Here is a 72,089-nt window from a genome sequence, read left to right as displayed (position 1 = left end):
TCAAAAAGATAGTCAGACATATGAACTGTGAAATAATAATAAACCAGGATGACCTGAGCTACTAAAGGAATGATATGAAGTATATAATAGTCCACTATATATTTTTGTATCCATTTATCCATCCATACATTCATCCACCTACCTATTTAACCATTTATTCAATGCGTGTTGAATATTTTATGTACATCATATCCTGCCTCTTTACTTGATACTACATCTTAAGGATGTCAACATATTAATAAAGCACACCATAATTTTTTCAAATATTTATTTAGCACTATTATGTGCTGGGCGATGTGCTAAGTACTTCACATGCATAGTCATCTTTAATCTGAGCAAAAGCTACAGATGCAGAAACTGAAGCTTAGACGTGTTAAATAATTTGCCCAAGAACATGAATCTTTTAGAACTGGGGTTCAGACACAAGCAGTCTGTCTCCAGTGCTCTTGTGCTTAATTATTCTCCTACAATGCCTTTCCATAAATCTTTTTAATGGCAATATCAGATTTCAGTGTTTTGATGCGCTATATTCTATGTCATTATTCCCTATTTTTAGACACCTAGGTTGCTTCTTTTTTTTGCCATTAAGTAAATAATGCTGTAGTGAGCATACTTGTGTATCAATTTATTCACTTCTCTGATTATTTCTTGCCCCTTTGTGTGTATCCTTTGGAGGCATGTCGATTTAGACATGCTTTGCCTATTTTTAAACAGGGGTATTTTCCTTTTTTGTTGTAAAAGTTCTTTATGTATTTTAGATGTAAGTTCCTTAGCAGATATATGTTCTGCAAATATATTCTCCCATTCTAAGGATTGTCTTTTCACTTTCTTTATAGTGTCTTTTGAAGTACTTTTAAGAGTTTTGGGTCTACTTTAGGTCCTTGATCCATTTTGAGTTAATTTTTGTATATGGTGTGAGATAAGGGTCCAACTTCATTCTCTTACACATGTAAGAGAATTGTCCAGTTGTTCAGTTGTTCCAGTACCATTTGTTGAAAGACTCTTGGTATCCTGTCTTAAATCAGTTGACCATAGATGAATGGATTTATTTCTGAACTCGCTATTTTGTTCCATTAACTTATGTTTATCCTTATGTCAGTACTACACTGTCATGATTATTTTTGCTTTGTAGTAAGTTTTAAAATTGTAAAGTGTGAATTCTTCTACTTTATTATTTTCCAAGAATTTTTTGGTTATTCTGTGTCCCTTGCACTTCCATATTAATTTCAGGATTAGTTTGCCAGTTTATACAAAGAAGTCAACTATTATTCTGGTAAGTATTGTGTTGAATCTGTAGATTAATTTGAGGAATATTGCCATCTTAACAGTATCAAGTCTCCTAATGTATGAACATAAACTGTTTTTCTATTTATTAGGTCATTTTTAATTTCTTCCAACGTTTTATCATTTTCAAAATATACATTTTGTAACTCTTTGGTTAAATTATTCCTAAGTATTTTATTCTTTTTGATGCTATTGTAATTAAAATTGTTTTCTTAATTTCATTTTTGAAGTTTTCATTGTACATGTACAAAAATACAATTGATTTTTGTGTACTGATTTTGCTGAACCCCTTTTACAAACTTGCTGTACCCTTTAATTAATTCTAATAGTTTTTTAGCAGATTCTTTAGGTTTTCCTATGTGCAAGATCATGCCATCTGTGAATAGAGATAGTTTTACTCCTTCCGTTTCAATCTGCATGCGTTTTATTTCATTTTCTTGCATGGTTGTCCAATACAATGTTAAATGGAAGTGACAAAAGTGAACATTCTTGTCTTGTTCCCAGTGTTAGAGGGAAAGTATCCAGTCTTTCACCATTAAGTATGATGTAAGTTGTGGATTTTTCAGAGATGCACTTTATCATGTTACGTTCCATTTTCATCCTAGTTTGTTGAATGTTTTTATCATAAAAGAATGTTGGAATTTGTCAAATGCTTTTTCTGTGTTTAATGAGATCATGTGGGTTTGTTTTTATTCCATTGATATGGTGTATTACACTAGTTGATTTTTTTAATGTTAAACCAACCTTGCATTCCTGCAATAAATCTCACTTGGTCATGATGTATAATTTTTTAAATATATTGCTGAATTTGGTTTGCCAGTATTTTGTTGAGGATTTTTGTATGTATATTCATAAGAGATATTTGTGTTTAGTCCTTTTTGTGTGTGATAAATTTTTCTAGTTTTGGTATCAAGGTAATACTGGCCTTATAGAACAAGTTGGGAAGTGTTCCTTCCTCTTCTAATTTTTGGAAGAGTTCATAAAGAACTGATATTACTTCTTTAAATATTCACCTGTGAAGCCATCCAACTAATTCTTTAGATATCTGGAAGTGGAATTACTGTGTCAAAAATATAAACATATGCAAAATGCTTTACACATATTGTTAAATTGCTTTCCTGGGTAGGGAGTGCCAATTCATACTTCCACTAGCACTAAAATGAGTTGTACATAATTTGCTAATAGTAGGCTCGCACTGAATGTGTGCTGAATTTAATTTTATTGATAACTGGTTCTTACCAGCTCTGGAAAACAATAATTATGAGTACATCAATCAAATAATTGTTCTCAATACTAGTATCTTTTAAAAAAGATTAGATCTCTTGGTTATAGTAATTAACATTTTGTGGGTACGCTATATTGATTTTAGGCCAGTCTCAACCACAATGAACTTTATATTCTCTAGGTCCAGCATATTTTAGAGCTCAATGAGTAATAAATGCCTATATCTGCCTAATACTTTTACACTGTAGAGAGTCTTTTCACCTATAGTATAGCTTTCTTAAAGTGCAGAAAGCATCTATATGATACGCTAAATGTGAATCTGGTCACAAACTTGCTCGGTTTGCTTTGCTACTGTTGTTAACAAAGTGAGATAAGAGATGTAAGGCTTTAATAATTATGAATATTAATAAAATACTTGGCAGATTCTTTTTTTTTTTTTTTTTTTTTTTTTTTTGCGGTACGCGGGCCTCTCACTGTTGTGGCCTCTCCCATTGCGGAGCACAGGCTCCAGACGCGCAGGCCCAGCGGCCACGGCTCATGGGCCCAGCCGCTCCGTGGCACGTGGGATCCTCCCGGACCGGGGCACGAACCTGTGTCCCCTGCATCGGCAGGCGGACTCTCAACCACTGCACCACCAGGAAAGCCCTTGGCAGATTCTTGTATCCTGCTTGTCATATATGAGATTTCATATTTTTATCACAACTCTTCATGAGTATCCTGAATTCACTTCTCATATGGATGAATTTATACACCTACTACTTTTTATTTTTCCTTTTCCCCCCCAGATTTATTGAGATACAACTGACATAGAACATTTGAAAGTTTAAGGTATACGATGTAATGATTTGATACCTACTTATATTTAACCTTGATTGAATACTGAGAAATTTCTGATCAACTGAGACACTAGAAATAAACATAAAATGTGGCTCCTAATTGTGGAATGTAGCAAATCTAATTGGTATGTCTTATCCATTAACCTTAAAGCTCATTCTACTCTTGATGTACTCTCTTGACCGTTGGTGGCTCCTCCTCTTCACGAAAGGTCCTGGAGTTTGTCACCTACTGTCTACTTAAGGACAAGGTCCATTTTAAACCTGCCAGGTCCAAGTCGGTGTTTTCCATCTCTGATGTTTCTTATAGTACTAGGAAAAGCAACTCATAATAATATAAGACATATTCCATACAGGTTGAACCCAGTGACGGTTTAGACAACCAGTTAAATAGATTCTTTAATTACTCTGGTTGCACAAGCTTATATTACTTAAAATGGCATTCCAGGCACTAGTCATTATAAGTCTTGCTTCGTTACGTTTGAGTATCTTATTTTCCTTCTTCCCTTTTATTGCCTTTCACTTTGGCGGTTGTTTATAGCCCTGCTGGGCTCACTTGGTTCTTTATTGAAGAGTTCACTGAGTTTGAATCTGATCTTATCTTTAGTGTCACCACCTTCCCACCTCTTGCTGGTTGATTTAATATTCACAGTGACATTATCTCCAACTCTCTTGTGAGTGAATTCACATCCAACTTAGAGCGAGTTACTGCATGAATTACACACAAAACATTGCCAGTTTAAGTGGCAGAAAACGTTAAATTCTGGATTTTTTTTTCTCATGACTGATTCCTCACCTCTCCCATCCCATTTCAGTGTGTGTGTGTGCATGCGTGTGTGTGTATGTGTGTGTGTGTGTATTTTAAAGTCCCATGGGTTTTACAGAATTTACTGAACATATACAATTTTCTCTCCTAAACTTTACTGTTCTTCAATTTTAAATACTGAGGATAAAATGATTTCATATTTATTTTCAAGCATAACTGTTTCTGAAGCCTGTGGCTTCTCTCTCACATTCACTGAATAGTTCACTGGGGACATGGGCCTGAACCTTTACATCATGTGAAGGTTCCAAGCACATTACAGATGTGCTTAGAGTGTGTGTACTTCCCATTTCTTAGCTAAGTTGTTTTGGTTGGAAGTAAGAGAAACTAACTGCTTTGGTAGTAAAGGGAATTTACTGGAAGGACGTGGGTGTGTCTTAAGAACCCAAAGACAGCTGACCTGCCCAGGGACTGAATGCAGAACCTGGTGAGCCACCAGGCATTCATGCAAGCAAGACGGCTCTACACTCCTTAGCTCTACTGCCGTCTCTGCATCTCCAGGTCAGCTGTCTCTGGCTCTCAGGGTATATGATAGAAGAGGCTCACCCCAAAGGTGCTGAATTGCTCCATCTCACTGCTATTTCCAGATCTCTGTGAAAAGATTTAAAGTGACCTAGTTTGGATCAAGTGTTCATACCTGGTCCAGTCATCTGTGACCAGTTGCCCACAGCAGCCTGTGAGTAGGAATAGATGGAGTAGTTCCCCAAAACCTGGTGTCACATAAGTTAGACACACACCCTTGTAGTTTGTTAAGTATACGGTTTAGGTGCCAATTCATGAATTATAGAAAGTAACCATTTAACAGACAGTAAGCCATATCTGGTCTCCTTCACAAATGTATGTAAGGTCAAGGCTTCATCAGTATGATAGTGTTTGTTCCCTTAATTGCATTTCATCTGCCATGTTCATACTTAGCCACATACCCTCTTGGGCACATCCTTTTATTCATTTATATTCCCTTTCCAGGTATAAGGGAAATCATAAATCATTTGAAAAATTTTCTGATTCATTCATTCCTGGTTAGAGAGGAGTAGAAGGAACAGAACTGCCCTAGTGAGATTCAGTTTCATGCTCTTCATAGTTGATGTGGGTATTATTTCTCCAATAGCATTCTTAATGTTCTCAATTATACCAGCTGTTGTGATTTTCCTCACTAACATGGTCTTTAGTGAATTGTACTCTCTGGCTGGTTACAGCACATCTGTGTGACAATGGAAAATTTTCCGTAACCATGTAATTGGATTTGAATTTTGAGATAGTGTTTCTGAAGATGTATCTATTTAGAATCTGGTGATAGCAAGGTCTATGTCCCTATGTAATATGTTTCTAGAATAATGTTTTTTGTTTGTTTGTTTTGTTTTTTAGAATAATGTTTTATATTCACTTATTCATTAATCTTTATGTACTGAGATCTTAAAATGAACATAGCACCGTATGAGCTAAAAAAAAGTGGAAAACTCTTCTACAGCCTGCCTACAAATTAAAAACATGGAGACTTTAAGAGTTTGGAAGATAAAGCACATAATATAAACTATGTCATGGAGGTCAAGATAGGAGACTTTCAAAGAGGAGGGGTCCAGTGCTATCAGAGAAAGGGCATTGTATTTAACAATTAAAGTGGCACTTAGATTGGGTATTTTTTTTTTCTTTTGCAGTACGCGGGCCTCTCACTGTTGTGGCCTCTCTCGTTGCGGAGCACGCTCAGCGGCCATGGCTCACAGGCCCAGCCGCTCCGCGGCATGTGGGATCCTCCTGGACCGGGGCACTAACCCATGTCCCCTGCATCGGCAGGCAGACCCTCAACCACTGCACCACCAGGGGTAAGCTTAAAATTTTTAAGTTAACATTTTAATTTATTTCAAATGTATTTTACAGAAAAGTTAAAATTTATTTAAACCTTATTAAAATTTTTATAAAAACAAAACTATTCTCAACTTTAGCTTTCATAGCTTTCAATGTCCATCTCATTGATAATGTAGTCAGTATCACATTTCGCACAAGTAATGTCTAGGCCTAGTAGTATACAAATATAATAGGAATTGTTTAATTTTACAAACTTTTAACTACCATGCACAACTGTTGCAAATACTGTGTGCTACATTTAATGTATCTCCAGAACTCTCTGGTACCATGAAATTTAATTCAAAGGGAAGTCAATGTTTGGATGTTTGGCAATAATGGGAAAAAATACTTCCTTATGCACCAATTTATTGAATTCATACTATGTCAGAGGGTTTGACAATTCAATTACTTTGCCTTTTCTTATAAGCTTTTTCACCTCTCAAATCCTCCTGTGTTCTGAAGCAGAGTCCCTCTCTGTAGTCGACAAAGACACAATCCTCAAACTGTCATGGTATCTGGACACAGTCACCCTTTGTTTCTTAAAGACATAGGGAAAGAGATGTGAAGAAGCATATCCCTGGACCCGAGTAGTATTAGTTTCAAAAGGAAGGTGGCAGATATTTATGGTTTTAGGCTAGACAGAGTCAGTACTGAGAGCCAGATCTTCAGTGACAAAAGCACTCCTGGGTTCTTGACTATATTTGTCTATGTGTGTGTCCTTGGGATATATGGAACCCAGCCCAAGGACTCCTCCTGCTCAAGTCTAAGGGCAGTCCTGGCAAAAGAGGAAGGAGCAGAACAGTCAGGAGATAAGGGTAGCTTGGATGTTACCCACTGGAAGGTAAGTCCAGTAAGGGCACCAATTTCTCTATGTATTATGCCCCACTGTATCCCAAGCTGAGAACAGTGTCACGCACATGGTAGATATCCAAGAAACATCTGTTGTGTGAATGCATTGCTGGCTGAATGACTAGCATAGTGGTAGTGAATAACGCTTGACTGTTCGAAACACCCACTGAAAACTTAGGGGTAGCCATTCAGCTGGCAATATCTCTTGATGCCATGATACTTCATTTTTAAAAATAATAGTTGTTAAATTACTCTCCTTGTAAGAATTCTCTTGACCATATTAAGATGGTAAAAATGAATCATTTGTGTACTTCAGTTTAACTCAACTTCCTAAATGTAAAACTCTTCCCAGGTATCACATAACTTGGATATCATAGTCCATGTGTTACTTTGACTTAGGCTGATGTATTTAGTGATGCTGGTAACATTGCCATAAGAGTCTCGGAAGGGCCTGTCTGAAAAGTGCCTCAGAAGCAGGCCATGCTCTGCATTTGCAAGCAAGGAACTGCTCGGTTGTTTCTCTGCAGGGACAACAGTATTGTTTTTAATTGTCTATTTTAATAGGCCTGAATAAAATACTCTTCTGTATTATTTGATCTGCATCCCCTTGTGGGATCTCTCCCTGCCTTCTTTTTACCACTGTGACAGTTTCCTATTTAGACGTTTAGTTCTTTCGACAAGGGCTCTTGATTATCAATGGCCGTGACTGTTTCTCCCTCTACTGATGTTCAATCCTAGTCGTCCCTGACCTCTGGGATACTTTGCAAAAAAAGGTTGAGCTTTGGGAGTCTGGGATGAATGAAATTTCATGAAATAGCAAACAACAGCAACAACAAAATCAAGCACATGTTTGATTTAATCAGTTAAATTAATCTGGATTGATTTTTTTTTAATGTTCCTAGGAGTGCTCATAGGCAACCAGGATTAACCCTAGTTTAACCACACCCAACCTCCACTAAATGGATACTTTGATAAATATAGGACCATGTTAGAATGACATTTTGGTAAGACGGTTTTCTCCTAGGAGAAGTATTTGGCCAATGCAGGATGATGTAATAAAACATGATCAGGGCTCAGAGGCAGGAGATGTTAATTTTAGTACCAACTCTGCCACTATGTGAGTGTGTCAAATTATGTAGTTCTTTGTCTAAAATCATAAGCAAATTGAACTAAGTCCCTCCTTGCTTCTACTTCTATGACTGCTGGCAAAGCATTCTTGGCTGTATACATATGCTGCACTTTTATTTTCATAGCAGATTTTGACTTCTTATTTGCATCTCCTTATATATTTGAAAAGATTTAAGCTTCTTCTTTATTTGAAGTTTGAGGTGACTCCACTGAAGAATGAGCCTGTATAACTGAAATGTACGTAGCCCCTGTGACTTTATCATTGGAACCTGGCTAAGAAATGGGTAAAGATGAAGAGGTTAGCTTTGCAAAACTCTTTGGTGGATTAATTCCATTTTCTGAATTATTGTTATCCATACTGCACTTTGCTATTCATACAAGGGATCCCCTTTTAGAAAGACAAAGCTAGGAAGCCCTAAACAAAACTGAAGACAGGAAAGTTGTCTTTGGGACAGGCCCCTACCCTCTTCCTTTATAGACCTCCTTTAGTGTCCAAGGTCTTCAAGCTGCTTTGTACTCTAGACAGCTGTTCCTACCTCACCACCCAGGCCTAAAATTCTTAGGTTATACTGTGCTCCAAGATCCCTCAGGCAAGTTGGATGACAAGTAATAATGTTAAAAATGTATCCTGCCACTCTATGTGGTTTTGGCAGCTCTAGGCACATGGCCACATTTAGCCAGTCAGAGCAATCCAACCCTCCTGGACAAAATGATTGGTTTAGGGATAGACATGTGTGCCAAGGAGGAAAAATCAGACTCTTCCCTGGCACTTTTGCCAGAACTCTCAGGAAAAATGCATGCTCTCTTCTCACTGAGATGTCAGGTATAAGGACAGTAAGCCTAAGGCTGTCCTTAGTCATCCCTGCTGCCATGTGGGAAACTGGCCTAGAATGAAGCCAACACAGAGGAAAGCAGAGCTAAGAGATGGAGAGTGATGACTAATTCCTGATGGTATCTCCCAATTACATACGTCTATAAATGGCCATCTATTTTAATTTGAGTTGTTTCTTTTTCTTGGGTAAAAAAATTTCCTAAATTCACCTTATTCTCATGATTGACCCATTTTTAACTACCTTCCTTACATCTCAGAGGATATCTCACTGGACACTCATCTCTCTTCCTCCACAGTTCTCTACCTATTTCTCCCCCTATTTATAGGCGTATCTATTCCTTTGGTTATCCAGGATCCTACCTTAATCTATTTCCTGTCCTTTCTTTCCGCAACCAGTTGTTGCCAAATCCTATCAACTCTTCCATTGAAACATCTTATGGATCCATCCCCTCTACTTGGTCCTTCTTCCTTGGGTGCATTTTCTATACTTCAGTCAGTCCTGAAGGAGGGGAAATTTCAGCATCTTCTCTCTACTCTGCCTTAGCCCAAAGAAAGGTGGATATATCTAATCCTATAAATATCCTCTTTCCTTACTCTTCCCTAAGGGAGAAGAAGAGGCTGGTCTGAGTCAGTGGGCATCTTTGAGGGCATATTTTATATATGGACCAGGTGACCATGCCTAAACTCAACCTCCTTCTTTTTTATCCTGGACCTATGAGCCACAGGCCCTCTTCTGGGCTTCCTTGCTCCATTTGTCAGCTCTTTTCTTGTTCTGCCTCTTTCCTTGTTCCTTTGTCTCCATCTGCATCTAAGTGGGTAAGTCAGCTGGGCCTGCTCTGTGGGTCTGCTCTCAGCTCTGATAGGAATCTGCTCTGATTCCTATCCAAATCAGTGGATAGGAAGCTATAGTCTCATATAGGCTTTGAAGTTTAAAAATGGGGTTTCCAGTAAATGAAACTGCAGAAAATCCTAACATGAAGGTAAGGAGATGTTGAATATTGTTAGCAGCTATTTAAAATTAATATTAAGGGGCTTCCCTGGTGGCGCAGTGGTTGGGAGTCCGCCTGCCGATGCAGGGGACACGGGTTCATGCCCCGGTCCAGGAGGATCCCACATGCCGCGGAGCGGCTGGGCCCATGAGCCATGGCCGCTGAGCCTGCGCGTCCGGAGCCTGTGCTCCACAATGGGAGAGGCCACAACAGTGAGAGGCCCGCGTACCACAAAAAAAAAATAATAAAATAAAATTAAATTAAATTAATATTAATTTCTTTTTTGATGACTGTAGCTTTGTAGTATAGTTTGAAGTCAGGGAGCCTGATTCCTCCAGCTCTGCTTTTCATTCTCAAGATTGCTTTGGCTATTTGGGGTCTTTTGTGTTTCCATACAAATTAAAAATTTTTTTGTTCTAGTTCTGTGAAAAATGCCATTGGTAATTTGATAGGGATTGCTTTGAATCTGTAGATTGCCTTGGGTAGTATACTCATTTTGACAATATTGATTCTTCCAATCCAAGAACACAGTATATCTTTCCATCTGCTTGTGTCATCTTCGATTTTTCACTACCTCCTTTCTGAAGCATTTCTTGACCATCTTACCACCCACCGTCATCCATCCTGAAAGAACTGACCCTTCTCCTCGCTGCTCCTTAGAGTTTGTATAGACCACTTTCACAGAACATACGTTTTTTTGTAATTTCCCTTTTTTGTTCAGTCTCTCTCCTTTTACTGTATCATAACTCCTTGAGGGCAGGTTCCTTCCCTTACTCGTCTTTGGATTCCAGCTGCCCTATTCAAAGTTTGAGACATATTTTTTACCTTGTATTATGTTTAGAGACTTCTCTCACGCCAACAAGAATATAAGGTCTTTGAGGGCAGGAAGTATATCTAATTTATATTTGTACTACTTCACTTCTACTCAGTAAGTGTTTGTATAATGAATAAATAAAGAACAATTCCCAGTACCAGACCGGTGAGGCTGGGATTAAAGAAAATAGACCGGGCTTCCCTGGTGGCGCAAGTGGTTGAGAGTCCGCCTGCCGATGCAGGGGACTCGGGTTCGTGCCCTGGTCCGGGAAGATCCCACGTGCCGTGGAGCAGCTGGGCCCGTGAGCCATGGCCGCTGAGCCTGCGCGTCCAGAGCCTGTGCTCCACAATGGGAGAGGCCACAACAGTGAGAGGCCCGCATACTGCAAAAAAAAAAAAAAAAAGAAAAGAAAATAGACCAATTTACGCAAACATAGCAACTCTTAGGGTTTACCTGGTGTTGGCCTGGCCCATTTCCTTCAAGGAAGGGACTCATTTTGATCCCATCTATTCTCCTATGCTCTCTCCATTAATCCTCCATACATACTCTTTCAAGTTGGCAAGAGAAATTCTTTAAAAATTCCCCAGAGTGGTGGGGTGAATGGGCAAATTCCATCTTTATTCCTGGATGGTCTTACAGCTGCTTCTGGTTCATTTTGCACTTCACAATCCTTGGCTTCCTGCCTTCCTAACCCCCTGCTTTGTCTTCCACAGCTTGATTCCTGTGTTCAGCCCGATCTTCTGATTGATATCTCGGGTCCAGCTACCACTCCCCCACTTGACGTTTTATGCCCTTCACAGTATGTGGCCAAGTGTAAGAGGTGCCCTTTCCCCATGCCCCACAGTGGTCCTAAGGGGCCCATTCAGGGCCTGCTCAGCCCTTGCCTGACTCCCACCCAAAAGAGAAAAAGGATCCATCATAACCCTAAATTCCCATTGTGAGGCCTCAGCTCACTGAGAAGTAGCATTCCGATTGCATTAGTCACTTGTATTAGATTTTATGAGTAGGCTGGGTGCACTGGTTTCATCTTGCACTGGTGGTGTAAGATGGGTTAACTTTATTAAACATGTTGTTGTGCTGTAAATATGTATGACTCCTTAGAAACCATCAGTTTGCCAAGTCATATTGAGTCATTCATCTGGAGGACAGCTGAAGGGGTTAATTTAAAACAGCTGCATCTAATTGGGACTAGCCTATACTTCCTCTGAAGAGGGCATAGGAAAGACCAGACCCAGAAAAAACAGAAGGAGGTCTCAGATGGAGAGAAGAGTTTTCCAGAAACCAGGATGAGTCTGAGCAGAGTCTGGATGCTCTGAGAATCAGATCTACTAATCAGATTAAAGTGGGTTGTGGTTAGATATACAAGTCATCCTAATGTAGCATTAAACAGAAAGAATACATAGAGATTAAAGTGTAAAGCTTGACTAGTTATATAAATTATGAACAGTGTACCTTTCCTGTTTAAAATATTCCTCTTTTGTTCTTTCTGTAACTTGGTACTCCTTATCTTACTTACATTTTAAAGTTAATTTGGAAAAATATGAATTAACTGAAATGAAAATGATGGGTTTTTTTCTTATTCATTTTAGTATAAGGTAAAAATGTGCATCTATTGTTTCTGTAAGTAGAAAACAGTGAATTTACTAATTATAATTATATGTCATCATATCAAAGTATAAATATGTTATCCTGATATTTCTCAGTTTTTCATCCACAAGGCATTAAGTTCCTGTGCCTTGCTGTAATATCCAAGTAAAGAAACGATATATGGTGTTCTGTATAGCTTCCTCTGTCGCTTAAGCTGCCATGTCTACAACTGCTCATTGCTCAGGGAAGCCAAGTCAAGGTTGTTTGTGTTGATGTGGCTACTGATTGAACCATTTACAGCGTGCCAGGTGACCCACGAAATCATGGCACTTGGTTGAGGAGTCCTGCAGCCTAACTTAATCAAATAATGTTTCTGTCAGATTTTGGACTAGAGAACATGTAGAGAATTATCCAGTTTGGTATGAGAGAAGAATGGCACATTCAAAGAAAGATAAATACTCTGTGGCCAAAAGGGAGTCAAGACACCAAGAGATGCCTTGATCTTCACAGCCTTCCTGACAGCAGACGATCCTTTAAGGTGATCTTAAGAAATCCCTGTTTCTTGCAATCAAGAGAGGCTTCTAGTTCCTTGCTGCTCAGTGTAGTCCACAGACCAAAGCATTGGCTTCAAGCATTAGAAGCTTCTTAGAAAATACAGTGTCTCAGGTTCCACCCCAGACCTGCTGAGAAGAAACTGCATTTCAGCGTCTCAGGGAATTTATATTCACCTTTAAGTTTGGGAAGCTTCATTCTAGTACACCTAGTGTAGCAGACTTCTGTTACTCCTCAACATTCATTCTCTTCCAAAATACCATTGATCCTTGAACAACATGGGGTTAGGGGTGCCGATCTTCCAAGTAGGAAAAAATCTGCTAATAATTTATAGTTGGCCCTTTCTATATACATGGTTCCTCTACATATGCGGTTCCTCTTGTGCCTCCACATCCGTGAATTCGACCAAACATGGATCCTGTTGTATGGTAGTATCTACTATTGAAGAAAAAAATGCTGGAACAAGTAGACCCATGCAATTCAAAGATGTGTTGCTCCAGGGCCCACTGTAATAGAATCTTAGTTGGTCATATTGGCAAGTCCTCAGCTCCACATTTACCTAGCTCCCTTAAAGCTAGGTGAGACTACATTCTGGCCACTGGGATGACTGGAAGAGTGAGGGGAGCCACTCCCAAGTCTTGCCTTTACAATGGCTAGGTCTTCCCTCTGGCTGTGAGATGGGAAGAATTATGGCAATCACTTTCGACCCACAAGCGGAAGTCACAAGTTGTGGGTGTCAGAGTCACCTACAGCACACAGCTGCCCCCCAACTTCTGGACGGTTGAGAGAGAAACAAACGCCTTTTTTGTTCCAATCATTGTAAATGGGGGTGCCTTTAGCTCAGCAGCTTACCATGTACACTTACCCATAGACTAGAATTAACAGAGCTAGTTGAGCAAGTCGGCATTCTCTATAGAATTAAACGTTTAACTTGTCAGTAGTGCCAGGCACAGCACTCCAATCTGTCTGCTTTCACTGCCTACATTGAAATGGGTATGAAATAATTAAAAAGCAAACCCCTAGTGGGCGTAGAAATGTAGCACAAAAATTAACCATAGAATACTTATTTTTTGGTTAAGGGGCAAAGATGCTCTGATATTAGTACTCACTCAGAGGTCGTTTCTTTCCTACAAAAAGCTGGGATTGTCAATAAATCCCCATCCAGCTGAGATTAGTTGAGTTTTCAGGCCATTGTAGGAGCCTGGTTATGGAGAATACACATTACAGAAACAGCCCACCTCCTGAATTTATGTAAATTCCCAACTTGGCAAATTGGAACAGAAATAAAACCAAACAATTCCATTTGATGATGTTTATTTTTTAAAATATGAACTTCCAGAAAGGTTAACTCGTCAGAGGCTTCTCAGTAATTCATGCCTCTACTGTGTTACAAGGAAACAACCAAATCCGTGTGGGATTTGGAGCATTTTGAGACACAGAATTGCTGAATTACTTGGAATCAGGATGACAAAACAAAAACTCATACCAAACGAGGCACGGAGTCATTTTCTTAATCATTCTTGGCTAAAAGTTTTATGAATGCTTTAGTGGAGAGGAGCAAGAGGTAAAATACCAGATACAAACTCTAATTTTTATACATCTTGATTGTATTTTGTGGAGTTTGCATGTTTGTGTTTAAGGACACTATGCAGAATGGGAGGACCCATCAAATAGCACCCCTTACTGAGTGGGGCCTAAGCAAGCCTCAGTCCTGTGTGCTCGGGACACATAACTCACTTGTCTCTACTGGAAATGCCCACCAAAAATGGAGCCAGAGAATACTAAAAAGGAAATGGTAACTGTAGTTTGTCCCCTTTCCTGGATCCTTTCTGAGGCCATTGTCTCCACTAAACTCCCCATGAAATACCTTAATCCCCCTAAAATAGTTGACCTTCATTTCTATAATCTATTCTCTGCTGTGTCAACTTCCAATTTAAATTTTCTCATTCTTTTTCACTGTCCAATTTTCTTTAATAGTGCACTGAAGCCATAGGGGGAGTGGGGGAATAACACATCCTTCCCCCTCTAGAAGGTCATTTTATTGCCTTTCTTCAGGTTCCCAGGTATGAAGATGAGATTTGTTTATGGTTAAAACAGACTGATAGTTATTTTTAATCCTTATTACTCAATACCCTTGTCTAAAATCAGACTCAGTCATTTATGATTACTTGTATCTCTAATTTGAGGGCAATTTTTATCCTGCCTTTGGAGCTGATGGCTAAGGTACGACAATAACAACTGACCCCTGTATCATACTTCACAGTTTATAAAAAGCTTTTTGTGTATCTTCTCTTTGGATCCTCACAACCATCCTGTGAGACAAGTAGGGTTATTAAATCTTTTTCACAGATGTGTATATTGAACCCTCAGGTAGGTAATTTACCTGAGACACAAAGCTAGAAACTCAAACTGAGGTGGTTTTGTCTCAATCCCAAGCTCTTTCCATTCTCCCGCTTCATGTGATCGTGATTATTCCAGCATGACCACCATCTTCAAGGCAGTCATTGATTCCTGAGTCCTTTCTACGTTCCTGACTTAGAGGGCTAAGTACACCATCTCGTTTAATTTCCATAATAGCACGTACGGTCCTTTATCAATTAGGAAAGCTTTGAGCTTCCAGCAGCACAAGAGCTCACTAACAGTGGCTTAAGCAAACAGGGAAGTGTTCTCACATGGAAGTCCAGAAGGAGGAGAGTACGAGCATTGTTTTGGTAACTCATTAGTCCCAGGGCTCTAGATCGAGTCTCTTGCTCTTCCATTCATGATTGTATAACGACCACAAGATCCTAGAGCACTGTGTCATTACTTGATTGCCTCCAAAATCCGAAATCAGGAACCAGGACAAAACTTTTCTCCTCCTGAATTTCCCCTTATCAAGGAGGCTCCCAGCTGACTTTCTTCATCTCATTTGTCAACCATGCTTATCCCTAGGCCAGACACTGGGCCTATTTTCCTTGAGATCAAGGAATCTCTGCCCAGGAACTAAACAAAACTTGGGTTCCATTCAGAGCCTGCCCTGCAGAAGCTGGAATATAGCCTGCACTCTGTACAGCCAACACGTCAAGCTGTGTGACCCAGCTGTGTCAGTCCAGAGGAAGGGGACCCCTTTGCAGTTTGCCTATTGGGTTGCATTTTCATAAATTACTGGAAGGCCCAGTGCCAGTTAAAAGTGGCCCTGGCATATTAATGAAGAAGACGGTAGTGGAATTTTTGCATTTAGTGGGCATGCAGTGGAATCTGTCACTGGAAGTTACTAATCACTCCATTTTAAAGATGAGAAAACCAAGGCATGGGGAAATTAAATTATTTGCCAAGGATATACAGCTGCTAACTCACAAAGTGGAACTTGAAAATGAGTTTTGCCTGACTCTCAAGCCCAGATTCCCATCACTGGTATAACTGCTTTTCTTAAATAAAGCCTAATATTAGCCCTGCAAATTGATATAGCGTTGTAGTCCTTAAAGCTACATAAAATTGATTCCTGAAGGAACTAGACTCCTGATTAATAAAAAACGGAAAACTGATCAAACTGCTAAAAGTCACTTTTAGGGACTTCCAAGGTGTCATTAGTTATAATTAGGGCCAAGGACACTGAACACTGTGTATACTGGACTGGTAAAAATTCTTACAGGCTTTGGGCCTTTACTGACTTGCTAGAATCATCCTTTCAGAAGAATTAGAGATTCCAATTCTAGTTGCCAAATCTACCAACAATCTCCTTTGTGACAATCCGTACTCACCTACCTCCATTTTTTCCTCAGGCTAATAATTTATGTCAGTTGGAGCTCAGTGTTTTATGAACCAAGGGTGAAATTATTAAATTTTATTGTTTGTGATTCCTTCCTTAAGTTATATTCCTATAATTGCAAACTGACTGCATTCCCCAACCTCTATTTTGAATTTATTACTAGCCTTCTTATTGCCTTTTTAGATCTCAGAAGTAAACTTCAAATATTTGCAAATCTCAATTTCATGTTTTCCCTTTCATAAATCTGTGGGCAAATTCGGTGCTGGAGATAGAGAGTAATAAATCTGGATATTTATGTATTGTGCTAGCAGGCGCTGCACAAACTTTCCCGTGTAGCTTGGTCAATGAGCATCAGTCTTGACCTGTAACATTGGTTCTAGTCTAATCCTGAGGCTCATATTAACAGAATCATTATAAAACATCTGGTGACTTGTATATACAAAAACCCTTCCCTCATTCCTTCAGTCATAATTTGTAATCAGACAAGTTTAGTGGGTACATATGTTCTCCATGTTGGCAGAAGAAAGGGAATCAAGGGCATTTACACCATTTACTACAGTTATCTTTTAAGACAGGGATGTAATGATGACCCATCCTAGTTTTAAGGTTATGACCAAACTTGCAAGTGCTATAAAAAGCTATTATTTTTGAAGATCTCTTATTCCAAGTATATTTAATGTGCTTAGAGAAGTGAAATATAGAAGTTCTAGAAGAAAAACCACAGTGGAATTAAAAAACAGTTGTATAGTGGAGAAGGTTTTACTATACATGACAAGAATGAAGAAGCCATAAATAAAAGGCTGCTAAATTTTGCTACATAAAAATTTAATATTTATATGACAAAGCACCCAAAACAAAGTCAAAGACAAATGACAAACTGAGGAAAAATATATGCATCCCATAGAGCAAAGGGCTATTTTTTTAATATGCAAGAAGATCTTATAAGTGAATCTTATAAATGAATACAAAAAGATGAATAACTCAATTATAAAAGCAGATAAAGAACATGAATAGGAAACTTAATAAAAACAAATAAAAATGGTGAAAAGAGAATGAAAGAAAACAGGCTTAACACTATTAATAATTCAAGAAATGAGGATATAAACAATAAGATTTCTTTTTAAACATCAGATTGGCAAAAATTACAAAGTTGTGATAATACCCAGTGTTGGCAAGGGTGTGATCAATAGGCCCTTTCTAGCATTGTTGGTGGGAGGATAAATTAGTGAAGCTATTTAAAGGGCAATTTGGTGGAATTTAGAAAAATGAAAAATATACTAGTACCCTTTAACTTGGCAACTCCTTTTTAAAAATAACCTACTTTTTCTTGCCCTGTGTACAAATATATGTGTGTATGAATGCTCATTTCAGCATTGTTTGTACTTTCAAAAAGCTTTAAACAACTTTCCTGTCCATCAGTAAGGCATTGGTTAAATAGTGATGGAACACTCCTACATAGAAAGTAGGAAAATTTATGAAGCCTAAATAGCTCTATATGTCCAAGACTAGAGGGAATTCTCTTTAATCATTACGTGCATATTCTTGTAGTAATAAGATTGCGAAGTAAAGCAAAAATCATTATAACATGAAAATACTCACTAAATAACCGGCCACTCAAATATCTTTCCTTGCTATCTCTGCCCATCAAATGATGAAAACAGCTCAAACCCTACCCACATTAAGTGTTGATCTGATTGTCTTATACTAATCAACAAAAGAAGAAAAAAACAATAATTAACTGAGATCCTTGGGAAAACTGATAAAACCCAGAAATAGCTTTGTACAAATGACTGTCCTTAAGATAATGCTGTGAAAATTAAATACGAGTGGAAGGATATTATATTAAACTATCATACAATTTGAGGGGGAAAAGGACCCATCCCCTCACTTCTAGCCATGAACACTTGATTTATTTTCTCCTTCTAAGAAATGCCACAAGGTTGCAATTATAATCTAATTTAATTTTTTAAATGAGAAATAAATTTTCATGATTTTTAGGCTTTTTAAAAGATTAAGTCCCAATCTAATTCTCACTGTTAACTATTATATTTTGCCCTCAGTTTTAGGAGACCTTTTTGCAACTCTGGTTATACTGGTACAACCTCCTGTATATTGTTAAATGAACAGAATAGATTGCCAAATTGTCTTCTCCTGCTTGGGTAAAAATTATATACATATATAAGTATATATATAAATACACATATATATGCATATATACATATACACACATATGTATACATATACTTGTATATACATAGAGCATTCCTGGCAAGATACACAAGAAACTGGTGATAGTAGCACCTCTGAAGCAAGAAACATGGGGGACTGCATGACAGAGAAGGAGACATTTACAGTTTTCTATGATTTCTTTGCACAATTTTTGTGTGAGCATATATTAATTTTATCATTTAAAAAATCTAGCTAACAATTAATTAAAAGCATGATCAAAATGTAAGTCAGAACTAATTCTATCAACAGGCGTTTTCAATTATTGTTGAAGATTATCTTATATTGAATAGGAATTCACACAGGGTGAATAAGAAAGCAAATATTTCACCAAAACAATCCTGTAACTTTAATAAAAACTCCCCCGATTGTCAGGATAGAGCCAATCATTCACACAAAATGTCCCACAGCCATGGTTAAATTTATGAAGGGATCTATACCCCTATAAATTTTTCTATAGTATTTATTTCCTGCATCTCATAAATTAGTCATCTAAAACTTCCCAGTTTGAAAATGACCCCCTCCCACAGTAAATTAGGTCTGTTTTAGAGTTCCCTAAGCTCTTTCTGGAGATGTAAGCTGTGTCTGCACAGCCCTTAGGGTCAAGAACAGACACTACACTCGTTTTTGGAGGACCTTTGCCCTCTTAGAAATCATGTCACTCACACACTTTCCCTTTTCTCTCTCTTTCCTTACCTCCCTCACTCCTGTCCTCCTCATAGTGGATGTACAGTTCATCATCACTGGTCTTGCCAGCCCTCCCAGCCCCTGGGTTCCTGAGCAGTCCTGAACATGGGCTGCCTTTGTGACCTGCTCCAGGTCATGTGTTTAGAGAGCTGCCTTTGTTCCCCATCCAATTAGCTTTGTTAATTGCTAGGATAGAGCAACTTTATTGAATGCTTACTATGTACTAGGCATGATGCTGAGCACATTTGTCAAGATGGGTTCTCAAAAATCATTCCCATTTTACAGATGAGGAAGCTACCAAAATATGATTCTGATCCAGGATGATAGGGAATAACTGCAACTACTCAAAAAGCACCCAATGTCTAATTAGTCCATCTGCAAATTTTGTCTAGAATCCAACCATTTCTCATTACCTCCCCTGCTGCCACACTGGTCCCTGCCACCATCATCTCTAGCCTCCAACTGGCCATTCTTGTTCCCTTGCCTGCTTCTTTAAAATCTTTAAATGTGAGCCAGCGTTTACAGCTCCTCTGCTTCTCATCTTTCCCTAAGGAGAAACAAAGTGCTTACAATGGCCTGTAAGGCCCGACCTGACTCTCTCTACCTCTCTGAAATCATCTACTACTATTTGTCCCTTAGTACACTTTGCTCCACCCACACTACTTTTACAACTCCCGATTTATGAATTTCAGAAAATAGATTAATTCCATTTCTGTGATATGCCCAAATAACTTTAGTTTTGAAACAGATTGGAAACCAATGTTGCACTGTGAATTTGTTTATTGTCTCTCTAGCCCCAACTAGAATGTAAACTCTGCAAGGTCAGAAACTATCTGCCTTATTTGCTGCTGTTTCTGGTGACTAGAACAGTGACTGACACATAGTATGTTTTGAAGTATTTGTGGATTTATGAGTGAATAAGTGGGAAAAAACACATGCTTTGGAATCAGATAGAAATGGGTTCAGGGACTTCCCTGGTGGTCCAGTGGTTAAGACTCCACGCTCCCAATGCAGGGGGCCCGGGTTTGATCCCTGTCCGCGAAATAGACCCCACATGCCGCAACTAAAAGATCCCGCATGTCACAACTTAAGATCCTGCAAGCCGCAAGGGCAAACTGGTGTTCACTGAAATCATTCAATAAATGTTTCTTGAGCATCTACTATGGTGCATACTCTGGTATACAAAGATGAATGAGTTATTATGCATACCCTCAAGGAACTCATTTCAATATAATGGCTCATTTACTAAACCAAGAATAATGACTTGGCAGAATGAAAAGTTCTACTCATAGAGTTTGAAAATGTTAATCCTGCATTGATCACTATTTTCCCTTACACCTGTGAAAATTATTACCTTAATATTCTTAGCTTTTATATCTTTCAATTATGCCTTAAATATATAGCCAAACATTCGAATAAACACAGCAATCTATATCCATTCAGATTCAATTAGTATCATTAAAATTTCAGGGTTTCTTCTTCTTCCTAGTAATATCATATTAAATTTGTAGTTTTAAAACAAACTTTATAAAGATAGCATGAAAAAGCTTATTTTTAGGACTATTGATTTTTTTAGTTTACAACGTTGTGTTTAATTTCTGCTGTACAGCAAACTGACTCAGTTATACATATATGTATTCTTTTTCATATTCTTTTCCATTATGGTTTATCACAGGATATTGAATATAGTTCCCTGTGTTATACAGTAGGACCTTGTTGTAGGACTGTTGATTTTTAATGAACAAATGATGAAGGGTGTCTTTAAGTGGGATGAATTAAAAACAAATTTTATCCATTTGAAAAAACGTTCATTTATAATTTACCACTGTGTTTTCATTAAATAGAGAATCATGGATCTGCAGTTCAGAAAAGTGAATATCAATGAAATATAGCACACACAACAGGTGAATGGTCCCTAAATTGTTATTACTATCATTTCAATTATTTATGCAGTAAACTGTATAACAATAACATTAAAAGATAAATACAGACCTTAGCTCCCTGATGTGCTTACTTCTTCCTCCAGATCATATTTACAATTAACCAGAAGCTGGAATTCCAAGTCTTATTGAGAAATATTTCACTCGCTTTTTTTTTTTTTCCGGTACGCGGGCCTCTCACTGTTGTGGCCTCTCCCGTTGCGGAGCACAGGCTCCGGACGCGCAGGCTCAGCGGCCATGGCTCACGGGCCCAGCCGCTCCACGGCATGTGGGATCTTCCCGGACCGGGGCACGAACCCGTGTCCTCTACATTGGCAGGCGGGCTCTCAACCACTGAGCCACCAGGGAAACCCTTCACTCGCTTTTGAATCATACCACCTCCTTCTCTGAGTCTCCCTACTGTACTCTACATCTGATGAAATATTTATTTGAACAAACAAAATGCATATGTACAAATAAATACAAATGTCAGGAGCTGACACACAAATGCAAACACATGTCTTTACCTATACCCTCCATTTGACAGCATGACAGGCTAAAGAGCATTTTGAATGGAAACTATGCATAAAGCTCTAAAACAAATGACCAGACAAAAGCGCTGTCTTTAGAAAATCTGCTTTCCTCTAAAAGTGTGATTCTTTGATGACTTGTAGTGGCAGGACAGGTAAAGAAGGAATGGATGCCTGGAAGCCATGAATGGCAAGAGAGCAAGTGAAAACGGCCGCCCTCCAGCCCCATCACCTGACCCCATCACTTGATGGTGGAAGTATTAAGGGCAAGTTTCTGAATCTTCCTGCATCCGGATGCCCGGAAACCAATCATCGCCCTCCCATTTTGTTGGGCCATTAACAGAGCCTCAAACTCTATCTCTGTCCAAACGAAAGCACAAAGAAAATAATTTTTCATCTGAAGAATCATCTTAAGATCCCCAAATGGAAAGTAAGGGGAGCAGTAAACCTCTTAAACTCCAGTTTGGCAGCCCTAAACACAGGGCATTAAGGTAAGATGGTTATTTACGGCAGAAGGGAGCGAGAAGAATTCCATTCCCAAGTGAGAGATGGATGGACAAATTGAAGATGGGAGACCGGGTTGCCTCACCCCCTGCACCATTCAAACAAGAAGGGAAATCTTTTTTTTTTTTTTTTTCTTTTTGCGGTACGCGGGCCTCTCACTGTTGTGGCCTCTCCCGCTGCGGAGCACAGGCTCCAGACGCGCAGGCTCAGCGGCCATGGCTCACGGGCCTAGCTGCTCCGCGGTATGTGGGATTTTCCCGGACCGGGTCACGAATCCGTGTCCCCTGCATCGGCAGGCGGACTCTCAACCACTGCGCCACCAGGGAAGCCCGGGAAATCATTTAAATCAAGAACTAGGTGCCACAAATACTCAAAGGCAAAGCCTTCACTTTTAACTCAGTCACCCAGATAATGCAAGCAGAGCGTACATTTTCTTCCTCCGCAAACAGAAGATGATTACCTCAGAATGCCCCTTAACGCTGCCTGTAAGATCTTCTCTGGGGCTATCCAAAGCCTACGCCCTTCTGCTTATTCTGCCCTCAGCCCCTCAGCCACCTTTTCTCTCCCGCCCGGGCGCTCAGGGCTTCCCCGGGTGCTTCCGGCGGGGGAGGATCTGACTTCCGGCTCCCTGCCTGACTGGAACCGGGCATTCGCTCCGCAGGCGGATCATCCGCTCTTCTGTTTTATCTTCCTTCTCTCGGATTGGAAGCAGAAAGTAGAGTAAGGAAAAAAAGTTCTCTTTCAGGGCGCTCCACGTCCTGTTTCCCTTGGGAAGGCGGTAACAGGTCTGTTTCTTGCTGTGCCTCAGGGCTTGTGGGAGCCTAGTTCCCCGACCAGGGATCCAACCCGGGCCCTCGGCAGTGAGAGCGCAGAACGCCAACCACTGGAACGCCGGCGAGTTCCCCACAGGTGAGGCGCGGTGGGATTCTTCGGAGTTTCCAGGGCTCCCTCTGGAATGAATCCCCTCCCCGGCCTGGGAGGGAGCCTGACCGCCTCTTCTTGCCTGTGCCCCAGTCGGAATCTTTTCCAGTTCTCAGCCAGGCCAGCACTTTGCGCTGAACAGAGATCTTCTAGACCCCAAGTGGGGGAAACCTGGGCTGTTTCTGAGGCAAATGACGGCCGTAATCATTTTCAAAGCTATCGTTTCCACCTGGGAAGGGACTTGAGGGGGGCAACAGGGCGCTCCACGAGTATTTATGACGGGGCAGAGCAGCTCGCTCTTTGCTGTGTGTGGTAGAAGGCGGCTGAGAGCTGCACCTCTGAGGTAACCCCAGCCTGGAAGCGGGGGAGGGCAGGGGTGCAGAGGGAGGGACGCAGAGAGGGGGGCACGTTCCAGCCCGCCCGGCTTTCCCGGGAGGAGCGGCCGCAAAGCCCACTCCCTCAGACTCCATCTCCTAGAAAGCTGGGGAAGAAGAGGTGTCCTCTCTCACCAGGTGTTGGTGTTGGGGGGAAGTCTCATCAGGGGGATCTAAGAACACACTCTCAAACCCTCGGCTGTTAGTACTGCCCAGCTCCAAACTTTCTCCGCTTTAAATACGTCTTCTCGTAATCCAGGGCCACATATCTCGAGGTGGGAAACTGGCCGCCATAACCTGCCACTCCCCAACATGGTGATGATGACCCCTCCACTGGGCCCCTTTACTTGGCAGGGTGAGAGTTGTTATAAAACCCAGGAGAGAGAATGGCTTTTTATACTATTGCTGCAGATCCACGTGGTGTTGGATTAATCACATGGCTCCAGAGGAGTGAGGGACGTGTTGGGAGAATTATGGGGCTGAGAAGCTGGAACTCCTAGGTCCTAATCCCACTGACTGGGATCCTGGAACCCCTCCTTTCTCCAACCCCAGTTGTTCCCAAACTTTTTTTGGAAAAGTACGCAATCCTTTTTGTAAAGGTAGTGTTCTCAGGAATTTTAATATACGAACAGATCAAAGCAGGGCTGTGGCAGTTGAAGGGACTGCTGGGGGACATGGAGCCCTGGAGCCCCACCCCTTTCTGTCAGAGGAGGAGCAAGAGAGGGAACAGCAGCCCTAGGTGCCTCTGCAAGATCCTGGGGGGTCTTCAAAGCAATTTGAAAATCAGTGAACTAGATGATCTCCAAGATAACTTTCAATTTTTCTGACCCCATCATTTAAAATGTCTTCCTTCTAAAGTGCCCGGATTGATAACTGGTATATTTAGGAGTATAAGGGGAATGGAGGAAAAAGGGAAGAGAGGGCCATCCTTGTCGATTTGGGTCTTACAGGGCAGGAGTCCCAGACTGGAAGAATGTCAGAGGTTTCAGCAGTGTTCATCATGCTGGGTCACTGTTTGTTTTGGCCTTTTTCATCTGTGTGCAGCAGCAGGGTGAATGAACAGTGCTTCATTTCCTCAGCAGCAGGACTGGGTCCCCCTGTCCCCTCCCCCTGGTGAGCGCATAGTGTGTCATGGTGTTGCCAGGGACAGGCTGACAGTAGTACCAAATTAGGGAAAGGACCGACCGAGGATTCCTGGCCAAACTGCATCTCCGATGCTCAGCCAGCAAAATCAGTGGAAGTGTGTGTAATCCTGTATATATGAGGATGGTATGTGCTCGGCCAGCAACGCAGGAAAAAGGATAATCAAGCGGGACAGGGTCTTTAATAAGTGTAAAACTAAACATCATCAAAATGCTGCAATACAATACCAAGGGCTGGAAGTGGTTAGGGTTGTGATTACAAAAAGGGCATCAGTATAGGATGTCACTTCTCGCAAAGATCCAAGGAAACGTCTAGCATTCGTTTTTATAAACAAAGCTATAGCACACTGGAGTAATTTCTATTTCAAACATATAGTCATACCACCTTTATTTAGAACACAGGCGAGGGGATTGGAATGGTATATAAATCTGAGACAAGACTCCGTATTGTAAGTTACTCCGCAAAAGAGCAAAACGCAAGGCGCATTCTAAACAAATGCAGGGCTATTCAGCTCCGAAGCATTGTTAATCTTTTCATTAAAAGGCAGAGTCGTTATGTTCCAAATCCTTACAAAGATCAAATCCAGATTTTCCAGCTCATGAAACAATGGAGTCATTTCTACAAAAAAACAGAAGAGAGATAGATGCTAGACAGATATTGCAGACCAGATCATTATAGTTATAGAGATCATGTCTACGTCTGTTTACAGACATAGACATGCACTCTACAAGGAAAATATTAGAAGCAAAGTGATATACTAGCCTATGAATAGAAGACAACATGAATCAAATACCTTCTCTAGCGCCAACCACTTCTGCTGCTACTGCAACACAGCAGAGCTTTGTGTGTATGTGTGTGTGTGTGTCTCCTTTCCATTCCTGGCATTGGTTTAAGAACTACAGTTGTGGCTTGTGACTGTGCCCCAGCATGCCAATCTAGGGTGTGGCTGTTTAGAATAGTTAGCTTATTGGGAACAAAAGGTATTTGATCTTCTCTCCTCTCCTGAAGCTCAAACTACCTAAATGTAATGTTGGCTTGGCTTTGTGGTGAGAAACAGGCTGAACAGTTGGAAATATCAGCCGAGCTTAAAATCTATGGGTGCCAGTTCATTGTTGGCGACCACACTTTCCCTTGGAGCGAAAATTTTACAGACAAGAATAAGCCTACATTTCCAGATGCATGTTCCCTTTGAAGGAGTTCCCTGAGGGTGGAAGGAGTGGGAAAGAATATGAAGGGGCGGCCTGTGTTATAAACACTCATGGCCTGCCCTCTTTTTCCGTTTCTTCTCCTGAGCGTGTGAACCCAGGAGTAGCGGGAATGAAATGGTTCTACTCACAGAATCATGTGAGGTGGTCAGAGGCAGAAGGAAAGTTCATTGCCAATGCATACTCTTTGGCACCGGCAAATGCTTTTTGATGAAGTTCTAAGCACTAGGCCTACAAATCCCCTGGCTTTTTTGAATGGTGTCAGAGCCTTTCTCACATGTGCTGATGAAAACTATATTGAACCAAAAATCCTTGAGCATTTCCTGTGCCTTTGGGGCTCAGTGCATTAGTGGAAGGAATGTGGAATTTAAAGGGAGAAATTCGCTCCACTGCTGACCTCTGGGAGAACCGAATGGTACATGAATGAAGTGTTTCATTGATCTAGCACCTATCTGGAGAGAACAAGGGAACTTATAGACTATTTATCATCAATCAGTATGCAACATATAATTTCCTTCAGGTACATCGGCTTCAGGTGACATAAGTAGGGAAAGGTGAGTTGCCCTAGGTTCAATGGCAAACTAGTCACAAGAAGTAAGTGTATATTTCTTTGTAAATGGTATAAGAGTCTATAATGCTGATCTTAAACATTAAGGCCTTGCCTGTAACTATTGAGAATCAGATATGGGACTGATGGAGTAAATCTGTGGACCAATTTCCCGTCAGAGAAACTTGGCCAGTAGTGGCACTAAGGCCCCACAAACATTCATCCAATCAGCATTTAATCCACCCCCCCCCCACCATGCTTCCTCTGCAAATGTGGCTTCAGAATAATTCCCGTCAACCCTTTTCTTTCCAACCAGCTTTCTGTTCCTTTCTGTATAGGCATTCTGGCATCCAAACTGATCTTGCCCTTTTTGGGAAAAATGATGCAGCCTCAAAAAGAGATGGATTTTTGTTATTATTGTACAGGTCAGGGTCCTGACAGGAAACAGGTGGCATACTGAACTTGCTAATTTGAGGAAAGTTTAATACAGGGAACACTTACAAAGGTGTTGGCAGGTTGTAAGGAAACTGCAAGAAATAGTGCAGAATCTCAGGGCTGTTGACAACTGGGTGAGCACCTCTAGCCTGAGCAGGTAAGGGGAAGGAGTAGCTGCTAGAACCAGAAGGGAAATAATTGTGCAAAGAGGACTGTGGGTAAAAGGAGATGCAAAGCTTCAGTGGACAAGCACAGCGAGCCTTTGGGTGACTCCAAGGGAATCATGCAGGAAGGAAGTGATGAGAGTGAATACAGCAGCCTCACTCTCCTCCCTCCATCTCACCTCCTACTGGTGCTTCTCATTGGCCAAGCCCAATGGGAAACCAGTGGTAAACTTAGACCAATGACGCAGTCCTTATAGGTTAGCCTCCAAGGCTTAGGGCAGGGTAGAGAGGATGGAAAGTGAATGTGGAGGGGCAAATGAGTGCTATCGAGCATGGTTAGGCCTGAATTCAAATCCATGCCTATCGATGAACTGTTCACCTTGAGCATATTATTTAATCTATATTAGCCCTCACTCTGGGGAGACAGTTACTTACAAATCATTTCTGTTCCACAGCCCCAGAACCCATTTCAACTCCAATAAAAGGAAATTGTTAATGTTATAATTTTTCATAACTGGGATGACTTTAAATGACATTCATATTTACACTACTTACCAAAACATTCTAACTCAGTAATGTACATTTATATTACACTTAAATGCTTATTTCTTAGTTGTTATTTACTGTGACAACAAAATTTTTAGCAGTTTTATTGAGATACAATTGACCTGCAATAAACTGCACGTGCTTAAAATATATAATACATTAAGATTTGGCATATGTAGACACCCATGATACCATCACAGCATTAAGATAATAAACATATCTCCCACCCCTAAAAGTTTCCTCGTGGGTAATTATGGTCTCTCTCCCCCTCTTCTCCATGCCCCCTTCACCATCCATTGATAAGCTTTCTATCATTGTACACTAGATTGCATTTATTAGATTTTTATATAAATATTTAAAAATCTGGTTTCTTTTACTCAAAATAATTACTGGTGATTTATCCATTTGGTAGCATGTATTGATATTGTGTTACTTTATAATGCTAAGTAGTATTCCATTCTATAAATATACCACAGTTTATCCATTTGTTTATCCATCCAGATGTTGATGGACATTTGGGTTTTTTTCAGTTTTGAATGTTATGAATAAAGTTACTCTGAACATTCATTGGGATATGTGCTTTCATACTTCTTGGGTAAGCAGAATGGCTGGATCATATGGTAAGTGTATGTTAATTTTTTGGGAAGCCGCCAAATTGTTTTCCAAAGTAGTTGCATCATTTTACATTTCCAAAGTAGTATATTAGAATTCCAATTCTACAATGGCAGTTCCTCAAAAAATTAAACATAGAATTACTGTATGATGCAGTAATCCACTTCTGGATACACACCCAAAACTCAAAACTCAGGGACTCAAGAGATATTTGCACACCTATGTTCATAGCAGCATTATTTGCAATAGCCAAAAGGCAGAAGCAAACCAGGTGTCCACTGATGAGTGAATGGACAAACAAAATGTGGTATACACATAGCATGGATTATTATTCAGCCTTAAAAAAGAAGGAAACTCTGTCACATGCTACAATACGGATGAATCTTTTTATTGAGGTATAGTTGATGTATAATATTATATAATTTTTAGGTGTACAACATGGTGATTCACAAATTTTAAAGGCTATATTCCATTTATAGTTGTTATAAAATATTGGCTATTCCCTGTGTTGTATAATATATCCTTGTAGCTTATTTATTTTATATATAGTAGTTTGTACCTCTTAATCCCCTACTGTATCTTGCCCCTCTCCCTTCCCTCTCCCCACTGGTAACCACTAGTTTGTTCTCTATATCTATGAGTCTGTTTCTTTTTCGTCATATTTACTAGTTTGTTTTATTTTTTAAATTCCACATGTAAATGATATACAGTATTTGTCTTTCTGTGTCTGACTTATTTCACTTAGCATAATGCCCTCCAAGTCCATCCATGTTGTTGCAAATGGCAAAATTTCATTCTTTGTTATGTCTGAGTAGTATTCCAATGTGTATATATATATATATATATATATATATATATATATATACCACTTCGTTATATAGACGGCTCTTGAGTCCATTATGCTACATGAAATAAGGCAGTCACAAAAAGACAAATACTATATGATTCCATGTATATAGGTACATTGAGTAGTCAAATTCATAGGGACAGAAAGTAGGATGATAGTTGTCAGAGACTGGGAGGAGGGAGGAATGGGGAGTTTAATGCATGTAGAGTTTCAGCTGTGTAAGATGAATTGTACACTTAAAAATGATTAAGATGGTAAATTTTATGTTATGTATATTATAACCACAATAAAAATAGAAAAATATAAAATAAAAATTTTTTAAATTGGAGAGAAAATGAGTAGCCATACTTGTAAGAGGAAAACCAAGCATCACTGAAGCCAAGGACTTAATCCCTGATGTCAGTTGGTGGCATTTGGGTTGAAACTTCATATTTCAACTGACTTCAGGTTGTTCAACATAAGTGCACATACCCACAAGGGTTAAGGGTGTACCAAGAATATTAAGGAAAAAACAAACAAAAGTCAACCAGCAAGACTTATGGAGTTTTCCAAAAAGTAACACAAAATAATAATGTCCAAATGTCAATGTAATGCAGTAACAGAGATGAAAAACAAAAAAACAAGCCCTGACTACTTCAACTTTGACTACTGCTCTTCCCTTGGTGTGTTTTACCCATCCTTGAACTTCCATTTATCACTATATGTTATCAGTGTAGACTGTACTATCAGTTCCCTCTTCTCACTCTGCTGTGCTTCTGTGGCAAAGACCTTGCCTCCCACGAAAACCAAACCTGTCTCTGTCTCTCTCTCTTTCACATAGACACACACACACACACACACATTCTATTCCTGGCAGTTCCCCAACATTACTAGCAGTTTCACGGTTCCTTTGCAAATACTATTCCCTTCATCAAAAATACTCTTCCCCAGTCTTTCCCATGATGATCCAGCAGATCCTTCTACACTCAGCTGAAACATCTCCTCTTCTGTGAAGGGTATCTTTTGGTCATATAACTAATGCATAAGAAGCTGTAGTTCTGTAAAGCACTTACAGAATAGTTATTTTTTTGAAGTATATAATTTCGATATGCTCTTGCATTTGTGGAATTTAAAGAGCAAAAGATACAAAAAAAGCACAATTTTAACATATTTCTCCAACACAGTATATACTTTTTAGGAGGTTTTTTAAAGATTCTTCTCAGAAGAAAATAAGCTGTCATCTGAAATCATTGTCCCTCAGTAATGTAGACAAATCCATGTACAGTGAAAAATGTCACTTAAAAACCTGCTAATAGCTTACACACAACATGAGAACTAATAGACAAAACCCTGTTAACAGATTAGAGCTATTTTAGAGCTATTTAAAAGGATAATGTTTGGACACTAGAAAATCAGATATGCCTTCTAGAACACAATGAAAATCCCATGAAGATAAATGGAAAATCAGAAGAGCCAAGTACTAATAATGTAGAAAATATAATACTAGGTTGAATGCATTTTTTTGAACACCTCTTATTCAATATCATTCTTCTGAAGTATTTGATTTGGCTTAATACTAGCCTAGAAGAAGAAAAAATTTTCAATGGCCAGATTTGGAAGATGGGGTAGGGAGAACGTGGCTAAATAAAGGTACAGGAGGTATTTTGTTACTTCGTTCCTAATATGTTCTCATTCAAGAGTTGAGGGATTTCCCTGGTGGTCCAGTGGGTAAGATTCCACGCTGCCAATGCAGGGGGCCTGGGTTCGATCCCTGGTCAGGGAACTAGATCCCGCATGCTTGCCACAACTAAGAGTTCGTGTGCTGCAACTAACAAGTCCACATGCTGCAACTAAGACCCGACACAGCCAAAATAAATAAATAAAAATTTTAAAAAGCGTTGTTAAATTTCTTCTTGCCACTGTGCCTTACCCCAGATTTAGCTGGTATATCCCCAGGTGTGACTAAATTAGAGCACTCTTCCTTGGGTGTGGTTTTCTTTCTCTGGATGAACTTCAAAAGGAGCAGGCGGTATGAGCCTAGGGTTGAATCTTTACATAACCATGACACTTTGGAACAAAGAGACTCACCACTTAAGCAGCTACAACTTCTAGAAGAATAAGAATTAGCAGTTAATGTTACTTAAGGAGTGGTTAGCAAGAGAATTGATGACAGTGTTTTGGGAATCCTGCCTGAGTATTTAGGATACTATTATTTAGAAGACATTGCAAATCACAGGAGCTTTTAAAGCCTTCAGGCACGACCCCAAATAAAACTGGTAGGCAACTGGCTGTCATCAGTTGAACTACCATCAAGTGCCAGGGATTGTACATTTCTTATTTAATCCTCCACATTTCTGAAAGGCAGATACTATTTTTCTGTTTTTGTAGGAAAGCAAAGCAAGGCTCAAGGAACTTGGGTGAGTTACCCCAATTAGTGGCAGAAGGGTGGCTTTAACCAAGCCTCTCTGGGTCTAGTGTTTTTCTGCTTCACCATGATGCCTCATCTTCCAAATGTTTGTTGAGGGTCCTGTGAATTTGTGTATCTTTTAAAGCTCCCATGGTGATTGCAATGTTTAGTCGGGTTTGAGGACACTCATTTAACTAGGTATGAGGGTTTTACTGTGTTACCTTGCAAGGAATACAGTGCAGTGTTTATATTTCAGAAGGCAAACATTGGGAATTAGTGCTGTTTAACATAAAGGAGTTTATAACAATTAGTGAGTTTCACTCACTGCAGAAATATTCCTGGGGGACACCCAAAGGATCTTAAAGCAGTCCTCAAATTATACTACAAAGGCAGATTTCTCTATGACTTCCCTGCCCTACTGTGCTTGTTTGTTCCAGTCTGTAGCTATGGCTTCTCAAACTTCATTTCTCAATCTACTATCAACTTGCTAAACTTCTGATAAATATTGCTTCCAAACAAAATATCTTAGCTCCTAGAGATTCCCTTCAGTCTTTAACTTATGAAAAGCATTAAAATCATGAGTCTTTTTTAAACTACATTTCTGAATGGGCATATTTTAAGTTTTTCGGTGGGAAGCTCTCCAGGTTTTCTCTTTATGCTTGGAGTTCAGAAAGTACAGCAGTTTGTGTCTAAGAATGTCTTCTAACAAATGTGTAGGTTGGAGCCAGGCCTGCCTTGGCAGTTGGAATTCTCTATTTTTTCAATTCAGGGAAATGATCTTTTAGTGTTGTTTTAGATTGTTTCTTCTCTTCTGTTTTCTTATTTTATTCTTTCTGGAGCATCTTTTAAATGGATATAGAATCTCTGGAACTAATTGTGCTGTCTTTTTTTTGTTGGATCCAGTTTCACTGAGATATACTTGACATATAACATTGTATTAGTTTAAGGTGTACAGTCTAATGATTTGATGTATGTATATATTGCAAAATGATTATCACAGTAAGTTTAGTCAAAATACATCACCTCGCATAGTTACAAATTTTTTTTCTTGTGGTAAGAACTTTTAAGATCTACTCTCTTAGCAATTTTCAAATATACAACATAGTATTGCTAACTATAGTGATGATGTACATTATATCCCCAGAAATTGTTTATCTCATAACTAGAAGTTTGTAACTTTGACGACCTTCACCCAACCCCCACCTCTGGAAAGCACCAACCTGTTCTCTGTTTCTATGAGTTTGGTTTATTTTAGACTCTACATAAAAGTAAACTCATACAGTTTTTGCCCTTCTCTGATTTATTTCACTTAATATAATGCCTCAAGTTCCATCCATGTTACAAATGGCAGGATTTCCTTCGTTTTTATGGCTGACTAGTACTCCATTGTATAGCTGATATGTATATCCTCTATCCATTCATCTGTTGGTAGGTGCCTAGTTGTTCACATGTCTTGGTGATTGTAAATAATGCTGCAGTGAAAATGGAGGTGTAGATGTCTCTGACATAACGATTTTGTTTTCTTCAGATATATACCCAGAAGTGCAATTGCTGGATCATATGGTAGTTCTATTTTTAATTTCTTGAGGAGCCTTCATACTGTTTTCCATAGTGGATGTCCCAATTTACATTCCCACCAAGAGTGCATAGGGTTCCCTCTTTTTTTTACATCCTTGTCAACACTTATCTCTTGTCTTTTTATAATAGCCTTTCTAACAGCTGTGATGCAATATCTCGTGGTTTGATTTGCATTTCCCTGTTGATTTCCCTGTTGATTAGTGATGTTGAACACCTTTTCATGTACCTGCTGGCCATCTGTACTTATTCTTTGGAAAAGTGTCTGCTCAGGTCTTCTGCCCTTTTCTAAATAGGATTTGGTGGTGGTGGGGGTGTTACTATTGAGTTAAATGAATTCTTTATATATTTTGGATATTAACTCCTTATGTGATTTATAAATGTTTTCTCCTAGTCTATCATTTGTCATTTCATTTTGTTGATGGTTTCCTTTGCTTTGCAGAAGCTATTTAGTTTGATATGTTCCCACTTATTTTTGCTTCTGTTGCCTTTGCTTTTGATGTAAAATTCAAACAATCATTGCCAAAACCAATGTCAAGGAGATTACCCCCTATATTTTCTTCCAGGAGTTTTATGGTTTTAGGTCTCACATTCATGTCTTAAATCCATTTTGAGGTGGTTTTTGTATATGGCATAAATGAGGGTCTAGTTCCATCCTTTTGCATGTGGCTGTCCAGTTTGTCCTATACCACTTATTGAAGAGACTATCCTTTCCCCATTGTATATTCTTGGCTCCTGTGCTGTAGTAAACTGCTCAACTATTATGCATGGTTTTATTTCTGGGCTCTCTATTCTGTTCCATTGGTCTATGTGTCTGTTTTTATGGCAGTACCATACTGTTTTGATTACTATAATACCTTTGTAATAGAGTTTGAAATCAAGAAGTGTGATGCCACCAGGTCTTCTTTTGATCTTCTTTCTCAAGATTGCCTTGTCTACTTGGGGTCTTCTGTGGTTTCGTTCAAATTTTAGGATTGTTTGTCCTATTTATGAGAAAAATGCCATTGGAATTTTGATGGGGATTGCAATGAGCTTGCAGATCACTTTGGGTAGTGTGGACAGTTTAACAATGTTAATTCTTCTATTCCATGAACATAGAATATCTTTCCATTTATTTGTGTCTTCTTTAATTTCTCTTTCTCACTGTTGTTAGTGTATAGAAATGCAACTCATTTTTGTAGATTGAGTTTGTACCCTGTAACTTTACTGAATCTATTTGTTAGTTCTTACAATCTTTTGGTGGAATCTTTAAGGTTTTCTATTTATAATATCATATCATCTGCAAATAGAGAAAGTTTTACTTCTTCCTTTCTGATTTAGATATCTTTTTTTCCCTAATTGCTCTGGCTAGGATTTTGAGTACTATGTTGAACAAAAGTGGCAGATTTGGGCATACTTGTCATGTTCCTGATCTTAAAGGAAATGCTTTCAGATTTCACTACTGAGTATGATGTTAGCTATGGGCTTGTCATGTGTGGCCTTTATTATGTTGAAGTACTTTCCTTCTATAACCACTTTGAGAGTTTTCATCATGAATGGATGTTGAACTTTGTCAAATGCTTTTTCTGCATCTATTGAGATAATCATATGATTTTTGTCTCCCATTTTGTTAATGTGGTGTAAAACGTTGATTTATTTGTGAATGTTGAACCATCTTTACATCTGGGAATAAATCCAACTTGATCATGTGGTGTATGATCCTTTTAATGTATTGTTGAATTTATTTTGCTACTGTTTTGTTGAGAATTTTTGCATATATGTTCATCAGGGATATTTTCCTCTAATTTTCTTTTCCTATGGTGTCTTTGTCTGGTTTTGATATTAGGTATTAGGATGCCTTTTTAAAGTCTGCTTGGAAGTGTTTCATCCTCTTCTGTTTTTTTTGGAAGAGTTTGAGAAGGATTGGTATTAATTCTTTGAATGTTTGGTAGAATTTACCGGTGAAGCCTTCTGGTCCTGAACTTTCATTTTTTTAGGAGGTTTTTTATTTATTTATTTATTTTTGCGGTATGTGGGCCTCTCACTGTTGTGGCCTCTCCCGTTGCGGAGCACAGGCTCCGGACACGCAGGCTCAACGGCCACGGCTCGTGGGCCCAGCTGCTCCACGGCATGTGGGATCTTCCCAGACCGGGGCACGAACCCGTGTCCCCTGCATCAGCAGGCGGACTCTCAACCACTGCGCCACCAGGGAAGCCCCATTTTTTTAGGAGGTTTTTGATTACTGATTCAATCTCCTTACTAATAATTGGTCTGTTCAGTTTTTCTATTTCTTTATGATTCAGTCTTGGTAGGTTGTATGTTTCTAGGAATTTTTCCATTTCTTCTAGGTTGTCCTAGGTTGTGGGACTAATCTAATGAACAAGCCCTTAGAAGTGTTCTCTGGCTGGTGGCAGAAGAAGTCACAGAAATTCAGAGTGTGAAAAGGACTCTGTACACCACTGTTGCTTTAAAGATGGAGGGACCCATGTGAGAAGGAACGTGGTGGCCTGGAAAAGCTGACAGTGACATCTAACTGATAGACAGCAAGGAAATCGGGACCTTAGACCAAAACCACAAGGAGGCAGATTCTGCCAACAGCCTGGATGAACCTGGGAATTCTTCCCCCAAATTTCCCAGCTGACACTTTTTCCTACCCTTGTGAGACCATGAGCAGAGAACCCAGTTGAGCCACGCTGAACCTGACCTGCAGAACTATGAGCAAATGAATGGGTACTGTTTAAGACACTAAGTCTGAGGTAATTTTATGTAGCACAGAAAACTGATACAGGGCACATGCTATTAACCCTAATAGTTATAAAGGCCTCTCTCTGCATGAGACCCCATATGAAGTGCCCCTCACCTCATCTTCCTCACTCTCCTCTGGGCTCCTTCTGGTTACTGGGGCTTCCAACTGCACTGGCCTTTTTCCAGTTGTTGATGTACTTCATCCCTTCTTCACTCAGGACCGATGTGTATGCTGCTCCCTCTGCCTGGAAGGTGCTCTTACCAGTGCACTCCCTCTTCTTGCCAAACTCTGTTAATCCTTCAGAATGGAGTTAAAACATAATTTTTCCAGGGGAAGCCTTCTCTGATGCCTCAGACTAGACTGAGTACTCTCAAAAAGAACCCCTATTTTGCTTTTTAAGCTCTTGCATCATTTGTAAATATATTTGTGTGATCTTTTGATACAGTCTCAATTGGTCTTCCTTTTATTCTTAATCACAGAATCCTATTTATAACGATCAAAGCAGTTTTCTCAATTTTTATTTTTCTATTCAGTCATTTGCTTTGCTCTTTATCATAAGTCTTCTCTACTTAGACTCTAAGTTTGTTGAGGACAGGCATCAAGTGCATATGCTCACCTTTGCATTCTCAGTGCTTAGCTAGTGCCAGCCATAGCTGGCACTGGATAACCCATTTTATTCAATGAACAAGGAAACTGAGAGCTATGCAATGTCCCTTTGGCTTATCCTAATCTGTCCTCTCTTCTCCTTTCCCCCTCCCCTCCCCTCTCCTCCCCTTCCCTTTTCTCTCTTGCTCTCTCTCTCCTACACACACTACACACTGTTGCAACACTGTTATGGAGCCGAGCATGGGTTCATCTATGCATTCACTCTGTTTTGTATTAAAAATTTTTTCAAAAAAGGTGGTTGCTATCAGTTAAGATATTAAGACAACTTACTAGATTTCTGCATGAGGTATCTGAATCATGCTCACTTTATTTCAACCATCTAGCTGCTCACAAAACAAATAAGTTATCTTTTAAAACATTTAGAAAAAATGTGTAAATTGTGACTGTGGGAGAAATCTAAAAGAAGATAAAATATGTACTATGCTAGAAACTAGAAGAACTGAGTTTGAACTTTGGCTGGGCTGGAACTGTTATTAACTGCTCAGGGTCTATTTGTCAAATCAGAGTTTGAGACTACATGTATATGAGGTCCATTTTTAAAATCTGATTTGCCAAAATTGTGCACCTATGACTGCTTACTTTGGCAAAGCTATTTTGAAGTTATTAGTTGATGGAAGCAACCTGTATATGATTTAAAAACAATCTATGAGACTAAGGATTTTTATAGACATACCTCACTTAATAGTAAGGAATAGATGAGTTCCAGCAATGCTGACATTAAGGTGAATTTTTATTAAGTAACTCTGCTTTTCCTTGATCTCCTGACCAATTGTATATATGACTTACTAGAAACACTATCCCAAATAATATTAAAGGTAATACTAAAATATAAATAAATACTAAGTATGCAGACATAAAAAATAAGGTACAATAAAATGAAACATGAAAAATATGCAATAATATTTTTACATAAATGTTCATGCTTAAAAGAATTTTCAATTTCTTAAGCTCAATCAAGCTGGCCCATTTTTTTTAACAGTCTCAAATTACCTTACCACATAGTGCTTTAAACCAGTGTAATTCTCAGAATTTCTCCATAACAGACATTTTCCCATCTCTTTTGCTCAACCTTGTCTAGTAATCCTGAGCTGAATCTGCTTCCTCAGTCATGTATCTGACAGACATTTACTGAGGTTCCACTTTTTGCCAGGCTTACTTAACTAAGTCATATTGGCCCTTTTTATGAAATATATTCTGAGACTTATCACTGTCTCCACCAAGCTAATGTCTGATAGTTGTCAAGAAATGTGTAAATTTATAAATATTGCTGTATTTCCAACATTAGCCCAGCTTATAAAGTTTATGAGGGAGACTCCAGGTATTTTGAGAAAGAAACCCACAAATTCCATGAAGTAGGGGAAAATGTCAGGGAGCAGCTTTTGTTAGCAATACATGCCTTTCTAAACCTGCAGACATTGCCTATAACTTGTGCTATCATAATCCTGAAATAGCGGGTAGGAATGAATGGAGATGGAAGAGTGAAGAGAAAGCATGTTCAGAGCCCTGATGCAGTGGGAGGATTTGGCTGATTAAACGGAAAGAATCTTGAGGCAGAGTCAAGATGGTGGTGTGGGAAGACGCAGAGTTAGCATCTCCCCACAACTAGGGCGCCTGCTGGCTGCTGGTGGGGGACTCTGATGCCCAAGGAGACAGGAACCCCCAAGTGAACTAGGGTCAGGTCGAATCTCCTGCAGTGGGAGCTCTGAACCACTGGACTAACAGAATCTCACACCCCAGGTAATATTCATCAGAGTGAGGTCTCATGGAGGTCCTCACCTCAGCACCCAGACCCAGCTCTACCCAATAGCCTACACACTCCGGTGTTGGAAGCCTCATGCCAAACAATCAGTAAAACAGGAACACAATCCCACTCATTAAAAAAAAAAAAATGAGATGGCAAAAAATATGTCACAGATGAAGGAGCAAGGTAAAAGCCTACAAGACCAAGTAAATGAAGAGGAAATAGGCAATCTACCTGAAAAAGAATTCAGATTAATGATAGTAAAGATGATCCAGAATCTTGGAAATAGAATGGAGGCACGGATTGAGAAAATACAAGAAATGTTTAAGAAAGATCTAGAAGAACTAAAGAACAAACAAACAGAGATGAACAACACAATAACTGAAATGAAAAATGTACTAGGAGGAATCAACAACAGAATAACTGAGGCAGAAGAATGAATAAATGAGCTGGAAGACAAAATTGTGGAAATAACTGTCAAGGAGCAGAATAAAGAAAAAAGAATGAAGAGTCGAAGACAATCTCAGAGACCTCTGGGACAACACTAAACACACCAACATTCGAATTATAGGGGGTCCCAGAAGAAGAAGAAAAAAAGAAAGGGTCTGAGAAAATATTTGAAGAGATTATAGTCGAAAACTCCCCTAACATGGGAAAGGAAATAGTCACCCAAGTCGAGGAAGCACAGAGAATCCCATACAGGATAAACCCTAGGAGAAACACACCAAGACACATATTAATCAAATGAACAAATATTAAATTCAAAGAAAAAAATATTAAAAGCAGCAAGTGAAAAGTAAAAAATAACAAAGGAATCCCCATAAGATTATCAGCTGATTTTTCAGCAGAAACTCTGCAGGCCAGAAGAGAGTGGCTGGATATACTTAAAGTGATGAAAGAGAAAAACCTACAACCAAGATTACCGTACCCAGCAAGAATCTCATTCAGATTCGCTGGAGAAGTCAAAAGCTTTATAGACAAGCAAAAGCTAAAAGGATTCAGCACCACCAAACCAGCTTTACAGCAAATGCTAAAGAAAGTTCTCTAGGTGGGAAACACAAGAGAAGAAAAAGACCCACAAAAACAAACCCAAAGAATTAAGAGAATGGTAACAGGAACATACATATCGATAATAACCTTGAATGTAAATGGATTAAATGCCCCAACCAAAAGACTCTGACTGGCCGAATGGATACAAAAACAAGACCCATATATATGCTGTCTGAAGACCCACTTCAGACCTAGGGACACATACAGACTGAAAGTGAAGGGATGGAAAAAGATATTTCATGCAAATGGAAATTAAAAAAAAGCTGGAGTAGCAATACTCATATCAGATAAAATAGACTTTAAAATAAAAACTGTTATAAGAGATAAGGAGGGACACTACATAATAATCAAAGGATCAATCCAAGAAGAAGATACAACAATTATAAATGTTTATGCACCCTACGTAGGAGCACCTCAATACACAAGGAAAATGCTAACAACCATGAAAGGAGAAATCAACAGTAACGCAATAATAGTAGGGGACTTTAACACCCCACTTACACCAATGGACTTATCATCCAAACAAAATAAATATGGAAACACAAGCTTTAAGTGACACAATACACCAGATAAATTTAATTGATATTTGTAGAACATTCCACCCGAAAGTGGCAGAATACACTTTCTTCTCAAGTTCACTTGGAACATTCTCCAGGATAGATCACATCTTGGGTCACAAACCAAGCCTTGGAAAATTTAAGAAAATGGAAATCATATTAGGCATCTTTTCTGGCCACAGTGCTCTGAGATTGGAAATCAATTACAGGAAAAAAACTGTAAAAAACCACAAATATATGGAGGCTAAACAGTGTGCTACTAAATAACCAGGAGATCACTGAAGAAATCAAAGAAATAAAAAAATACATAGAAACAAATGACAACAAAAAAACGACAACTCAAAACCTATGGGACACAGCAAAAGCGGTTCTAAGAGGGAAGTTTATAGCAATTCAATCTCACCTCAAGAAACAAGAAAAATCTCAAAGAAGGTAACCTTACAGTTAAAACAGCTAGAGAAAGAAGAACAAAGAGAACACAATGTCAGCAGAAGGAAAGAAATCATAAAGATCAGAGCAGAAATAAATGAAATAGAATCAAAACAATAGGAAAGATCAACAAAACTAAAAGCTGGTTCTTTAACAAGATAAACAAAATTGATAAATGCTTAACCAGACCCATCAAGAAAAAGGAGAGGACGCAAATCAATAAAATTAGAAATGAAAAAGGAGAAGTCACAACTGACACTGCAGAAATACAAAGAATTATAAGAGACTACTAGAAGCAACTATATGCAATAAAAGGGACAACCACAAAGAAATGGACAAATTCTTGGAAAGGTACAATTTTCCAAGACTGAACCAGGAAGAATTAGAAAATATAAACAGACCTATCACAAGTAATGACATTGAAAGCGTAATTAAAAATCTGCCAACAAACAAAAATCCAGGACCAGATTGCTTCACAGGCAAATTCTATCAAACATTTAGAGAAGAGCTAACACTGATCCTTCTCAAACTCTTCCAAAAAATTGCAGAGGGAGAAACACTCCTAAATTCATTCTACGAAGCCACCATCACCTTGATACCAAAACCAGGAAAAGATATCACAAAAAAAGAAAATTATAGACCAATATCACTGATGAACATAGATGCAAAAGTCCTGAACAAAATACTAACAAACAGAATCCAACAGCACATTAAAAGGATCATACACCATGATCAAGTGGGGTTTATCCCAGGGATGCAAGGATTCTTCAATATATGCAAATCAATCAATGTGATACAGCACATTAACAAAATAAGGAATAAAAACTATATGGTCATCTCAAAAGATGCAGAAAAAGCTTTTGACAAAATTCAACTCTGATTTATGATAAAAAGTCACCAGAAAATGGGCATACGGGGAACCTACCTCAACATAATAAAGGCCATATATGACAAACCCACAGGAAGCATCATACTCAATGGTGAAAAACTGAAAGCATTTCCACTAAGATCAGGAACAAGACAATGATGTCCACTTTCGCCACTCTTATTCAAAATAGTTTTGGAAGTCTTAGCCACAGCAGTCAGAGAAGAAAAAGACATAAAAGGAATAAATATTGGAAAAAAAGAAGTAAAACTGTCACTGTTTGTAGATGACATGACATTATACATAGAAAATACTAAAGATGCCACCAGAAAACTACTAGAACTAATCAATGAATTTGGTAAGGTTGCAGGATACAAAATTAATGCACAGAAATCTCTGGTATTCCTATACACCAATAATGAAAAATCAGAAAGAGAAATTAAGGAAACAATCCCATTTATCATTGCAACAAAAAGAAAATACCTAGGAATAAACCTGCCTAAGGAGGCGAAAGACTTGTACACTGATGAAAGAAATCAAAGATGACATAAACAGATGGACAAATATACCATGTTCTTGGATTGGAAGAATCAATATTGTGAAAATGACTATACTACCCAAAGCAATCTACAGATTCAGTGCAATCCCTATGAAACTACCAATGGCATTCTTCACAGAATTAGAATAAAAAATTTTACAATTTGTATGGAAACACAAAAGACCCTGAATAGCCAAAGCAATCTTGAGAAAGAAGAACGGAGTTGGAGGAATCAGGCTCCCCTAGTTCAAACTATACCACAGAGCTACTGTAATCAAGACAGTATGGTACTGGCACAAAAATCGAAATATAGATCAATGGTACAGGATAGAATGCCCAGAGATAAACCCATGCACATATGGGCACCTAATTTATGACAAAGGAGGCAAGAACATACAAGGAGAAAAGACAGCCTCTTCAATAAGTGGTGCTGGGAAAACTGGACAGCTACATGTAAAGCAATGAAATTAGAATACTACCTAACACCATACACAAAAATAAACTCAAAATGGATTAATGACTTAAGTGTAAGACCAGACACTATGAAACTCTTAGAGGAAAACATAAGAGAAACACTCTTTGACATAAACCACACCAAGATCTTTTTTGACCTACCTCCTAGAGTAACAGAAATAAAAACAAAACAAATGGGACTTAATTAAACTTAAAAGCTTTTGCACAGCAAAGGAAACCATAAACAAGATGAAAAGACAATCCTCAGAATGGGAGAAAATATTTGCAAATGAAGCAACTGACAAAGGATTAATCTCCAAAATTTATAAACAGCTCATGCAGCTCAATATCAAATAAACAAGCAACCCAATCCAAAAATGGGCAGAAGACCTAAATAGACATTTCTCCCAAGAAGATATAGAGATTGCCAACAAACACATGAAGGATGCTCAACATCACTAATCATTAGAGGAATGCAAATCAAAACTACAATGAGGTATCACCTCACACCAGTCAGAATGACCATCATCAAAAAATCTACAAACAGTAAATGCTGGAGAGGGTGTGGAGAAAAGGGAACTCTCTCACACTGTTGATGCAAATGTAAATTGATACAGCCACTATGGAGAACAGTACGAAGGTTCCTTAAAAAAATAAAAATAATACTACCATATGACCTGTCAGTCCCACTACTGGGCATATACCCTGAGACAACCATAATTCAAAAAGAGTCATATACCACAATGTTCATTGCAGCTCTATTTACAATAGCCAGGACATGGAAGCAACCTAAGTGTCCATAGACAGATGAATGGATAAAGAAGATGTGGCACATATATACAATGGAATATTAGTCAGCCATAAAAAGGAACAAAGCTGAGTTATTTGTAGTGAGGTGGCTGGACCTAGAGTCTGTCATACAGAGTGAAGTAAGTCAGAAAGAGAAAAAAAAATACTGTATGCTAACGCATATATATATGTAATCTAAAAAAAAATGGTACTGATGAATCTAGTTGCACAGCAGGAATAAAGAGGTAGACGTAGAGAATGGACATGAAGACATGGGGTAGGAGGGGGAAGCTGTGGCAAAGTGAGAGTAGCATCAACATATATACACAACGGAATGTAAAATAATTAGCTGGCAGGAAGCAGCAGCATAGCACAGGGAGATCAGCTCCATGCTTTGCGATGACCTAAAGGAGTGAGATAGGGAGGATGGGAAGGAGGCTCAAGAGGGAGGGGATATGGGGACGTGTATGCGTATGGCTGATTTGCATTGTTGTGCAGCAGAAACTAGCACAGTATTGGGAAGCAATTATACTCCAATAACGATCTATTAAAAAAAAAAAAGGAAAGAGTCTGATGTCGAAAAGAATGGTGGGAATGGGAAGAAAGGACACCTTGCATAAACTCTGTAGTATTTCTTCTTTTGTCTACTTCTAAATAAATAGTGCCCCCACATTTGAGCATTTCCATTCTAAATAGTAATTTAAAGGACTGTTTTTGGGCTTCCCTGGTGGCGCAGTGGTTGAGAGTCCGCCTGCCGACGCAGGGGACACGGGTTCGTGCCCCAGTCCGGGAAGATCCCACATGCCGCGGAGCAGCTAGGCCCGTGAGCCATGGCTGCTGAGCCTGTGCTCCGCAACGGGAGAGGCCACAACAGTGATAGGCCCACGTACCACAAAAAAAAAAAAAAAAGACTTTTGATGTGTGTGTGTGAATATAAGTATAAAAGTGAATATATACATCAAGGAATTCCTTCAAGGTGTTGCACATTGCAGGCTATGATCAGATTGCATGTTTTAATTTTCTATATGACAACTTGCTTGTGGTCACTCTTAATTCAATGGGTGGTAGCTTGCTGTTGCTCCTGTCCCTCTATTAGTTTTAGAGGAAAGACTATATAAGTGAATATATATTCACTTTTGTGTTAATATGAAACTTGTTAAATTTATTGCATCTTTTCTTGTCTTTATACCAGACCCCTTTCCTAGACAGTGTGGAATTTTTTGGAAAGTGTTAAACTTGTATTTAGCCTATAGGAATTACATATCTCAAGTTTACATGGAAAAAAATATAATTTTAAGAAGTTCAGAATGTTTCAAATTTTTGTTACAAATCAGAACTGAAATTCAAGTGCATAATTCATAGAAAGTAATGTGAAATTGCTTAATTCTGAATTCTGAATTGGAATAGTCATTGGGGCTTATCTTCTACCAGGAAGTAAGCCACCATCAATGTTCACTGTGGCTTGCTAAACTGAAAAACTATGGTTAATATTTGTTCTCTCCCAAAAGAATGTATTAATGAAATATAAATTTGTTGGTTTGAAATATTCTCAGTCCAGCAATCTGTTCCACACAGAAATTTTAATTTTCATTTGGTATATAATATTAATTCTAATATCACTCTAATTTTTCATTTTTAAGTAGAGGTAATTCTACAGTACAAAAATACATGTATACTATTAAAATTTTGAGTATAGCAAAATAAAAGGGGGGGAGGGAATGCCAGAAACTTTTTACATTTGGGTTCAACCTAACCAGCCTGTCACATGTGAGATTTCATAAAGGCAGCAGCAAAAGCCAAAGGGTGTTGTAATTTGCATCATCTATGAATCACTTATTGCAAGAAACACTCCTTGAAGGAATTGCAAATTGCAGACTACATCAGACTACGTTCTGTTTTTATTTTCTATTTGACATCGTGCTGCGGCTGTTCTTTTTTCAGCTGCTGTTATTTTCTGTCTTGTGCCTGTCTCTCTATTAATTTTAGAGGAACGGTCCTTTAGACATTTAAACAAATGCAAAGAAACGTTTATAAAATAAAACACTATATAGTATGATAGGATGTGAGGACAATCTGACTGTAAGAAACACCTTATGAGTTGCTTCAGTTGATGGCCAAGATTTGACTCCCAGAGCTGCCTGACCTGGCATGCAGAGCTCTGAAAGCTGGTGGAAGAGAAAAGCCTAGTGCTCCTGCACATTCCAAGTCATTCCCAGACATGCTCCCCTGTATTTCAGATCTTTGTTGAGTATCCATGGAAAGTCCATATGTAAATTTCTCTTTATTCCCTTATACTGTAATTTAGAAGTAATGTTGATAGAAGTCAAGCTGAGGTTATTATTCTTATAGCAATTAGAGTGTGTTTTTCAGATTTGGCTTCTCCTTTTATGTTGGTTTGATAATAAAACCAAAAATCAGTAATTAACACACAGCATTAATAAATCCCATGGTTAATTTGCCTTCAAATTCAAAGAAATACCAAAAGAAAATGAACTTTGGATTTTGGCATGTTTCTATCCCCAAAGTAGCTGAACTACAGATTTTTAAATTGTCTTTTGGAAATAATTGACTCTAAGCTAGAGATTTTGTTGGCTAAATTTTGTCCCAAAGCCATTTTTTAAACTACTGAGTTTATAACTACTGAAAACAAAGAGTAATAAGGAAAGTGCTGATGACAGTATAATTTACAAGAGTCGTGTTTGGAGGCTTTTTAAATGACAACATTGAACTGGGAGTTAGGAATCCTGGATTTTCTCATAGGTCTTGTTACAGACTCCCTTTGTAACCTTGGGTGAGTCACTTGGCCTCTGTGGCTTGACTCCATCGGTGCCCTCTGAAAGAGAGAGCATAGCTTTAACTTAACAAGATGGAAGGTGTATCATAGCGTTTCCACTACTCTCTGGTTTTACTTTTCATGAAGCTTATTAACATTTGGCAAAGAGTCATTACTTGACAATTTATTATCCTGTTCAAATCCAGGTAGGTTAAAAGTTTAAACTTTTTATACCAAAAGTCAAGCCTCTTGTGCTTTATAGAAACCCCAGATACCACATGTAAAAAAAAAAAAATCATGAATTTCATTGGAAAAACCTCATTTCTGGCACACACGCTCTGCATTATAATGAAATATTCCATTGAAACGTCTGCTTTGGCACCATGAACGGAGAAAAGTCTTGTGTTTGTATATTCTGTGAAGTTGAACAACAATTTCCAACATATGTTAGGAGAGGCTGCCCTCTTTGGAGATGGGAAAATGGATAGCTCCAGAGGGAAAAGAGAACCGAGCGCTGAAAAGTTTTTGTTAATCTTTTACTGGTGAAACATAGCTGGGAACAGAGCAGCCTGTTGGCTGTGGGAAGGCTGGAGCCAAAAGGCCCAGCCCACAGGAAAGAACGCTGTCCTCCTTAGCGAGGCTACTTAAGCAGAGAGAAAACATTTACAGTACTTGTAATTACGATGGTTTTCGGCACCTAAATTGTCATAAATCACATTCATAAAAGCCATCTTCGCACCAGTCAAATTTTGAAAGCTGCAAAATATATTCAGCTGGTGGGTAGTTTGAAACGGTGGTACATATGTTTGGAATAAATGCATGTTATAATTATGGTTTTTAATACTGGGAGCTTTCTTAGGAGGATTTATACTCACATACTGATGATAATGGAGTACATTGTGAACATAATAAAGTGGTGATGGGTGGTATTTGTTCCGGCATTTCTACGAAATACTGCTTCCAACTCTAAGGGGTATGTTCCTATGTAAATCCCCATACATCAAGATAAAAATATACTTCTCAGTGTATTTCCTGGAGCAAACTACCTAGAGAGAAAATACCTGCATTTTCACAACCAATTCATGGATCTTAAAACATAATTATGTCTTATTGCATTGTTGATCCCAGAGCAGTATTTGAATTAAAAAGGAGTGCCAGTAGAATTGGTAGAAAGTAAAAGAGCTCTATTTTATAGCCAAGAGCATGGTGGAGTGAAATCTAGTTTTAATAAAAGACTAATATCATAATAAGCAGATGAGTCTAACTGGTAATTAGAGTTTTTATTACATATGTATTACCTAACACTGAAGTGAGTCCTACCAAGTAGAAAATAAAGGGAAGAGATGGTAATGCATTAGATAGCTTGGCAGGGTCAAGGAGGAATCTGAATGAATTCTTTACACAATTCTGACATATTGGACAACTGTATTTTGGGCTATGAGAACCTGGTCTGAGATATATCTCTCTAATAATCTTTCATTCAATTATTCACTCATTCAACAAATACTTGCTAAGCACTTATATGCCAGGCACTAGCCTAGCCCCTGGGGCCAGAAATATCAGTAAGTTGGCCTCCAGCCTTTGAGGAGTTCCTGCTTTTGAGAGGAATAAAGCCATAAATAACTACAATATATTATGTGTACTGATAGAGATGTGAATATCATTTTTGTCTTGACACGCATTTCCATTGTAAACCATACAATAGATGACATGCACTATGGGTTTTCTGCTGCTGGGGACTGGTCAGAGATGATAGCAGTCCAGGTAAGGAACTTGTTTAAGACTGAACTTGGTCGGCAGATTCAGAATGATATCCTATAACTCTTGGTCTTTCTTCATTTCCATAAACATTTTTAAAATGTGCATCTCTTCCTATTGCTAATGTGTGTATTCCACAGGATCCCTTTCCTATTTTGAAAGTTTGTGTCTTAGACCAGAAAATGTGATTAGACTACAGAGTTAACAGCCTACTCTGGGAATGCAGGGCCTCATCACAGTCAAATAGGCAGTAATCGGATATGATATCAGGATTTTGCTCTCTCTCCAAGTACATGTCTGCTCCTGTCTCCATGCCCCCACCATGCCAGAATTCTATTGTAGAGGTTTCATTCCATTTATCATTTCTGTCTAGCTGTAAATCATTTGCCACTTAGTATGACTGAACTTTAGATCATTTCTTTAAAGCAGTTTGATTGGGAATGAAAGAAGAGTATACAAAGGGAGAAGGAGTTGATGTTCAAAGGGGAGACTGTGAAGACACCAGACTGGAGGTTTTGGAGATGAGTCCCACTTTCACATTGGCTTGAAGGTGGCTTGTGGGTGGGCGTGCACCATGTTCAGGTAGCTAGGCCCAAGGCACACTGTGATGTTGATGGCAACACCCTCTGTTTGGGGTAGGGGAACATCTTCCTCCTTGTTTTTAAAGCAAAGTTACAAAGGTATGTTTTGGAGTAACACATGTCTTCAACAGTCATTCAAAAAATATTTGAGAATGAGGATGTACCAGGCACTGTGCTAGGAGCTGGAAATAGAACACTGAGCAAAACTGTGTGCTTTCATGAGGTTTATAATCTAGTGGAGAAGACAGTGACTAAGTGCCCTGAAGGGAGGGAATACCATTCTGTGATGTAGCAGGCCAGGAAAATACACTGTGCAGAGCTCCTGTATGGGGAGCATATTGTGAGTGATGGCCCACTGCTGCCCATTTGGATCCACCCCCACATCAGCACCAAGACTACACATCCCAAGAACTGCTCCCAGCCAATGAACGAGCACACTGGGTACGAATGCAAGCGTATTCCTGCAACATACACAACGGCTTACTCTTTGAACTCATAGAAAGTTGAATGGTGGTTGCCAGGGGCTGAGGGGTGGGAGAACTGGGTAGATGTGGGTCAACTTGTATAAACTTCTAGTTATAAGATGAATAAGTTCTGAGATGTAATGAACAACATGGTGACAGTAGTTAACAATACCACATTGTATACTTGAAAGATGCTATGAGAGTAGAGCCTTAATGTTCTCACCATAACAAAAACAACAATAACAAAATGGTAATTATGTGGGGTGAAGGATGTGTTAACTAACCTTATTGTGGGAAATACTTCCCAATATATACATATACCAAATCATCACATTGTACACCTTAAACTTACATGATGTTATATGTCAGTTATATCCACATTAAGCTGGGGAAAAAAGCTAGAGGAGTGTCATCAGCCTGACTGAAACTTTCTTAGATCTTAGCTGAGGTCTGTGGCTCTCCCTGCCCTCTCTAGCTTCCTCGCTTAATCTTACACAGGCCTCTCTTACACAGCTAATCCTTTGGCTCTGCTTTTCAGAAGATCTGAACTAACAAGTAGTGTCCTGAGTCATCTCAGAAAATAAGTAGCAGGATGGGGATTGGTGACTGCTTACTTACCATCTGACAGGCCAAAAAATGCCATCCAGAGTGGCATGTGGGATACAGATAATCCCTAAGGCAAGGTGGTGGCCCAGCTGCTCCATATTTCACTGGTGGTGAGCTGAGAAAATGTCCTGGTGAAGGGGAGCACCAGTAATGGTATGATGCTTCTGGCATTTGACACAAAGTGGAAAGAAGGAGGGGCAATGTCTCCAAGGGCAATGGAGTTGAGGCCATACAGCTAAATTGTTTTGACACCCTGCAGAGGGATAATGAGTGAATGCGAACTGTTATCCAAGTTAAAGGCCATGTGTAAGGGCCAGAAGGCCTCTTGAGTAGCTTTCAGAGAGGCCCTTATCTCCTTCAGTGGCAGAGCTGACTTAACTGAGTGGCAGATGTGGGATATGATACAGTCCCAGAGCTCCAGAGTTGTTTGATGTTTGATTGCCTGGCCAAGGCAGGTCTGTTATGCTAAAATCAGGGCCCTGATCAGGAAAATAGGGCCCCTAAACATCAGTTGTGGATATCTGGATGAGTGCCCCTGAGGATGAGTGCCTCTGCAGACTTCTTGGTACCCTCATAAATTGCAGAGGAGGTGTCCACTCTTCCCTAGTAAGAGCTAGCACTTCTCCAGTGTTAGAAGACACGACAAGACCTCATTTCTGAAAGGTAACAGGTGTTTATTCCCTAAGAGTTGCTCCCACCTCCTTCTTTTATTGTCAAGTCAAAAGCTAGAGTTAAGTTCCAGCATAACCTGCTGGGAATATGCTAGTCCTTATAAAGGGGGAAGGAGATGATATGCTGAAAAAGTGGTGAGAACCAGCTAGCATATACCAGCAGTGGCTAGGGAAGCATCCCTGGGATTGTATTTTGAAGGTGTTGGACCAAGGGAGCCAGAATATATGACTGAAGAAGCAAGAATTTATCGACTTTAGGACAGTGAATTTAACCTGCTGGCAAGGACCCCAGGGCATAGGACAGATTCACTGCTGCACACTTAGAATTATAGTGAAAAAGATGGTCCTTACTAAGTAAAACAGAAATGTCTGTCTTCCCAGTACAAGATACAGGAAGAAACAGTCTGGGGGAAGTTGTCACGCTAGAACAGATATATTATGTCAGGTCAAAGGACTTACTGGAAGATTTTGCTCAACGAAAGGGCCCAGAGGACACACCACTTACCAAGGCCATGAGAAATGAGCTGGTAAAAGGGGGACCAGCATCACTAAATGTTCAGTGGTGACAAGCCCCAGTTTGAGCATTGCAACGCAGACCCCTGGGATTTTGGAACAGTGGAACGCCTTCTGCAGCAGAGAATTATATGCCTTTTGATTAACTGTCCCTGGCATGTTGCTGTGCCCTGGTAGAGACAAAACACTTGACAATGGGACACAACTGACTCTGCACCTAGAGCTGCCTACTATTGGCTATGTTCTGCCGGGACCGCCAAGTCACAAATTCAGATTGACCCACCAACAGCAACAGTCTATTTTATGTTGGAAATGGCACAGCCGGCCTAAGCTGCATGGGCAGGGAACTTGGATCCCCTTGTCATCCAGCAAGTCACACCAGCACCTTTCTCCTACTCATACCTGTGGCTGTATGGGGAGGGGGTAAGGGTGCATCCCATACACCTCAAAGAGGAGGAAGAAAACCTGAATTTGGTTCACAGATGAGCTGGCTCAGTAGGTGGGAACAAACCAAAAATGAGTTGGTAGCTGCATGACAGCCACATTCAGTGTTGTTCTTGAAAGATGGTGAAGAGGGCATATCTCTTTAAAGGGTGGAACTGCAGACAGTTGACTTGTTCATCCAGGTGCAGTAAATACTTATTTGATGTTCAGTGAATGAATGAACACAGAGCGTAGGAGATATTCAGCTCCACATGATAATGATTTCGGTCAGCAAGCAAGGGCTCAAATTGTTGTAGAAATTGAACGTCTAGAACTGTAGTCTCTAATAGACAGAATAGGTGAGTTAGAAAGGAATATTTTGCCCAACCTCTATTTGGCAATTCCAGGAAGAGAGGACTCCATCTGGACTATCAGAATGTTACCTCGAATATAAAGTGCCTTCTGTTAACATAAAGTATTCAATGAGGTCTTTCTCTACCTCAGTGTATAAAGTAGACCACGTTGTAGCAAAAGTAAAGGTTACGTTAAAAGCTAAGGTAGGAAGTGCATTTTTGTGGGAATCTACTTTCCTACAACTCAGAGCAAGTATTGAAGGGAACAATTAAAAAAGGAGATGGATTAAAGTCGGTTTGGATTAAAAAATACTCAGAAATACTTTGCAAAGTAAGTACAGATGTGCAGAGTCAGTGGCACCTTTATCTTAGCAACACTTTAAAAATTGTTGGTAAATTGGCACCATTTAAAACCAGTTTGTACTCAACATTAGTCAAATACTATCCTCTTCAAAATAAATGCTGTTATAAGAAGAATATTAACAAATATGATGCTGATTCATTTGTAAGTCTACATGTGATAAAGGGAGAGAAATCTGTCTTTAAAAGTACTAAGCTAAGAAAAAAATAGATTCAGACTTACGTACGTCATCATAAATTATAATGCTTATATTTTTCATTTCATTCTTTTCATGTAATTTACCCACATATTAGAATAAGAAATATGACATAAGTATATACTAAAGAAAAGTAGCATTATAAAACATGTTTTGTCCTATAATAAAAACCGGTGACATTTCTGGTTGGATTATTGGCACAGGCTTTTTAAAAATATCACTGGTTAGACTATTTCTGAGCTCTCAGAGCAAAAACATTCCATAGGAAGCCAAGAAATATAATTTTAGTTGCAGTATAATTTTCCAGCTGTTACACATAGGCATATTTTGGCATGTTTAAGAACTAGTGAAGGGCTCCCCTGGTGGCACAGTGGTTGGGGATGTTGCCAGCCATCCCCTGTGTGGCACAGCTGTTGCCAATGCAGGGGACACGGGTTCGAGCCCTGGTCCAGGAAGATCCCACATGCCACGGGGCAACACAGCCCGTGAGCCACAACTACTGAGTCTACATGCCACAACTGCTGAAGCTGGCACACCTGTAGCCCATGCTCTACAACAGGAGAAGCCACCGCAATGAGAGGCCTGCGCACCGCAACGAAGAGTAGCCCCACTCACCGCAGCTAGAGAAAGCCTGCACGCAGCAATGAAGACCCAGTGCAGCCAAAAATAAATAAATAAATAAATATATATATATATATATAAAAGAACTAGTGAAAATGTAAGGAAATATTAACCAGCTGATGGTTGAATCCATTTTTATTTTTAACAGCTGGGAGAGAAGATTTACAAGCCACTGATTCTTACCTTATTTTACAGTACCTTTGTCACAAATAAAGCCAAAACTCGGTATCCTAAAATTCCAGTGACTCTCCAATATCCTTGGGACATGTGCATATGAAAATAATCCCCAGAGACGTGGATACATCTTCTTGTTTTTCACGTTGCTTATGAGATCAAGAAAAGATGAAATACAAGGGTTGACTTTCAGTCTGCATTTCAAGGAAACATCTCATCAAATGGGCAACAGCTAAGTATCAGCTAAAATCAACTTCAAGTCCAAACTTATCATTTTTGCAAAAAAAGCCCAAAATTAGATCCATCTTTAAAATGGTCACATCAATTCACAACCCCAATCAACTGAACCTGTGTCCATTTCCTGTTAACTGGCTATAATACCACTAGCAGAGGGTAGGACAAACCCATTTGGCAGTTGGGTGAAGCCAACTGGACCTCTTCTTAGAACAAGGCTTTAAATTCTCATCTGAAGCATGTTTTTAAAGAATAAAATAAAATGAAACGTGTGGTATTAGAAATGAAATCAATTACTGAAATATAACTGTCAAAATATTTTAAACAACTTTGTGAGGTAGTAATTCATATGCTTCTTCATTAATGCATTAAATAACACAATCTTGCGGCGGGTCTAGTAACTACCATCATTTCAAAATAGTGATGAATACAAACATGATTTTTGGATTTTCTGTAATAGCTGTACTGTGTTATGAAAATATCTGTGATTTCTATTAGTGTCATCATCACAGGTACTGGATATGCTGATATCGTTCACATGCATTATTTAAGAAATGCTACTTTGCAGTTAGAGGTTAGTGAAAATAGAGATGCAATAGTCTCTCTGTCCGAATTCACTGAAGCCCTGAATTCTAGCCCTCATGTAGGAAACAGGCCTAATACTTCATTTATTTTCTGTGTGTTGGGCATTGTGTGGGCTCCTGTGCGTTCACTCATCTCATCTCACAGTGACTCTCAGAGGTGGTTCTTGACCCCATGTTACAAACAAGGACTCTGAGATACAGAGGGCTTCTTGTGCAAAGTCTGGGGTTCAAACCCAAGTGTGACTGATCCCAAAGCTGACTGGTCCTGTGATCTTTTTGCTTTAATATCCTTTTTCCCAATAGGAAATCTGTTCCTGATTAATAATCTTAGGCAAAAAGCTTTCACTCCTCTATAGCAATTACCTAGCTCTTTGTTTTATTAAAATGAAGCATGTGTGTGTTTATTCTAAATAAGTTCAAAACCTCTGTGGGAGTACGTGGAATATAAATGATAAGTTAGTCATGTGTTTATCAATGTTCCAACTAAACTGAGTTCAAGCTCATTCCTTGGCTACCGTGTTTTATTTCCCTCTTCTCCAGTTCTAGTCCCTACTTTATCTAAATAGAAATAAAAGTTGGCATTTACTTTCCCCCAAATGATGATCTTCATTACATTATACTGACAAAAGGCTCTTTCATTTCATTCTCTAATAACCAGCTCCCCTCTTGTGAAGTAAGTGGGCAGCTCGGTCCCAAAAAGACCTCTACCTTCCCCAAGTCAAAAAGGGAGCCAATAGCTGCAGCTTGATCCTCCCAGAGTTTCCAACCTCAGCCTTGCTGGAGAGAGACAGTGCTCCTTCTAATAAGAGGTCGTTCCGTCCCCCTGGGCTCATTACTAACTCCTCCTGATCAGAGGCTGCTGGTTCTAAACAGTGCCAAATTATGTGAGGTGGTTTTTCTTACTATGTACTACTGTCCACCAGGGATGGAATTGAAACCACTAAAATAATTCTATGTGGTAGTCTAGGTCTAACTCATATTTAAGAGAAATATTTGGGTACTTGGTATATTTTAACTTCAGGATAGAACCCTTAGCAATTCCCAGATGCAATAGTTCATGTAACTTAGAAGAATCCTAAACATGATAAATGTATCATACACATGTCTTGATGTCAAGGGTAGAATTTATCCAATATTAAGATCAGACAAGTTTAATAAACCACTTAAGTGTTATAAGGCATGCTTCATACTAGGATGAATTATGTCCCTATCTGTTATTCAGTGTATATGTTCTATCATTTTGAATATTGAATAAAAAAATACCTTATATAAATGATGTGAAAGGTCTGATTTAAAGCAGCAAATGCTAATAAAACCAAACTGAAGGCTGACAGACCTTCTGTAACTCATATAGATTGCTAAGGAAAGGTATAATAGGAAGGAATTAAAGATGGAGTCCTGGAATTTTCTTTAATAAGTCTGTTGAAAATTATCTTGAGTATCCTAAATTATTCAAAGGCAAATCCATTAAATTTGCAGAATTTTAAACATCGACAATTATAATATTTGGCTTACAGCCTCTGTTTTAGTAACTAATTTTCCATGCCTGTTTACCTGAAAATATGTATTTCTAAAAGCCCAGTCCTTTAGTTGTGTTTTAGTATGCCAACTCTAGAGATATTCCTTACGCTTATAATGGGTTGCGTTTCTGCTAGAAGTTCCTTTAAGGAAAAATGATTAAAAAATGATTAAACATCTGATTTGTTTCCTATTATAACAACAGCACAGCAGTGTGTTACATTGGTTGAGAACCCGAAGCCCAGCTTTTTATAGAAACAGCCTTAGGTAAAGCTTCATCATTGTGGTACACTGAAGAAAACACCTAATCATAGATAGGGTTTGAAAAAAATCTTTCATCATGAAAATGATCACAGGCAACTTTGAGAATCTTTTCGAGAGACCAGGATCATCTGATGAATGTTATAGAAATTAATTCAGCAGTATCAGTTTTATTTCTATCCTGTTTCTATCACAAATGACGCGGTGGCTAGCATGGGTACTAGGGCACAAAGTTCTTTTACTGCTTTCCGAACAGAAGCTCTTTCTGCTTTCCAGAACAGCACTCATCTTGCACCGTGATGTTATGTAAGGCATCACTACCTTCAAAATGCATGAACCAACCCTTAACTGCACTGAATTTGTCATCCTTTGATCCTTGTTACAATGTTGTTTCACTATGTCCAAAAGCTTCAAAGCTTTGGCTTGAGTGATAGCCAAACTCAAAGCTGAATTAGATCCCGATTTCACAAAATCTTAAATCTTTCCCATCTTTGCCTTATATCTGGCAATTTTATTTGAATTAGTGGACAAGAACCATCACTAAACTGTTTTCAGTCATTTTAAGGACCAGGTTTGTAGTATGAAGACGGGTTTGAGCTAATGAAACTAATGTTTTAAAGAAACAGGGCCAAATGAGTACTTATAGAAAGGAGCATTCCTCTATAAAGTAATCCCTTGAGGAAGTCATATACTTAGTTTAATAATGTTATTTCTCAAAACAATTTTGGAGATTTTCCTTTGGCCTTCAGAGAGAGAGTACTGGTTGCAAAGGTAAACAAGTTTTATTTCTTTATAGCTGAGGAGGTACAAGTCTTGGGCTGCAAAATCAGCTGTGCAAAAAAAGAACAACAACCTTATTTTCTCTAACTGAACTTAGTTTCAATGTTACTCAACTCAGATTAACTTTAATCACTTATTCAACCAGTTCAGCATTTTTTTCCCACCCTTTTCTCTTTGGGTTGCCTCTAAGTTTGGTGGCTTTAAGTCATACCATGATGTCCATGAGATAGGAGAGGACCATTGGTCCTCAGAAATGATGCTTTACTCATGGTGGCACTTACTGGTCTCCAGGCACAGGTGTCCATCCCTGCTGACATCCTCAAGATGGCCTTGATCTCCTCTGGACTCACATTTTAGTCTAGACTCCTGGCATGACTGCTCGGCTGCTTGAGGCCCCCAAGCCCATCTTTTGCACCTCTTTTTGTATGAGAGGACAGAGAAGGCCAGGAAATGTTTGGATGTCCTCCTGCGCTGTTCTGGAGCTCTGGGAAGCTTGGTGGGGCTGTATCACACCTACGCCGCTCTGACGTGCTCACCAGGCCCCACCTTTAGTTTCTCTGCTCTTGTGTTGGGCAAGCAGGTGGGAGGAAAGCAATGAGAGGCGTACTGCCTCAGGTTCCACTCAGGAAACAAGGCACAAGTCTTCTTTGCTCAGACCCCCACCCTACTTGGGCAATTCAAAATGTTGGGGTGTGTGTGACAAACCTCATATTTAGATCATCATTTGTCTAAATCTATTGCTTAAAACATTAACTTTATGCTCAGAGTCTTTCAGGATTGTGTTTTTCAGTTCTCTAAAAAGTGTCTTTCAAACTATTGACTGCTGTGAGTTTCAAGGCATCACAGTGTAGAGGTTAGGAGGATGGACTCTGGAGCCGGACTTGTTGTGATTAAATCCGGGCTCTGCCACACACTAGTATTAGGGCCCTGGAACTCTCTGTGCCTCTACTTCCTCATCTGTAAAGATAGGGATGATGATAATAGTGCCTACCTCATGGAGTTGTTACGGAGATTAAGGAGTTAATATTTATAAAATGATTAGAACAATGCCTCACATAGTGAACATTATTCATTATTAGTTACATTTGAAAAATATATTCATAAACCTTAAAAGCTGAATATTAGCTCTTTTTTCCTTTGGTGCCTGATGCTGTCTGAGTGGGTTGAAGGACAGGGAAAGAGGAAAATTTGGAGAGAGATTCTGTGATTGTTAATTTTATGTGTCAGTGTAAATGCATCATGGGGTGCCCTGATATTTGGTTAAACATTATTCTGGGTGCGTTTGTGAGGGTGTTTCTGGGTGAAATTAACATTTGCATCAGTAGACTGAGTAAAGCAGGTAGCTCTCCCAAATGTTGGTGGGCCTCATCCAATCCATTGGAGGGCTGATTAGTACAAAAAGGTATAGGGGGCTTCCCTGGTGGTGCAGTGGTTGAGAGTCCGCCTGCCGATGCAGGGGACATGGGTTCGTGCCCCGGTCCGGAAAGATCCCACATGCCACGGAGTGGCTAGGCCCGTGAGCCATGGCCGCTGAGCCTGCGTGTCCGGAGCCTGTGCTCCACAATGGGAGAGGCCACAACAGTGACAGGCCCGCGTACAGCAAAAAAAAAAAAAAAAAAAAAAAAAGTATAGGAAGGGAGAATTCACCCTCTCTGCCTGACTACCTTTGATTTGAGACATTGGTCTTCTCCTGACTTTGCACTTGGACTTGAACTGGAGCTTCATACATATATATATATGGTTTAGTTTGGTTTCTCTAGCAAATCCAGACCAATAGAGATGCATGGAATAATATTTCAAAATATTACCCAGCCACAGTCATCTCAAAACTTTCTCTCTCTCTGTTTATTTTTTTCCCCATTTTGCTTCATTTCCTTCTTTGCTCAGCTTAGGTTAGCTGATTCAGCCTAGGAGTAGTAATAAATGAAGGAAGGCCTATGGGAGCGGACTAAGTTGGGAATTTGAGGTCACTAGTGATATTACTATCTGGACATGGCCTGACAGGATCTTATCCTTGAAAAGTGTGGATATCATGAGTTTATGATGTAGGACACTATGGATACTGAATAGGCTGTGCCTATTCAGGTCTAACTCCACACCCAGCATGTTTAGAATGGATTGTGTTAGGCATATATTAATTTCTGATTTTTGAGTTACATTTTTTTACTGAAAGATTTACTTTCAACAGATGACATAAATTATGTGATTTATTTAATATAGGCATTTACTATTGGCAATATCAAAATTGCTCACATTAGAAGCTTCAGGTTCATGAGATGCTATTTGTCAAAAAGATCTGTTATCATGTATTTTATCTTGCTTCTGTGATTTATGATGAGACCTGAAAATCAGAATCTTCTGTGTCCTAATCCTCTTTCTAACACTTTGTCTTATGACAGTCTTCAGCATGTCATTTAATCTCTCTTTGACTCAGATTCCTCATTGGTAAAATGAAACCATTAATAATGTTTGCCACTTACAGAATTGCTGTAAAGATTAGTTAGTTAATGTTTGTAAAAATTCTCTAACCATGGATAAAGCTATAGTACCACGGACTATTAGGATGGGTACTGCCCACACTTTCCCTTTAAAGAATGGCCAGTCTTTAAAACATCCTTCAAGTGAATTTTGCAGGTAACAGACTTAGTGGTTGTGCACTGTAAGTGTTTACATTTTTAATTTTTTTGATCCATTTGAGAATTCAGGGAGTTCCAGTATATTGTTATGATTATTCCTCTTTTTTAAGAATTTTTTTTTGTGGTGCTATCTAAGCACACACTCATGCACACACACATACACACACACACGTCTATCCATGTATTATCTGGGTGGATGATTTTCTGATAATATTTGCAATGTGTAATGTGGCTCTGTGTAGCTTAGTAACCTTAATTATTCATCTCCCATGTGAGGTGACACATTTTCCCAGAATTTATAGGGGGTTGCTAATCTGAACTTTTTGCCTTTTTTTTTTTTTTGATGAGGATACACAGAGAGAAAAGAAAAAAATATATATGTTTAAGTCTTTGACTTAGGAAAAAATGGCATGGTGACTATTATTCTGTCCAACCTGTTATTATTTAAAAGTAATAATACGAATGAAATGCTCTAAGACAAGTTTTGTACTTGGATTATCGAGTTTCATTCAAAGATGTTGCTAGGTTTCAGTGGGCGATGTACAAGAGTATCAATTTTCTTATTCCACAGAGGTTTTTGAGTATCCAGAGGAAGATTGAAAAGACACATAGACCCAGTATTTTCTCTAATTCCATTATTTATTGCTTTTCTAGTTCACTACATCAAAGCATGCCATGAAGTGTGCATGCATCTACTGATCACATCAAGTTAAATCAAGGAGGTAACGGGTATATCATGTTTTCAAGTGATAAACGGTGTTGTAATTATCCAGTGTTCATTGGAAGGAAAATTTGCAATAAAATGTCAAATAATAATAGCAAGTGATCGTAAATATCTTGAATCTCGAAATAAGGAAATCTGGGTAGAAAAAATACTTAGTTCCCACATTACTGCAAAGGACATTTTCCAAGGCAGATAAGAAGAATTTGGAGGTTATAAATGAATACTAAAAGACTGGAAGGCATTCACTGGGATGGATGGGTGGGGAATAGAGAATAAGGATGGAGTCAGTGGCTTGGAATACAGGCATAATATGGGAGGGAGGGAGTGATAAGTGGCAGTCTTTCCTGGATGACCAGTTAAGTAAGAATTATTTATGTGAACATGGGAGTCTACAGGATTCCAACTTTTGTATGTTTCTAGGAAATGTTAAGAGATAATATCAAGACCTTTCTTCATCCAAGCCCTGGAAATACTGGGAAAGAACATAGAAAGAAAAATGAAAAATATTTGGCATCATCACTTTCGGGGAGACTTGATCATCCTCTGAATGCCCTTGCTCCTTTTCTCTCTGATTTTCCATTTCCAGGGAAGATAATTGAGGTATGAAGAACTATGCATATTATCAGATGTTTCTTTTCTGTCTAACCCACTTTCCCCACAAATTATTTTTTTCTATCTCTCTCTCTTTCTTTTCTTTTAAATCATTATTATTAGTTTGGGCAGATACATGAAAATATCTTGGGATCTGCCAAATTGCAGCTTACATGTACTTGCATCTCCCCTCTTGAAAGAAAGTCTAGAGAACTAAAATTTATTTAGTTGTCAGAGTGTTTTTAAAAGCTTGACCTTTGAACTTCTTATTTCTACCCTTCTTGAAACAAGGACTTTCTACTTAAAAATCCATCCCCAAACTTTTGAAACTCAAAAACGAATGAGTTTGATCTGATTCATTGCTTCTGCAATATAATGAACTTTTAGCTGAAAGACTGAAATGAGGAAGATATTGTTTCTAGGTTAGGAAGAACTTTAGATGGCAGCATACATTTAATGAGTTATACATATACTCATTTCAAATATACACACATACACACAAGACTGCTAAGTAAAATCTTTCAGAAGAACTCAGGGGCACAGAGTAGTCCTTCCCTTCAACATGGTTTCTATCAACTGTGATTTCCTTTTAGAGATTAGCTTACTCTCCTTACCTGAAGTTTTAAAGACATAAAGTAAACAGAAGATCACACTCTCTGAAAAGAATTACCTGACACTGACTGTTGTTGCTTTTCTGAAACATAAGTCTGTAGGGGAAAAAAATGCTGTCCTCAAATCTCAATTCTAAAGAAAAGTCTCTGAGTTGGCTCAGAATTCTGTAAGCTCAGCATCCTCCAGGCCAGATGGAAACAGGAGGCTTCAAATGTTTCTAGACGTAGCTGGGGTCTTAGCAGTCAAATAAGTCTCTCAGAAGTGGAATACTTTGGGGCAAGTACTTTGAGAGCCCATTCACATCTTTTATCACTTAGAGGTAACTGTTCCTTTACAGAGTCATCCTTTTTCGTCTCCTGTACATATATCTGACATTCATTAGGATGAAAAAGTTTAAAATATGTTCCTGAATGAATAGTGGCTCAGAACTCAGCAAAGGAGACAGGCTTTCACAGAAATATGCTGATTGTTTAGTTGTAAAATAACGAGGCAAGGGAACAGGGACATACACTGTTCAGTCCAGCTCATAGCGTGTGGCTGCCAGCTCACCAAAAGAGATCACATAGTTTGGCCGAGCAAAGGACCAAACCACAGCCAGGGACTGTAGGGGTAGCAAGGAAGGCATGTCGCTGAAATATACCCAGCTTGATCTCTGCAGAGCCCAGCTGAGGGATCTGGTCGTCTCAGCAGGACAAAGGCTGTCTAATACCTTCCAGCCAAACCACTCTGTGCTTCTCCGAGCCAGCCTGCTTTTGACCAAGGCTCTTAACACCCCTTCTTGCTGAGCTGCCTCTGCTCTCCCTGGAATCTCTTGGCTTAGCACCTCTCTGGCCCCTCCCAACAGGACCACTCCTGGGACATCATGTGCTCTGCGTGGAATAACAAGGTTAACTGGACAAGGTTGAATAGCCCTGTGACGGGAGTGCCTTCAAGCCACATGACAGAAATGAAATAGGAGTCATAAGGGCCACACTGGAGGAGAATCAGATTCTTCTCAAGAGTTCCAGTCCTGGCCTGGTTCTCTGAGATGCCTTGACTCCTCCTTTCTTTCTCCTCGTAAAGGTAGAAATACAGAATAGCATCCCTCAAAAGTGGTAAGAGAGAAGGAGAGGATGAAGTGTAGGGATAGTCATTTTTAGGACGGTTTATCTCTAAATTTCATCCTGGGCAAAAGTTTTGGGAAAAGTGAAATCACTTAGCCCAAGGGATGCCTGAGGAAGTATAAAGAAGTCCTGGAAATCCCCTGGGAAAAAAAAAAAAGGATCAGGTAGAGTTTGATTTCGTCTTTGTTGTCAAATTTTTGGCTCAGTCATTTGCAGCAACATAAGAGACTCTAGGTAGAAAGCAGCAGCAGGTGTTAGGAAATGAATTTTTCTGCACGTGGTAAAACCTGGCATGGAAGGTCGAACAAGCAGAGCAGACTGGACTCGGGACGCACACGGGCCAGGGAAGTCAGGGCAGAGCTCTAGTGTGGGGTGATGTGGCTGGAGTTCTCAGAAGCAGGGGAATGAAACCAAGAGAGTGGCTGGGCAGACAAAAGCATGTTGGTGGAACCAGCCTGTAGACAGACAATCTGGGTACCAGAAGGCAAGGCAAGGCAGTGGGGCAAGGCAGACTACAGAGAGTTAAGACACTGTAGAAAAACAAAGCCGCAAGTCAAAGACCCCGCAAGCAGTGATAAACCAGGTGATCTGCAAGAACTAAAATCCTGAACCTGGTGTCAGGTCCGGATGCAGGGAGTGGCTGAGGTGAGACCTGAGGCAAGCAATCTAAGCCACAGACTATTGGTGGTTCCTGGCAATGGGAGGATCTAGATCCTGAAGTAAGACCCCAGCCAGGAAACCTCTTATACAAGATAAGACTACTGCTTTTTTAAATAACAGACATGCCAAACAAATCAGTGTTGGGAAATGATACGTTATTCCCCATCACCTCTCACCTGGACTGTTGCACCGGATTCTTATCTTGTCTCCCTGCATTTGGTCTTCTTTTCTGACAATCTATTCCTCATACAGCTGCCAAAGCAGTTCTCCTAAAATGCAAGTCTGGTCACATCTCCCTTCTGCCTAAATCCTTGCACTGGCTTCCTATTGTTCAAGAAAGATTCTCCAAAATGTTTTGGTGAATACGAGTTCTGTGAGGTGATTAGCCAAAGAAGGGTGTATAGTCAAATAACCCGGAAATTCTACAGTCCCTTCTTAGAGATTTCCAATGGAGAGAAGCATTTTAAAGGCTCTGAGAAGTCCTGCAACAACTTGTTGAAGGTTGATTAACCCAATACTTTCCAAATATTTTTAACCATGGGCACATTTTCTCTCTTTTTTTCTTCCATAAAATCTATCAACATTGAAAATGCTTTAAGAAATACTGACCTATGGGGTGGGGGCTGGAAATCCATCTTGCTTGGCCTGAACCAAAAGGCTCTTTTTGGTCTAGCCCCTCCTGGTCTGCCTCTGCTGCTCATCTCCTACTGATCCTTCTTTTGGGTTTTATGCCCTAGCAAAACAAGGCAGACCACTGTTCTCACAGATATCACTATGTTTTGGAAATCTATTCTTTTTAACTAAAATATTTTCTCTGCATCTTCCCTAACCCCTATCTGTCAAATGTTACTTATTATTCAAAGTCCTGCTCAGATGTCAGCTCCATAGGAGGTTGTCTCTTTACTTTAGAGCAAGGGTCAACCAACTTTTTCTGTAAAATTCCAGACATAGATAATCTGTAAATGAATGGGCATGGCTGTGTTCCAATAAAACTTTATTTACAAACATAGAAAGCAGGCTGAATTTGGCCATGAGGGGTAGATTGCTGACCCCTGCTTTAGAGCTCACTTTATACAGTTCCTGCTGAAGCAGAAGTTAAGTCTCCAGATGTGAAAAATCCAAGGCCTCAAGGTGATAGCAGTATATACATGTATTTAGTTAGAACAGACACAAGGGCAGAGATAAGGGCCAATCTAATAAATGAAGCATTAGACACTGCTTAGAGTTGTTATTTTAGACTCTTGTCATCACAATTAACTCTTAAGAACTTTCCATCAAAGATAACATAAAATTAGAGTCACTTGTATAATGTTAGTTTAGGAATCAGCCCTTGAGAAATATTACCAAAGGCAAAAATGTCTATTAAGAGCTGGCTGAGGGCTTCCCTGGTGGCGCAGTGGTTGAGAGTCCACCTGCCAATGCAGGGGACATGGGTTTGTGCCCTGGTCTGGGAGGATCCTACATGCCACGGAGTGGCTGGGCCCGTGAGCCATGGCCGCTGAGCCTGCGCATCCGGAGCCTGTGTTCCGCAACGGGAGAGGCCACAACAGTGAGAGGCCCACGTACTGCAAAAGAAAAAATAAAAGTAAAAAAGCTGGCTGAGACCCTGTTATAAGGAACAATTTATACCTAAAGTGCTAAGCACTCATTTGCTGCTTAAAAAGAACCTCTGCTCCCCTGAACTGTTGCTGTCTGGGAAAGAAAGTGAACTAGTACACTAGCAAAAGAGAAATGTAATTGGCCAGGTGAAACGTATTACCCTGCACTGCAAAACTGGCCTTGGGGGACTTCAGGTGTTTGGGAGACCAGAAAGGGGGTGCATCAGAAGGTTGGAAGGGAGATGGAGACCTGCCCTGGAAAGGGAGTGACCAGAGGGGCACTACCAGGGGCTGTTCCTGGGGAAAATGATAGGCAGGAATCTCTGGTTATGTAGATGCAGGGGATGAAATTCATGGGGCCTCTGAGATTAAAAACTGACAGAAAAAAGTATGCCATGGTAAGGTTCAGACAGAGGGGACTGAGAGTAATTTCTCTGGACGACTGGAACCCTTATATGGCTCCCACTCCAAAATTGCCCCCTCCTGTCTTAAAGTCACAGCACTCGGTATCCAGCTTGGTAACCATGAAAATTGTGAATGGCTGGCTATCCATTAAATGTTCAGGCTCCCTGTCCATGAAACAGAATTATTATAGGGACCTCATTTCCCATCCCCCCTTGCTTGTAGGTGGAGGCGTGAGACTGAGTTCAGGCCAATGGAATGTGGGTGGAAATGATTTACATCACTTCTGGGCCTGGCCCATAAAATCTCCCACTGGGTCCTCTGCTCTTTCTCTGCCCCATCTGTTGACTAGATTTGGGCAATTTCAGATACCATGTGTTGAAGGCAGCAGAGCTTCTATCAGTTTATGTCTCTGATAGACTCTATGGAACAGAAAATATCTCCTCCCCATTCAAACACACAGAACTACCAGTATAAAATTCTACTATGTGAAGCCATTGACATTTCAGAGTTTATCTACTATGAGAAGCAGCATTTACTTGACAAGTACAAGCAGAAAATGAGCATTGCTTTAATAAGTAAAAGGGTTTCACATTATAAAGCAATTTTAGAAAAGAATATGGGATCCACTGAACCAGAAAACGTAGGGAAGACACTACAGTTTGCAAATAAGCCATTATTTTCAATCTCAAATAAATGCTACTTCCTTTAACAAATCATGATTTTGGAAATAAATTTGTATGTGTGTCACCATCTATATTGTCAGATTAATCAACTAAAAAATCACACTTCTTTTAGGAGCTTTAGGAAACAAACAAAAACACCCAAAAGAGTAAAAGTAAAAAAAAATTAAAAACCAAACAAACATGAGCATTGCTTAAAAGCAAACCAAAAAATGAAGTTCAGCCTTTTCCAGGGGAAAAATATCAGAAACAAGCCAACTCAACAAAATGGGAACATAATTAGCCAGATCATTTCTTACCTCAGGAGGCCATTATCAACAGGTTGATACAGAAAACTACTCTGTTTATCCATCCTCCTCAAATCATGATGGAACCCATTTCAAAAGTTATTTAAAATTTCTTTATTTTTAACTTTTTATTTCTACATTTTCTTCATAAAGGGATAATTGAAACAGTATGATTTTTTCCTTCAGTTTTAATGAGATGTAATTGACATATAACACTGTATTAGTCCAGGGTGTACAACATAATGATTTATGTGTATATTATGAAATGATTACCACAATAAGTTTAGTTAATATCCATCACCTCACACAGTTACAATTCCTTTCTTGTAATGAAGATCTACTTTCTTAGCAACTTTCAAATATTTAATAGAGTATTGTTAACTGTAGTCACCATGCTGTACATTATATGCCCGTCTTATTTATCTTATAAGTAGAAGTTTGTACCTTTTGACCACTTTCACCTATTTCCCTGCCTCTTGAGGGATGGTTTTCCTGGATGAGATTATGTTTGTATCTTTATAACCAAAAAACCAAAGCACATAATTGTTGGTAGGTGTTCTAGGTGACATAAAGTCCAGTTTGACCATTACAGATAATCTGTTCAATTATAAATAATCAACTATGATCTATTAGGCTACACTGGAGAAACACAACTTTGAAATGTCAGTTAAAGAGAAGGCTTCCTAAGATATCCATCATTATGATGACAGTAAAAATTATTATTTTTTTTGAGGATTGAAGCAGTATAGCATCGTGGTTAAGAATATAAGCACTTCTGGCCTGCAGCCATGTCCTGCCCACCGTCTGCCGCACACAGTGGGGTGTTGTTCCAGGACCTTGCTTCAGACAGGGTGAGGGGACACTGACCTTGGAGCCAGATTTGCTGGGTTTGTACACCAGCCCCAACATTTAAGTTCTCTATGGCTTTGGGTAACTCAGGTAGCATGAATCTCATGAGCACAGAGAGAAAACTTCACTGAAAACTCATTGCAGAGTGGTGGGGGAAGCCGGATTCCATGACAGCAGCAGCAGGGTTCATGGCGAGAATCACAGCTTGCAGGCCACCCTGGGCGGTCTCATCTTCCTGCAGCTTGTAGACCCTTGGGCTTAGGAGCTGTTTCAAGTACACAACCTTGAGAGAGTAAGGTGTTCTTGAGACCGTCTGTACCGAATCCGTGACTGAACCCAGTGAAGACCTCTATATAAACATTTAAGATTCTAGCAGCACATGCAGAGACCTACTCTTTTAGCCAGCAGCTGCTGGAGACAGCCTTGTAGACAAATAGCTGCCAAGTCAGCCTGTTCTAGCTGAACAGCTATTGTAGACCCTCATAATCTGACTGCATATTGGAGACTGCCACATTCACTGCTGTGCCACTGACAGGGTCTGGGTGCTCTGGCCGGGTATCAGGCCTGAGCCTGTGAGGTGGGAGAGCCGAGTTCAGGACATTGGACCACCAGACACCTCCTGGCCCCATGTAATATCAATCAGCGAGAGTTCTCCCAGAGATCTCTGTCTTGACGCTAAGACCCAGCTCTGCTTGACAACCAGCAAGCTCCGGTGCTGGACACCCCATGCCAAACAACTAGCAAGACAGGAACACAACCCCACCCATTAGCAGAGAGGCTGCCTAAAACCATACTAAGTTCACAGACACCCCCCAAAACACACTACCAGATGCAGTCCTGCCCACCAGAAAGACAAGATCCAGCCTCATCCTCCAGGAAATGGGCACCAGTCCCCTCCACCAGGAAGCCTACACAACCCACTGAACCAACCTTGTCCACTTTAAGACACCAAAAACAATTGGAACTACGAACCTACAGCCTGTGAAAAAGTGACCCCAAACACAGTAAGTTAAGCAAAATGAGAAGACAGAAAAATACGTAGCAGATGAAGGAACAAGGTAAAAACCCACCAGATGAAACTAATGAAGAAGAAATAGGCAGTCCACCTGAAAAAGAATTCAGAATAGTGGTAGTAAAACTGATCTAAAATCTTGGAAATAGAATGGGGAAAATACAAGAAACGTTAAACAAGGACCTAGAAGAACTAAAGAGCAAACAATGATGAACAACACCATCAATGAAATTAAAAATTCTCTAGAAGGAATCAATAGCAGAATAACTGAGGCAGAAGAACGGATAAGTGACCTGGGAGATAAAATAATGGAAATAACTACCGCAGAGCAGAATAAAGAAAAAAGAATGAAAAGAATTGAGGACAGTCTCAGAGACCTCTGGGACAACATTAAATGCACCAACATTCGAATCACAGGGGCCCCAGAAGAAGAAGAGAAAAAGAAAGGGACTGAGAAAATATTTGAGGAGATTATAGTTGAAAACTTCCCTAACATGGGAAAGGAAATAGTCAATCAAATCCAAGAAGTGCAGAGAGTCCCATACAGGATAAATCCAAGGAGAAACTCGCCAAGACACATTAATCAAACTATCAAAAATTAAATACAAAGAAAAAGTATGAAAAGCAGCAAGGGCATAGAAACATATAACATACAAGGGAATCCCCATAAGGTTAACAGTGATCTTTTAGCAGAAACTCTGCAAGCCAGAAGGGAGTGGCAAGACAGATTTAAAGTGATGAAAGGGAAAAACCTACAACCAAGATTATTCTACCCAGCAAGGATCTCATTCAGATTCGACAGAGAAATTAAAACCTTTACAGACAAGCAAAAGTTAAGAGAATTCAGCACCACCAACCCAGCTTTACAACAAATGGTAAAGGAACTTCTCTAGGCAGGAACCACAAGAGAAGGAAAAGAACTACAATAACGAACCCCAAACAATTAAGAAAATGGTAATAGGAACATACATATCAATAATTACCTTAAATGTAAATGGATTAAATTCTCCAACCAAAAGACAGACTGGCTGAATGGATACAAAAACAAGACCCATATATATGCTGTCTAAAAGAGACCCACTTCCGACCTAGGGACACATACAGACTGAAAGTGAGGGTATGGAAAAAGATATTCCCTACAAATGGAAATCAGAAGAAAGCTGGAGTAGCAATTCTCATATCAGACAAAATAGACTTTAAAATAAAGACTGTTACAAGAGACAAAGAAGGACACTACATAATGATCAAGGGATCAATCCAAGAAGAAGATATAACACTTATAAATATTTATGCACCCAACATAGGAGCACCTCAATACATAAGGCAAATGCTAACAGCCATAAAGGGGGAAATAGCAACACAGTCATACTAGGGGACTTTAACACCCCACTTTCACCAATGGACATATCAACCAAAATGAAAATAAATAAGGAAACACAAGCTTTAAATGATACATTAAACAAGATGGACTTAACTGATATTTATAGGACATTCCATCCAAAAACAACAGAATACACTTTCTTCTCAAGTGCTCATGGGACATTCTCCAGGATAGATCATATCTTGGGTCACAAATCAAGCCTTGGGAAAGTTAACAAAATTGAAATTGTATCAAGTATCTTTTCTGACCACAACGCCATGAGACTAGATATTAATTACAGGAAAAAAACTGTAAAAATTACAAACACATGGAGGCTAAACAATATGCTACTAAATAACCAAGAGATCACTGAAGAAATCAAAGAGGAAATCAAAAAATACCTAGAAACAAATGACAATGTAAACACGACAGCCCAAAACCTATGGGATGCAGCAAAAGCAGTTCTAAGAGGGAAGTTTATAGCAAAACAATGCTACCTCAAGAAACAAGAAAAATCTCAAGTAAACAACCTAACCTTACACCTAAAGCAATTAGACAAAGAAGAACAAAAAAACCCCCAAAGTTAGCAGAAGGAAAGGAATCATAAAATCAGATCAGAAATAAATGAAAAAGAAAAAAGAAAATGATAGCAAAGATCAATAAAACTAAAAGCTGGTTCTTTGACAAGATAAACAAAATTGATAAACCATTGGCCAGACTTATCAAGAAAAAAAGGGAGAAGCCTCAAATCAACAGAATTAGAAATGAAAAAGGAGAGGTAACAGCTGACACTACAGAAATACAAAGGATCATGAGAGATTCCCACAAGCAACTACATGCCAATAAAATGCACAACCTGGAAGAAATGGACAAATTCTTAGAAAAGCACAACTTCCGAGACTGAACCAGGAAGAAATAGAAAATATAAACAGACCAATCACAAGCACTGAAATTGAAACTGTGATTAGAAATATTCCAACAAACAAAAGCCCAGGACCAGATGGTTTCACAGGTGATTTCTATCAAACATTTAAAGGAGAGCTAACACCTATCCTTCTCAAACATTGCCAGAATATAGCAGAGGGAGGAACAGTCCCAAACTCATTCTACAAGACCGCCATCACCCTGATACGAAAACCAGACAAAGATGTTAACAAAAAATGAAAACTACAGGCCAATATCACTGATGAACATAGATGCAAAAATCCTCAATAAAATACTAGCAAACAATCCAACAGCACATTAAGAGGATCATACACCATGATCAAGTGGGGTTTATTGCAGGAATACAAGGATTCTTCAAAATATGCAAATCAATCCATGTGATACACCATATTATTAAACTGAAGGATAAAACCCATATGATCATCTCAATAGATGCAGAAAAAGCTTTCTACAAAATTCAACACCCATTTATGATAAAAACTCTCCAGAAAGTAGGCATAGAGGGAAATTACCTCAACATAATAAAGGCCATATATGACAAACCCACAGCCAACATCGTTCGCAATGGTGAAAAACTGAAACCATTTCCGCTAAGATCAGGAGCAAGACAAGGTTGCCCACTGTCACCACTGTTATTCAACATAGTTTTGGAAGTTTTAGCCACAGCAATCAGAGAAGAAAAAGAAATAAAAGGAATCCAAATCAGAAAAGAAGTTAAGCTGTCACTGTTTGCAGATGACATGATGCTATACATAGAGTATCCTAAATATGCTACCAGAAAACTACTAGAGCTAATCAATGAATTTGGTAAAGTAGCAGGATACAAAATTGATGCACAGAAATCTCTTGCATTCCTATACACTAATGATTAAAAATCTGAAAGAGAAATTAAGGAAACACTCCCATTTACCATTGCAACAAAAAGAATAAAATATCTAGGAATAAGCCTACCTAAGGAGACAAAAGACCTGTATGCAGAAAGCTGTAAGACACTGATGAAAGAAATTAAAGATGATACAAACAGGTGGAGAGATATACCATGTTCTTGGATTGGAAGAATCAACTTTGTGAAAATGACTCTACTACCCAAAGCAATCTACATATTCAATGCAATCCCTATGAAACTACTAATGGGATTTTCACAGAACTGGAACAAAAAATTTCACAATCTGTATGGAAACACAGAAGACCCCGAGTAGCAAAAGCAATCTTGAGAAAGAAAAACAGAGCTGGAAGAATCAGGCTCCGTGATTTCAGACTATACTACAAAGCTACAGTAAACAAGACAGTATGGTACTGGCACAAAAACAGAAATATAGATGAATGGAACAGGATAGAAAGCCCAGAGATAAACCCACGCCCATATGGTCACTTTGTCTTTGATAAAGGAGGCAAGAATATACGATGGAGAAAAGATAGCCTCTTCAATAAGTTGTACTGGGAAAACTGGACAGCTACATGTAAAAGAATGAAATTAGAACAATCCCTAACACCATACACAAAAATAAACTCAAAATGGATTAAAGACCTAATTGTAAGGCAGACACTATAAAACTCTTAGAGGATAACATAAGCAAACACTCCATGACATAAATCACAGCAAGATCCTTTTTGACCCACCTCCTAGAGAAATGGAAATAAAAACAAAAACAAATGGGACCTAATGAAACTTATAAGCTTTTGCACAGCAAAGGATACCATCAACCAGATGAAAAGACAACCCTCAGAATGGGAGAAAATATTTGTAAACGAAGCAACCTACAGAAGATCAATCTCCAAATTATACAAGCAGTTCATGCACCTCAATATCAGGAAAACAACCAAAGCAACCCCAAAATGGGCAGAAGACTTAAATAGACATTTCTCCAAAGAGGACATACAGATGGGCAAGAAGCACATGAAAAGCTGCTCAACATCACTAATCATTAGAGAAATGTAAATCAAAACTACCATGAGGTATCACCTCACACCAGGCAGAATGGCCATCATCAAAAAATCTGTAAACAATAAATGCTAGAGAGGGTGAGGAGAAAAGGGAACCCTCTTGCACTTTTGGCGGGAATGTAAATTGATACAGCCACTATGGAGAGCAGTATAGTATGAAGGCTCCTTAAGAAACTAAAAATAGAACTACCATACAACCCAGCCATCCCACTGGGCATATTCCCTGAGAAAACCATAATTCAAGAAGAGTCATGGACCCCAGTGTTCAGTGCAGCTCTATTTACAATAGCCAAGACATGGGAGCAACCTAAGTGTCCACTGACAGATGAATGGATAAAGAAAATGTGGCACATATTTACAATGAAATATTACTCAGCCATAAAAAGAAACGAAATTGAGTTATTTGTAGTCAGGTGGATGGACCTAGGGTCTGTCATACAGGGTGAAGTAAGTCAGAAAGACACAAACAAATACCGCATGCTAACACATATATATGGAATCTAAAAAAAGAAATAAAAAAGGTTCTGAAGAACCTAGGTGCAGGACAGGAATAAAGACACAGATGTAGAGAATGGACTTGAGGACACGGGGAGGGGGAAGTGTAAGCTGAGACAAAGTGAGAGAGTGGCATGGACATATATACACTACCAAATGTCAAATAGATAGCTAGCGGGAAGCAGCCACATAGCATAATGAGATCAACTCAGTGCTTTGTGACCACCTAGAGGGGTGGGATAGGGACAGTGGGAGTGAGACGTAACAGGGAGGGGATATGGGGATATATGTATACGTATAGCTCATTCACGTTGTTATACAGTGGTAACAAACACAACAATGTAAAGCAATTATACTCTAATAAAGATGTTAAAAAAA

Source organism: Mesoplodon bidens, assembly GCF_964165515.1.
Source record: "Mesoplodon bidens genome assembly, chromosome: 6".
In the NCBI taxonomy this organism is placed as follows: Eukaryota; Metazoa; Chordata; class Mammalia; order Artiodactyla; family Ziphiidae; genus Mesoplodon; species Mesoplodon bidens.
Note: the sequence above shows the minus strand (reverse complement) of the source record.